The sequence below is a fragment of the Cibotium barometz genome, chromosome 34 (genome assembly GCF_041138505.1).
Source record: "Cibotium barometz isolate CiBa-2024 chromosome 34, ASM4113850v1, whole genome shotgun sequence".
Classification (NCBI taxonomy): Eukaryota; Viridiplantae; Streptophyta; class Polypodiopsida; order Cyatheales; family Cibotiaceae; genus Cibotium; species Cibotium barometz.
The window spans coordinates 29,470,520-29,542,608 of record NC_141079.1 but is presented as its reverse complement, the minus strand read 5'-3'; the positions used below and the strand labels follow the sequence as shown (position 1 = coordinate 29,542,608).

At 42.4% G+C, this 72,089-nt stretch overlaps 3 protein-coding genes and 1 pseudogene across 3 annotated transcripts; 1 reads left to right on the top strand and 3 right to left on the bottom strand.

Moving 5' to 3' along the window:
• Positions 1 to 13,058: 13,058 nt before the first annotated feature.
• LOC147618869 (ATP synthase epsilon chain) lies at positions 13,059 to 52,612 on the bottom strand. Its single transcript, XM_086773968.1, has 2 exons — positions 52,345 to 52,612; positions 13,059 to 13,401 (listed from the first exon to the last, which is right to left on the bottom strand). Exons 1-2 carry the CDS (start codon positions 52,538 to 52,540, stop codon positions 13,337 to 13,339), a joined length of 261 nt encoding a protein of 86 aa, XP_086630094.1. The 5' UTR covers positions 52,541 to 52,612; the 3' UTR covers positions 13,059 to 13,336.
• On the top strand, positions 28,474 to 31,603 carry LOC147618872 (uncharacterized). Its single transcript, XM_086774343.1, has 4 exons — positions 28,474 to 30,134; positions 30,275 to 30,620; positions 30,726 to 30,887; positions 30,986 to 31,603. The coding sequence occupies exons 1-4, from the start codon at positions 28,474 to 28,476 to the stop codon at positions 31,400 to 31,402; spliced, it is 2,586 nt and encodes an 861-aa protein (XP_086630469.1). The 3' UTR covers positions 31,403 to 31,603.
• LOC147618871 (uncharacterized) lies at positions 36,584 to 37,749 on the bottom strand. Its single transcript, XM_086774342.1, has 3 exons — positions 37,376 to 37,749; positions 37,105 to 37,270; positions 36,584 to 37,006 (listed from the first exon to the last, which is right to left on the bottom strand). The coding sequence occupies exons 1-3, from the start codon at positions 37,429 to 37,431 to the stop codon at positions 36,584 to 36,586; spliced, it is 645 nt and encodes a 214-aa protein (XP_086630468.1). The 5' UTR covers positions 37,432 to 37,749.
• LOC147618870 (uncharacterized) lies at positions 37,858 to 39,561 on the bottom strand (annotated as a pseudogene).
• Positions 52,613 to 72,089: the final 19,477 nt, after the last annotated feature.

Genomic DNA, 72,089 nt, shown 5'->3' with positions numbered 1-72,089 from the left:
TCTGATGGGGTCCCAGATCCTCAACTTCTAACTGTCCGAATCCGGGTTCTCGAAAAAGATGCACGAGCGTGGTAAATGCAGAAAATTCCAACCGTGGCCCAAACGGCGCCGAAGGGGCATGAAAATCGAATCATGCATGGACAAATGTGTGGCGAGCAACCCGGATCTTTCTTGTTGTGCTCAGATGCGATTCAGACTCATTTCGGATCCGAAACTCTGTTATGGCGATTTTGCACTATCTTCGCCGGGACCTAACTTTGACGCGCTGGGAGATCTGATTGCGATGCCCAAATCCATGCACGGAGTGATGTGGACATAGAGCAACTTACCTAGCACAAGTCCGTGTGGTCCGTTCTCTGATGGGGTCCCGAATCCTCAACTTCTAACTTATTAAATCCAAGTTCTCGAAAAAGATGAACGAGCATGCCAAATGGCGGAAATTTCCAACCGTGGCCCAAACGGCACCGAAGAGGCATGAAATTCGAATCATGCATGGAAAAATGTGTGGCAAGCAACCCGGATCTGGCTCTGTACCATGCAGATCACCAAAACCAACTACTCTAAGAAGAGACCTACTTCACATGAGGAGATCCAAGGAGCTACAATTGCATCCGATCTAGCTCTACCATGTGGGAGAGCTAGAATGCATCGATCTAGCTGTGTACCAGGCAGATCAACAAAATCAATTACTCCAAGATGAGATCTACTTCACATGACAAGAACCAACAAGCTAGAAATGCATTTGATCTAGCTCTACCACGTGGTAGAGCTGTATCCAACCTAGACCACATCGTAGAGCTAGACTGCTTTGAGGTCTAGCTCTACCATGTGTTGGAGCTAGAATTGCATTTGAGGTCTAGCTCTACCATGTGGTAGAGCTAGAATGCATTGATCTAGCTGTGTAGCGTGCCAAATGGCGGAAATTTCCAACCGTGGCCCAAACGGCGCCGAAGAGGCATGAAAATCGAATCATGAATGGACAAATGTGTGGCAACCAATCCGGATCTTTCTTGTTGTGTTCAGATGCGATTCGGACTCATTTCAGATCCGAAACTCTGTTATGGCGATTTTGCACTATCTTCGCCAGGACCCAACTTTGATGCGCTGGGAGAAGTGATTGCGATGCCCAAATCCATGCACGGAGTGATGTGGACATAGAGCAACTTCCCTAGAACAAGTCCGTGTGGTCCGTTCTCTGATGGGGTCCCGGATTCTCAACTTCTAACTGTCCGAATCCGGGTTCTCGAAAATGATGCACGAGCGTGTCAAATGGCGAAAATTTCCAACAGGGACCCAAACGGCGCCAAAGAGGCATGAAAATCGAATCATGCATGGACAAATGTGTGGCAAGCAACCCGGATCTTTCTTGTTGTGTTCAGATGCGATTCGGACTCATTTCGGATCCGAAACTCTGTTATGGCGATTTTACACTATCTTGGCCGGGATCCAACTTTGACGCGCTGGAGAACTGATTGCGATGCCCAAATCCATGCACGGAGTGATGTGGACATAGAGCAAGCTCCCTAACACAAGTCCATGTGGTCCGTTCTCTGATGGGGTCCCGGATCCTCAACTTCTAATTGTCCGAATCCGGGTTCACGAAAAAGATGCACGAGCATGGTAAATGGCGGAAATTTCCAACAGTGGCCCAAACGACGTCGAAGAGGCATGAAATTCGAATCATGCATGGACAAATGTGTGGCAAGCAACCTTTCTTGTTGTGTTCAAATGCGATTCGGACTCATTTCGGATCCGAAACTCTGTTATGGTGATTTTGCACTATCTTCACCGGGACCCAACTTTGACGCGCTGGGAGAAGTTCTCCAAATGCATGCACGGAGTGATGTGGACATAGAGCAACTTCCCTAGCACAAGTCTGTTTGGTCCCTTCTTTGATGGGGTCCCGGATCCTCAACTTCTAACTGTTCGAATCCGAGTTTTTGAAAAAGATGCACGAGCGTGCCAAATGGCCGAAATTTCCAACCGTGGCCCAAACGGTGCTGAAGAGGCATGAAATTCGAATCATGCATGGACAAATGTGTGGCAAGCAACCCGGATCTTTCTTGTTGTGTTCAGATGCGATTCGGACTCATTTCGGATCCGAAACTCTGTTATGGCGATTTTGCACTATCTTCGCTGGGACCCAACTTTGACGCGTTGGAAGAAGTGATTGCGATGCTCAAATCCATGCACGAAGTGATGTGGACATAGTGCAACTTCCCTAGCACAAGTCCGTGTGGTCCGTTCTCTGATGGGGTCACCCATACAAAGAGAAGAATCAATTCACTATGCATACCCAGATTGTCTCACAAATCTTTTGTTGCATAAATGTAGCTGTACCACATGGTAGAGCTAGAACACTCTAAAGTCTAGCTGGGGTGGAACCATGTGGTAGAGCTAGACTTAAATGGGTGTGACTAGTAAGGTCAGCCATAGCATAGAACCTAGAAAGGCCTAGTAGGTAAGAGTAAGTGATTTTTTACTCTTCAAGTCAAGATAGAGGTACGATACTAGATGGATGGTTTGTCATTTCAAGTCATCTTGCACTAGTTTAAGTCATTTCAACTCCAGCTCTACCATGTGGTAGAGCTAGAATGCATTTCTCCAGCTCTAGCATGTGGTAGAGCATTCAAATTATCCCGCCCAATTTTAAATTCAAATTATCCCGCCCTTTAAGAATTTAAAATGGTCTTGCTCTTTTTCAAATTTTCCTTGATGTCCATGTCGCTTATGTAATACAAACCTACTTTCCCATCTTGTCATTGACAACTAGCACTTGGATATCAACGCATCCATTATCAAATTCAACGATACAACAAGGTACACATATTTTGGTCTCATATTAAATCATTATCTATGATTAGCTTTAAAGTTTTGAACATGTCAATTAGAATTCAGATCATACACATTGACATAGAGTAGAAAGTAAAAGTATGCAAGAATTCAAAAAATCAAGAATGGTTAAAGCGAAAAAACCTGATACAGATGTGGGTTGCACTTCTTAGCAATGGTGATGTTGAAACTGATACGGGGGAGAAGATATTGAAACTGATACGAGCAAGAAGATTGGGTAGTGAAAAGCTGGTACAAGCCAGTAGAGAGCAGAAGCAGTAGATAGTCAAGAATCTACTTGAAGCTAAGCCAATATCTCCAGAGCAGAGGGGTGCACAGGGATGACCTCCCAGGCAATACTGGTGAACTCCGCCAGGTGCATGGAGCTAAGAATAGTGAAGAAAACATGGGAAGGCTTACGAGAGGATCGTCGAAGATGATTACGATAAATGACAGGATAAAAGTAGTGACATGGGCATAGATAGGGGCATAGATGGAGGCTTCAAAGGGAACAATCCTCTACATCATGTACTAAATCCATCTGCTAGATCCATATTTCTTGAGATGAGGGCTTGGAGAGTGGATTCGTTTGGGTTATTATCAATGTTACTTCGTCATGGTGTGTTGCCTTCCGACCACTAGTATCACCTTCTCGTTCCCATATCCACATTTTCTATACAGCAAAATTTCAATTAAAACCATATTATGAACTATGTTTCAGTATCTTATCATACATTGGGCTCTATGCATTGAGAGATATATGCATGTGAGATCTCTATGCGCTGAGAGTTCTATGCATTTGAGAGCTCTATGCATTGAGAGCAGTGTGTATGTGAGAGATCCATGCATTAAGCTCTTACATGTGAGAGATCTTATGTATTGAGCTCATGCATGTGATCACTCTAGGCATAACAATCTCTCACATGCATGAGCTCAATGCATGTGAACTCTACGTAGCTCTCATGTATGAGAGCGCTTACACTCATGAAAATGAGAGCTCTCATGCAAAAGAGATCTTAATAAATGCGAGCTCTCATGGATAGAGAACTCACATGCATATAGAGATATCATGCAGCGCACGAGAGCTCGTACACTCAATGCAAATAAATGAAAAAGAGATCTTAATAAATGCGAGCTCTCATGGATAGAGAACTCACATGCATATAGAGATATCATGCAGTGCACGAGAGCTCGTACACTCAATGCAAATAAATGAAAATAAGAGATCTTATGCATAGAGATCTCTTGCAGCCATGAGATCTCTAATGCTCTTATAAAAAACTCCCATAGCACCCTTGTGGGTTGCAACATAAAAAAGAGAGCATTGGGTTTAGAGCTTACCACAACTCAGTAGGTGGTGAGGACCTAACACCAAAGCATAGTCAGGACGTGAGGTCAAGAGAATAACACAATAGAGAATTATTTACATACTTTTATTTACTCTGATGCATGTGATATCGATTATGCATAGAGGGCTCTCATGCATATAGATCTAGGATATATCTACGCAAGGTGTGAGAGCTCTCATGCATAGAGAGTTTTCATGCATTGTGAGAGATCTTACATAAAGCTGTCAAGCGTGGATCTCTTCCATGAGACATCCATGCATATAGATCTCATAAATATAGAGCTATCATTGTGTGTGATTCATTGTGAGAGCTCCCATGCATATAGATTGCAAATCTCATGCATAGAGAGCTCTCATGCATATAGATTAGCTGTTATCAAGTGCGAGTCATTGTGAGAGCTCCTATGCATAGAGGGCTGTCATGCATATATATCTCTTTGCATGAGAGTTGTTATGCATATCGATGAGCTCTCATGCATATAGAGTTATCATACATGAGATCTTATGCATGGAGCTCTCTTGTATTCTAAGAGGTCTCATGCATGAGATCCCTCTTGCATTGTAAGAGCTCTCATGCATTGTAAGAGCTCTCATGCATTAATAGCTCTCATATGCATAGATCTCTCATATCATGCATGAGAGCTATAGAGATCTTGGTCTTGCACTAGAGATCTTGGTCTTGCACTAGAGCTCTCATGCAAAGAGCTAGGTCTTACATTAAGAGCTCTCATACATAGAGCTCCCATGCATAGAGCTTGGTCTTGCATTAGAGCGCTCATTCATAGAGCTAGGTCTTACATTAAGATCTCTCATACATAGAGCTCGCATGCATAGAGCTATATCTTGCATTATTATAAGAGTTCCCATGGATAGATCTCATGTATAGAGTGAAAGAGCCCCCATGCATAGAGCTAGGTCTTGCATTCAAAGCTCTCATACATAGACCTCACATGCATAGAGTTAGATCTTGCATTAGTATGAGAGCTCTCTTACATACATCTCATGCATAGAGCTATATCTTGCATTATTATAAGAGCTCCCATGGATAGATCTCATTTATAGAGTGAAAGAGCTCTCATGCATAGAGCTAAGTCTTGCATTAAGAGCTCTCATACATAGAGATCGCATGCATAGAGTTAGATCTTGCATTAATTATTATAAGAGCTCTCATACATAGAGCTATATCTTGCATTATTATAAGAGCTCCCATGGATAGATGTCATGTAAAAAGTGAAAGAGTTGAGCTGTATTCTACCTAGACCACATCGTAGAACTTTAAGGTCTAGCTCTACCATGTGGTGGAGTTAGAATGCATCAATCTAGCTATACCATAAACCACGTTGTAGACCTAGAATGCCTAGAGGTCTAGCTCTACCATGTGGTGGAGCTAGAATATATTGAACTAGCTCTACTATCTGGTAACTATATCATGTGGTGAAGCTAGAATGCATCAATGTAACTATATCATGTAACGGAGCTAGAATTCATTGATCTAGCTCTACCATGTGGTAGAGCTATATCAAAATAATCTATCTAGACACCATGGTATCGCTAGAATGCTTTAAAGTCTAACTCCACCACATAGTAGAGATAGTCTTCAATGGGTTCTATCTCTACCATATGATAGAGCTAGTTCTAGCTCGGCCACATGGTAGAGCTATACTTCATGGTAGAGTCTGATGTAGGTTCCAATCTTAAAAAAAATGCTTGCTAGATTTGATTACTAGTTTAATAAGTCCAACATGATTATGTGTAAGATGGATTTCCAAATCTGGAGGGAGGGTCTACATGATGTTGAACAATGATTCTGTTGGTATTGGCTGCGTGTGTAGAATTGATCCAAATTCCACTTGTAGTGGAACAAAGATTGGTCAAGGAAATGTGTCATTACTTGTGGAGGAATGCTTGAAGGATGTGGAACTACCATTCCCTACAATGGATACCATTTATCTAAAAAATGCATTATGGAGTAATGTTCGTTGGCCAAAAATGCTTTTAGGGCCTTTCACAAGGGAGCTGGAATTTGGAGAGTGGAGTGAAAGATGCAGTGATACAGATCAAGAAGAGCCTGTGGAACCTCCAATTGTAGATGCAATACCGATAACATCTCCAGAACTTGACATGCAAATCCGACAATCTTGGAAGAATGAGATGGTTCTTCTAAAGGATGAGAGCATGATGCAGACTATCAATCAAGGGACTATCTTATATGTGTTTCCATTTGAATGTGTCAACTTTCAACAACTTGGTGATGATTGTGTGGGTGTGGCTATTGAAAGTGCAAATGAATTTCAAACTATGCCGTAAGTGGATAGTATCACCCTAGTTAAATGGCCTATTAAACAGCTGACAATGCTGGATGGGAGCCCATTGCAACGCTATGTTCCGCTTAATGGCATGCATGCTGAACATGCTGATGTATGTAATGAGGATAATGATGGAGATGTAACTAATGAGGTTAATGTTGCCCAAACCTCTACAAAAAGACGCTACACTTTCATAAACAGGATTCCAAAGCAGGATAATGATGGAGATGTAACTAATAATGTTAATGTTGCCCAAACCTCTGCAAAAAGACGCTACACTTTCATAAACAGGATTCCAAAGCAGAGACCACAACCAGCTTCTGCCTTTTATATGTCACGTGAATCAGTTCAAAGGATTTCATCCATTGATTGTTGTGCAAAAAAATGTTGTCAGCTAATCGATCGTGATGTACTAATGAGGATACGACAAGACTTTTGGGGACAATCTCAGGAGTCTCGTACAAATTATGTATATGATGTGCTTTCTACAGCTTGGCATCGTGATTCAGCTCAAAAAATTAAATATGAATTTAGGTTAAATGGGGTGATTGTTTGTTGCAGAGCATGGTATGAGATGCATGGTATACCAAAGACTTACAGGGAAAAGTTTGAGTCCGGTGTGTGTCAATATCTGCATGGAAACATAGGAGTATTGAGGAGAGGCCTACAACATACTAGTGAGGCAAGAGCACTACTTGATGAATTTGTGAACATGAACTCCGAGCCTGCGCCACACAAAAGTAGAACAATGCTAGATGGCTCAAGGGAAACCAGGTTGTCGATTCCATCAATATTCAAGCAAGTTGACATTTTAAATGAAATCAACGCAACACTTGAGCAGTTAGGACATGAGAAGAGGCTATCAAAGTCATCATTTAGTAGAATTTGGAATAAAGAGTACCCACAAGTGTCCCTAACAAAGGCAAGTGAGTTCTCCAAGTGCACCTTGTGTAGTGGTCTCAAGGCAAAACTAGAAGCCAAACCTAGTCTAGAAGAAAGAGCAAGGCTCCTCAATGAAAGAGATATTCACATGCAATAACAACAAAGTTGCAGGAGCTTATACTATGCATGGCGCATATTTTTAGAAACCCAACCACAAAAGTATGTATGCATCATCCATGACAAGATGGATCAAAAGAAAACAGCCATTCCCAGACTACGGGTCCTTCCCAAGGGTGTGGATTCGGGATATAATTTACCAATTGCATTGATTGGTATGATCACTCATGGCCATGCAGAAGGTCATTATGGACACTTTATTTTGAATGGTTTATGCCCAACTGATCCCAATCTAACAATTGGCTCAATCGCAAGTTGTTTACATAACTTAGAGAGGATGGATAAGCATCCTCTTGGTGATCTAGTAACAAATGGGCTTCCAAGGAGCAATGTTTCACTTCTACATGCTTTAAATTCAAGGACAACTTTAGACAACCATAATATGAGTGATGGTAAAGATCCCATTGTTGAACCATGTATAAATCAGGGAGACGCAATGAATTGGGTTTCCTCGTTTCGCAAGTTGCCAGAAAACTTGTTGCTACAACTAGATAATTGTGCTGGAGAAAATAAAAATCGGTACTTATTTGCCTATTTGTCATTGCTTGTTGCACGGGGTGCTTTCAAAACTGTACAGTTGGGATTTCTAATGGTCGGACATACACATGAGGATATAGATGCCATGTTTAGCAAGTTTTCAGAGAAATTAAGAGTGGGGCAAACCTTTACTTTACCACATTTGATGGATACTTTAAGAACCAGCTCAACTTCTTCTCCAGCTCCCTTCTTGCTTACAGAGGTCCTTGACTTCAAGGCATATTGTGATGGCTACATTTGTGATGGGCAAGAAGCACTTATAGGTCACTCCAAACCACTTCTATTCAGGTTCTTCATGGAAGGAGACACACCGGTAATGCAATTTAAGGCACATGTAGCTATTCATAATTGGAGTGGAAGTATCCGTCTTTGGAGGAAGACAGACAATGAAGGTAAACCAAGGTTACCAAAAGGAGATCCACCTCTACTACCAATGGCCGAGCATATAAAGATGCATGCAGAAGTAATATCAAGATTGAAGGGTTACATAAAATTTTGGCAGAATCTAAGTAATGGTTCATTTGTGCTAAGATATTATAGGCCCGTGATAGATTATTGGAGTAATGTAATCGAAGAGCGTGGAAAACCAATACAATCAGAAGCAAGAAAGTACACAGATTTTTGGCCAAAATCTGAAGGGTCCCATCAATTAGATGATATGAATGTTGCAGGCACAAAGATTCTTAGGTATTGAAGAACATAATGATCATTATTGTGGGCCTGCACGGGATAAATCAAGGGAGGCATTTAACCCTATGCTACATGTTCAGCAAGGGATAAATCAAGGGAGGCATTTAACCCTATGCTACATGTTCAGCAAGGACACTTTGTCATGCTGCACCCAGATGACACAAACATCTATCCAGTTTGGCTTGCTATGGCTGAATCGGATATTGATGATGAGCCTACATCACCAAATTACAAGAAACTCTTGATTCAATATTGGGGACCTTGTGCAAGGAAGAAAGGTTTGACAGATGCTCAAGCTTATGCTGATTGTTGGAAGCTTATGCTGATTGTTGGAAGGGATATTGGCAAATTAATGAGGCAGAACAACAAGTATGGAAAAATGTTGATGCAATTCTTTGGTCATGGAAACCAAGGAATCCACCACCATACAAAAGGATCAAGATACGAGAAAAGGAAGCCCGTAAAGCAAAAGCATGCTTAGGCTTGGCTTGTGAGGATGAAGCTCATATTGATGGTTCCTTCATTGAGGAGTAGCATTTGTAGATTCAATATTGACAATGTGGATTTTTAGGTTAATATAACTCTAATATCCAAAAGAGATGTACTTTGGTATCTTCTTTATTTTTTATTTTCACTTATTGAATGAAATTTTTCTTTGTGCCTCCTACATTTTTTTGATATAATAATGTTTCTATCTTATTTGTTGAATTGTTTCATAAATTTTGTGCAGTGTACAACTCAATTGTTGCAGGTCCTTGTTGCAAAGAAACAAATACCACTTTCTTATTAATGGTGTTTATCAACACCACCTTCCTACATGATTATCAAACTCCTTTCAAATATGTTTATGCACAAATACTAATACCACTTTTTTGGTTTGAACGGTGATTATCAACACTACCTTCCTCCGTTCTACATTAAGAAATTCCACAATAACTTTTCCCACATTAAGTGGGAAATTCCCATAATACATGAAACCTCTCAATTTCAAAATTCCCATAATGCGGGATTTTTCCCATAATACCTAATACGGTCTTTTATTATATTTTAGAGTTATAGAATGGGTCAAGAGTGGTCTTATGTCAAGGGCCTAAAAAGCATGATAAGACCACCTCACATGTGGTGCAAAAGCTGTGGTTATAATTTTCATGGAAGTGCCACATAGTCAAAGAGCACTTACATGGAGTTGGAGTTAATGTAGAGCATTGCTCAATGCCTCTTCCAAATTTATAGATCACTTTACTTAATTACTTTGCTCAATTGAAGACAAAGGGAAAAGAAAAGAGAATACTTTCAATGTTATCTATACATATAACATCGCGCCTGTAGGTACACTTAAGGAGAAAATACAACCCCTAGATACTCCAAACAATGTTTCAATAGGAGAAGATGCATCATCAGAGGTGCCTCTATCTTCCAACTACTTTAAGAAATATTGTAAAGATGAGGGATCATTGAATATAGCTTTTGAGAAACAAAATATGCTTGAGCATGTGGCATTCCTTTTAATGTAATTCACAATCCAATATTTCAGGATGAATTAATGAGTATAACAAATGCTAGTTTTAAATTGCCCAATTTTAATAAAATGTGCACTTTATATTTGGAGAAGGTGAAGTCTTTGGTTGTACTATTACAATAGATGGATGAATGAGTTGTCAACAAAATCCCTTGATAAATGTATTATGCATCGAATTATAAAGGTGCATGTCTTGTATCCAGAAAAAACATAGGTTTTTTTATGCTACACATACTTCAAATTTTTTATTAACAGTTGTTGGAAAGATACCTTTTATACAACCTATGTTGATAGATGCCTATAATATTGTGAAGGTTATTAAGGAAGCGTCGGTCAATTCACACATGCTTGGTGATCCTTGGAATTTGGATGTAATTAAAAGAGAAACAATGCCAATATCATGGAAAGATTATGGAAATAAGGCATTCGAGTTGCAAATATATTGCAACATAATGTGGTAGCCTCTTTTGCAGTTGTGAAAGGAATTGGTCTAATTTTAAGTGATACAACACAATGTTAAAAATATTATTGTATCCAAAAGATTCCTACATCATAAGTGTCATGTCAAAAAAGATTACATCATGGATATAATGCCAAAAATATCATTACATCTTCAAAAGGTCACATGTTAAAAAGATTGCATTTAGTTGTGTGATACTTGGGTTACATTCTCTAGTGTCTCTTGAGACTCAATAGTATTTTGAAATACATTTTCTATTATGTCATCAATGTTAAATAGAGCCCAACGTAGATTTGGTAATGGTCCAAAAGAAGCCCTATATCTTTTGAGTTGCCTTGGCTTAACAAAGGTACACCTTGACTGGACCTTGATTGGCTAGTGTGACTATGTTCTCATGTGCCTCACTATGGGTGTTCTCTCTACTAGCACGCACCCTCTATAACATAGATAACCTTTTCCAACATTTAATGGATTAGAGAGTTCCAATCTACTCCATCGTAACTCTCTCTCTCTCTCTCTCTCTCAAGCTATGGAAAATAATTCCAACAAATACATTTCGAAAACAATAAATTTTATATGTTATTTGAACTTATATTCAAAGAATTCACAAATAAACTAAACTAGAATAATACATATAGAAAAAAATATAGCTCTCTCTCTCTCTCTCTCTCTCTCTCTCTCTCTCGTATTATATACACAGGTAGAGAATGAGTGTAAAAATCTTTTTTTCTAAATGGAGATTTTCAAGAAATGCCTTTTTATTCTTTGTGGGCTTTCATTATTTTAATGTCCTTACAACATAATGTTGTTGTAAGATCCTAATAAGCCATTAAATTGTAATATCGCTATCAATTAATAAAGTCTTAAAAAGGAGAATATATTACCAAAATAATCCCCAAAAAAACAAATTTTTTTAAAATTTGTTTGAAAATATACACACTTAAGCATGTGAAAATGGCATTTTTAAGTTACTATGTTGACTGTATATATTGGCACCATATGCACAAGGTAAAGTGGCAACAAGTCAAACTAGTCAACACTAGAAAGAAGTATCCATGATAGGTACATGGCAGCCTATTAAGGAAAAGTACAATCTTAAACTTCCCATGATATCTATGGGAAGCTTGAATAGCTCACATAGATTGTGTCTTACCTATTGGCATGAGTTATGAAATGATGTGATGGTAAGATTAGAGGATCTTTGGGTGTTGCTAATATTCTTTTTAAAGGCTTCTATAAAAGATTGATTTACTTGTCGATCTTGGGTTCTAGCCCCCCTCACTAGTATAGTATAATGATTATAAAATATATTGGTCTACTTTTTGGGGGGTAGTTTAGTTTTAAGACTTCATCAATATTTAACAAAAATGAGTTAGAACTCTTAAGATTTATTGTTATGTACTCTAAACGAGATTAGAGGAGTGTTAATGATTTAGTTAGAAGGGATTTGATCAAAGAAGGTAGCGTAAAACTGAAGTTGCATTGGGCTGTTGATAGGAATGTAAAATATATCCACATTAGCTAGCTCTAATGAAATCAAGACCATGTTTCCCATTAGTCAAGGTCATGTACTTCTTGCATCTTTGAGAGAATCCCCCAGCTCCCACTTCTGCAACAATATCTCGCACTAGGCTCAATTAAGTTAGGAATCCTGACTTGAATAACAATCTAAAAAGAACTCATAAATTGGCAACTAGCCTTGCTAGATCTATGCACACAAGAAACGAAAAAATTCTCGTCACTCCAACATGTAGACACTCCTATGCGTCGAGAATCTAACAAGTGGTTGCCTACTGAAAGGTGAGAAAAGCCTTGCTAGATTCATGCACACCCCCAAGAAAGAAGTATCCTCCTTCCATGGCTTTGTAACTACGGCCAGCTAACCGTGAATGGCTTTGTTAGAAGATGGACGTAGTCTACATATGTTGCACATTATGCCCCAATATTTTTGTGTGTTTTCAATCTGCTATCCAGCTATGTACTTGAGAGGCTCTCACCATCTCCCGTTGGCAAGAGGGCTTTGTATCACTCCCTTTGGATTGTAGCCACTTTTGTATGTCCTTTACCTTGACTCTCTTAGAGGGGCTGGGAGGAGCAGGTTAAGCTTTGTGAGGTTCAAGGCGGTCACTATTCGTTCTTTCTTTTGTAAGACAGCACAGTTTGAAAAGGTCTTAGATCGGCCTACAGGTTATGCACCCCACAACAGCAATCAAAGTACAGGCATTTTTCAGGCCACATCCAAAATCATAGGAGTGCTTTTTTTTCCTGCCCTCTTTGTATGAGACACATTGAGAGGTTACGCAGATGTCTAAAAAGAAGCTTTAAAAACAGCTGAAGTTCTGATCAATAAGATCCATACCACATCATAGGACAACCAGCCAAAAGAGTTTACGGATCATGCAGCCTGAACTAAGTGATTACAGGTTTTTTGAATCCCACCAGACAGTCAAAGCAGATAAAAATTTGAAAGTTTAAAAGTCAGACAACTGAAATTTCAGAGCTTTGATTAATCACAGCGTCTATGGGTAGCTTATGAAGACAAGATGATCCATTCTATTATTCGCATCCTCCCTGGACAGAGGCTATCATTTCCCCGTAGCAGCAGCCGCAGCAGCCGTGGTAGCAGCTGTGGTTGTGATCTCACGAACATCTGTAAAACCATGATAATACAACTGAGACCTAAAACGAAAATAAACACAAAATATTCTAACCACTAATTCATCACCTAGCTATATCAATAAACATCCTCTTGGGAAACTTGTGAGAGAATTCAGAGAAAAAAAAACACATTCACAGCTGACGCGACAGTTCATGATAATAAGTAGACCAAATCTGCACTACATGTAAGCTCAACCTTCCTGAACATGTCTCATAGGGAAAGAAGAGGATAATGTTGTCAAGATTAGCAAAGAAGCATGGTTAGATGGCAAAACAATGTTTCGTGGAGAAGAGGTGATTTTCAAAAAAATGATAACCCAAGCATGGCATACTTTGTTTAACCACCCAACTAAATATATACTAGTGACCCCGGGCGACCCATGTGAGCTTTCCAAGTTGCATCTCCCAAGGGCGAATGTTCCTTGTGGAATGCGATATCAAGATCGCCTCGCACTTCGTTCCAAAATCAAACATACTTAATGATGATTAGCTTGCTATCCCAAGCCAGTCAATGACTCGTTTCCAATTGCTTTCATCACTTTCATGTCTCCAAGATCTTCTTTGAGCCTCAAAAAATTCTTGTTTCCTTTCAACACTTGGAACAAGTGGCACACGAATCCCCATACTACGCATGTCTATACCTTCACATTGATTTTGCCCTAAAGAGCTTACTTGGCTTTTCAAGCAAATCCACGTGACTATCACGAGCCTGCCAAAATTTCAACCTCATCCACAAAAGTGCTGAATAGACCTTGTCCATTCAAACACCGCTCTCTTCAACAGGAATGAAGGTGTCAAATACATGTTTGTTACATACCTGATGCTAACCACAAGGTTAGCAGACCTACTCCGAGGGCTAAGGGGGACAGGGATTAGGAAAGCAGGCTGGTTATAAGGGTCCAGGATTATAATGACTCATAAGTGAGTAAGAAGTGATAATCAGCTTTTACTAGAAAAAACTATATAAGTTAGGGTTATGAGTGGAGAAGGTTTTCTGTATTGTTGTAGCCTTGACCCTTATAATCTGCCTGCTTTCCTAATCCCTGGGCCCCGGATTAGTTCGGCTAACCATGCGGTTAGCATAAGGTATGTAACGATGTCAAAGAAGCATCCCGATTTAACACATCCCAAACATGCTGATGCAAAAAAGGAAACAGAAAAGAGAGAGAGAGAGAGAGGAGAGAGAGAGATAACTGAGTATTCAGTATATAATTTAGTACAAAAAGGTACAAGAGTCCTTGCCCTTGGCTGCCTTCTTGAAAAGGTAGAAACCCTAAATCTAACCTGAGTTTAGGCCTGGACTAATGATCCAGCCAACAAGGACTGAATGAATAAAACGATGAGCAACAATGCTATTTATAGGCTGGAAAAAGACAATAAACTGGCCGACTGCTGGTCGGCCAGCTATTTGGACAAAAATTCCACTTTTGCTGCAGCCGACTGGATTAAACCTTGGATATACTGGCCGACAGCCCTCTATGTCCAACAACAGTCCATCACCTGCCAAAACTAGCAACACATACTAAAAATTTTGGGTTCTGATCCTTCTTTATCTGGTTGCTCTCCTCACGATTAGCTCTGAGGTCAGTTAGTGCATGTCTTGCAAACGACATCCCCCTCTGCTAAACTTGATAACGGGATTCCAATCTGTTTCTTGGATGTCTGTCATCATCCCATTCTATTCTCGGAGTCCCTTTTGTCATCCTTCCTACTATTCTGTTCTTGGAGTCCCTTCTGTCATCCTTCCTACTCTGGCAACCTTTTCACTAAACACCCGGCTCGGCCTCCAAATCCACTCTAACTCTGATGAAGATCTATGCATCCGTTCCATCCAATCCCCATTCCGTTCCTGCCTTGTCCTTGAACACTCTCTCTGGTCTTCTTTCCTGAGAAATGAGTCTGGCACTCTCACTCCACCCCTTGGAGGATCAACCTCCCCTAGAACTGTTGCTTGAAAGCCTTCCCTGGTGTGTCCCAAGTGTGAAAGAAAGAGCATCACATGTTGTAGGCCCAAAGCACAAACTGTAGAAGGCTGGAAACATTTGATTATTGCTGAAAATGAGCACAAGGGAAGCCCGTAGGTGCTTACCAGCATAAGAGACTTTTGCTACAGCCAATGACCTCTAGCAAATATGCAAGAATGAGATGAAAAGTGAGAGTGTAACTTGGTTGAACACAATGCTAATCAATACACTTAAATACACTAAGATTTGAAGGACACTTGCTCAAATACAAGAAGTAAATTGCTGAATTGACAAGAGGCACACAATGAGCCGGAACGGCCGACCCCTCCCTTGAGTAAATTGTATTACTATTGGAGAAATTCAATACATAGTTTCACGGGCATCCATTGCCAAATCCTCCATGCCAATGCATATGAAATTCAGCATTTAGAAAACAATGGTATGTCGATGTAGATCACCAAGGAGCTGCCTTGATGCCCGGCCCGACTTCAGTGCCCATATTCTCTACCATTGGCTCTATGTTCTACCAAGCAAGGTAGCAACATCTTCAAGAGCACATAGGACAAGAGAAATACTACACAGGGCGGCTAAACAAGGAGTCCTGCCCTTCTACTGAGTAAGTAATGACAACACATTGTCCAATTAGCTTACCAGTCTTCATAGAAGTTGTTGCAAGCGGAAGCCTTCGCGTTGGAAGCTTTAGAAGTGTTGATATCTTCGATTTGCCGCAATCCTTCGCGACAAAAGTCTTCAAGAGGATGAAGGGAACCTTGGGAAAGCTTCCCCTATGGTTCAACTTGAGAAAGGAAGGCTGAAATTAGGGTTTTCAGCAAAAAGACCAGAAATTACAGCAAAAATGAGAGCTGTTTTGCTGAATTTCAGTCATTGGGAGTGAGTAGGAGAGTGATTAGCACTTGGAAACACTCTTGGAAGCTTGGAAAACACCCTAGCAAGTTGGGTATGGCTATGGAGAGCTTGGAAATGGAGAGAAATGGTGGAAAAACAGAGTTTTCAGCCTCCAAAAATCCTCATGAAGAGAAAACACGAATTTCTCTTAATAAGTAAGTGAATTGGGGTCCAATCAGGTGAAGGGACATGGGGAGATCCCCATTTATGAGTAAAAAGGGAGGATCAGGTCCTGGACATTGAGTCTTGTCCGCCTCGGGACTTCAGTGAGTGTGAACTTGGAAGCGGTCATAATTTATAAGTGACTTTTGGGCGCCCAAACTTTAATGAAGTGGAAACGCACTCACTTATAAATATTGGCTAAGTCCTAAGGGCTATTTGAGCCTCGATTGGGTAATACTTACCACCTGTTCACATGCCACACAACCATGTCAGCAGACAGTTTCACACACACGGTTCACGGGCGGGCGTCCCCTAGCCCGGAACTACACATAGGTCATGCAGGCATGAAAACAGCATGCAATTTCATTTGCAGGCAAGCACATAAAGATGCTATGCAATGCAGCATTGGCATGAGCAATTTCCGTTCATGAAACCATATAAGACCAGGCGTTTCCAGGCAAGTATACGCAATACCAGACCCAGTGGAAAGCCAATCCTCCAAGCGTTTCCGGGCATGTACACAAAGGCACAAGTCCCAGCGGAAAGCCAAGTCCTCCAGGCGTTTCCGAGCATGTACACAAAGGCACAAGTCCCAGCAGAAAGCCAAGTCCTCCAGATATTCCGGGCATGATAACATCAAGTCCCAGCGGAATATCATATCCAACTATACAGCATGACACGTGTCAATCACCTGCATAGGCATATTCCATAAGCCATGGACACCAATCCAATATGTACATAGTGTGAAAGCAAGAGTGAACCATTTGGATGGCCAAATGGTGACATTCCCCACCGCTTCTAAACAGTTGTCCGCAACTGAAATGCATCCAAATATGTCTGAAGCACATGGGGGCAATCTTTGAAGAACTCTTCATCTACCCATTTAGCATCAATGGGAAGATAGTTCTTAAACTTCACAAGGTAACGCCTCACAACTTTGCCTGCAGCAAGCTTGCGTTCCTTGTGATACACAATCTGCTCTGGCTGCAAGATCTCCTCAAGCTCATCCACTTCTGGTGGATCCTCAATGACCATTTCACTGGGCTCCGGCCCTACATACTTGCGAAGGAGACTCACATGAAAAGCATTGTGTATGTGCCAATGACTAGGTAATGCCAATCTGAGAGCCACTTCATTGATCTTCTCGATCACTCGAAAAGGTCCATAGTACCTAGTTGCAAGCTTAGGATATGCACCCTCTTTGCCAGGCCTCTTTGCAAGTCTTGCTTTCTCAAATTTCAGCAATACCCAATCATTCTCTTTAACATCCAATTGCCTTCCATGCTTGTCGGCAGCCTTTTTATGCTTGTCTTGTGACCTTGCAATGGCTGTCCGCACCTGAGCAAAAGCAATATCCAAGTCTCTTACATACTCATCAGCTGCAAATATCTCATCCTTTGTGCGAAGGATGGGTGGTAAAACCACCTTACCATAAATAATCTCAAACGGGGCCTTTCCCGTAGATGCATGCACCGTGTTGTTGTATGCAAATTCCACAAGCGGTAAGTACTTCTCCCAAGAAGACTTCTGATCCGCCACATAACATTTCAAGAGATCCAACACGGCTGAATTTGCAGCCTCACTTTGCCCATCCGTTTGAGGGTGATAAGCTGATGAGAAGTCCAATTTGGTACCCATATTATCAAATAAGGCCCGCCAAAAGAGACTTGTAGTCCTGGGATCTCTATCCAACACAATGGACTTCGGCATTCCATGATGTTTGAAGACTTGTGCAAGATATATTTTAACCATATGCTCAGCTTTGATGGTCTTTTTGACCGGCAAGAAATGAGCTTGCTTGCTAAACCTGTCCACAATTGTCCAAATTGCATCATTACCCTGTTGGGTACGTGGCAAGTCCATAATGAAATCCATTGTAATACTTTCCCATGGCTGCGTGGGAATAGGCAATGACTGAAGCAAACCTGGTGCCTTCTGCCTATCAAATTTGACCTTTTGACAGGTGATACATGCACGTACATGTGCCTCTATGTCCTTCCGCATACCTGGCCAAAAGAAATACCGCTCAATCATGTGCGTAGTAGGCATTATGCCTCTATGACCAGCATATGGAGGAGCATGGCACTCATCCAAAACCTTTTGCCTCATGTCAGACACCACACATAGGCAATTATCTTTCATGAGATAACCCTCTTTGATCACATATGAGGCATGTGCATGACCAGCCATCAAATCAGCCCAAATAGTGGCAAAATCAGCATCCGTATGATACAAATTACGCATGGTAGACAAGTCCCCATGAGAGGCAACCGAGATAGCTGCTGCATACGGCTTTCGTGACAATGCATCGGCCACTACATTCTTCTTTCCCGGGGTGTGCAAGATCTGAAAATGAAACATAGAGAGGAAATTGGCCATCCTCATATGCTTCTCTGACAATTTAGTTTGAGTAAGAAAATATCTCAAACTCTGGTGATCTGTCTTCACAGTGAAATCAACCCCAAGAAGGTAATGTTTCCATATAGTAAGTGCATGAATTACAGCCAAGAGCTCTTTCGTACAGGTGGTAACTCATTTGGTAACTCATCAGCAAAACAATCATTGTGCTCTTGCAAAAATTTCAGCCTATCATTACAAAGAGTGTTTACATGTACATTAGTTTTCTCAATAGGATCTCGTACAAAAATCAAGTACGCAAAAATACTCTTTTTCATTACTTTCTTAATTTGTACATGAGATACAAGGGGAATGGTATCACCCTCTTCACCAGCATCAATTACATGTTCTCGGCCTTTATGTATGAAGGTGATCCTGTTAGTCTTGTAAGCCTTGCACGGATCAATACGTGTATGCCAAGGCTTTCCAAGCAATACATCACAGCCATTCAAAGGCGCCACAAGAAAATCCTCATGATCCACATAGCCTTGAATGTGTATGCGCAACTTGCCAAAAATAGGCATGACCTGCACTTCTCTACCAACAAAGGCAGCCCCTGCTTCAATTTTAGGACCCATGTCCTCCACTTCAATACCCAAAGCAACTGCCATCTGAGTGGATATGAAATTCTCCGATGCACAATCATCAAACATGAACAAAGCGGGTTGATCTTTAAGCTGTCCCCAAGCTTTACATACAACCCTATCTTTGCTATCATGTGAAGTGTTGCCCTGCACATCCGGAACCATATGCACATTAGGCTTCGGTACATTAGCATTTTCAGCTTTGTTCTTCTTATTTGGGCATGCTCTTGCCATGTGCTCAGTGCTGCCACAAGTAAAGCATTTGCCTTCACGCATATATTGCTCCTTCTTCTCAGTACTAAGACCAAAGTTTGCTGGCTTATAAGGGCGCTTGTTAGCAAACTTATTTTCAGCTTTTGGACCTCATTTGGCTTGGTTTTGGTCCCTTTTAGGTGGCTGTCCATCATTTTGCAGGTTTTGGACAGCCCTCTCTTTGCCTTGAAATGAGGGTTTAGCCTTATTGGATCGACTCAATTTGAGTTCCAATTGCTCGGTGGCGGTGGCGGCTGCGATTAATTGGTGTAAGGTATGACCAGGATACATTTGTAATCCCGCTTTGTACACGGGTTGCAATCCCGATTGAAACCTTCTCTTCCTTTCCGCCTCGGTGACATGCATAAATGGAGACACCTCCAAAAGCACTTTCCAAAACTTTTGTACATATGCATTTACCGATTCCCCCTCATTTTGCTTTACCCAATCCCACTTCATTGTTATCTCATTCAATGCATTGGGAGGCAAGAATTGAGCATAGAACCTCTCCTTGAACTCTTTCCATGATCTAACAGGATTCGGTGAGAGCTTCTCCGTGAGCCACCAATGGGCAGCAGTGCCTTTCATGAACATGCTTACATGCCGGATCATGGATTTCTGAGTGAAATCCTCATCACTGAAAGCAATATCAAACTGGGCAATAAAAGCAAGTGCCTTTGATGCATCATATTCTCCATGATATGTGTCAAACTTCACAGATTTGTCTCCGGCTTTGAAGTCACGAGACTTTGATGCATGTGTGTGCATCTCAACATGTTTTCCCCCATGTTTGTCCATTGGGACAGTCCCTGTAATTGGCATCATTTTTGGACCAAAAGGTGATGCATAAGGCATAGATACATGTGCCCTGTAAGCATGAGGCATGGCTGGCCCCTCAACATGCATTGATACATTTTCAGCCATAGCTTCTCCCTCACGAGCACACTCGAAGGCATGAGTGGCATGAGAGATACGCGGAATACCTGCACCAACAGAAAATTGCAGCCCATGTTGCATGTGTTGTGCATGTACATTTTCAGCCGGCAATGGCATTTGACATACATTTTGACCACTGCCATAAACATTGTATCCTTCACGGGCTACATGAGATATTCCTGCATGGCGTGAAGTCACTGATTGTTCCTCTCCCATAGCATGGAGATTCATCCTCTTAGACATAACTTCTTGTTCGGGCACTTGTGGGGATTCCAAGACATGTGGGATGGTTGCCTTTTCTGCATAGGCATCCTCAAAACGAGCCAAGTATGCACGTGCTGCATCCCTTGGTTGCATGTGCAACTCTTGAGCAATCATTGCCATTGCATGATCCATATAAGATTCAGCTTTCTTGGTCTTCAAACGGTCATGTACCAATGGATCCTCGCGGCGATAGAGATTCAATTCTTCTTGTTGTGCTTGGAGAAGAGCCTGCATACGAGTAAGTTCAGCCCTCAAGACTATCGACTCTTCTTCTTGCATCTTCTCTTTGCCACGAGACGGCTGTCCCACATATTCATGTTCCCTATTGTGCACCACATGAGTTTGCTCATCCTGTAAAGCATTGGAGGCATGCATTTCATTGTCCCTGCCTCTTGTATTAGCATCTCCAACATTCATTGTATGGCTGTCCATAATGTTCTAAGTGTAGAGATAGCTAGTGTTCACGGTGATCGTCTCTCACGATAGAAGTGAAAGAGAACCGTATGCTCTGATACCAATGTAACTTGGTTGAACACAATGCTAATCAATACACTTAAATACACTAAGATTTGAAGGACACTTGCTCAAATACAAGAAGTAAATTGCTGAATTGACAAGAGGCACACAATGAGCCGGAACGGCCGACCCCTCCCTTGAGTAAATTGTATTACTATTGGAGAAATTCAATACATAGTTTCACGGGCATCCATTGCCAAATCCTCCATGCCAATGCATATGAAATTCAGCATTTAGAAAACAATGGTATGTCGATGTAGATCACCAAGGAGCTGCCTTGATGCCCGGCCCGACTTCAGTGCCCATATTCTCTACCATTGGCTCTATGTTCTACCAAGCAAGGTAGCAACATCTTCAAGAGCACATAGGACAAGAGAAATACTACACAGGGCGGCTAAACAAGGAGTCTTGCCCTTCTACTGAGTAAGTAATGACAACACATTGTCCAATTAGCTTACCAATCTTCATAGAAGTTGTTGCAAGCGGAAGCCTTCGCGTTGGAAGCTTTAGAAGTGTTGATATCTTCGATTTGCCGCAATCCTTCGCGACAAAAGTCTTCAAGAGGATGAAGGGAACCTTGGGAAAGCTTCCCCTATGGTTCAACTTGAGAAAGGAAGGCTAAAATTAGGGTTTTCAACAAAAAGACCAGAAATTACAGCAAAAATGAGAGCTGTTTTGCTGAATTTCAGTCATTGGGAGTGAGTAGGAGAGTGATTAGCACTTGGAAACACTCTTGGAAGCTTGGAAAACACCCTAGCAAGTTGGGTATGGCTATGGAGAGCTTGGAAATGGAGAGAAATGGTGGAAAAACAGAGTTTTCAGCCTCCAAAAATCCTCATGAAGAGAAAACACGAATTTCTCTTAATAAGTAAGTGAATTGGGGTCCAATCAGGTGAAGGGACATGGGGAGATGCCCATTTATGAGTAAAAAGGGAGGATCAGGTCCTGGACATTGAGTCTTGTCTGCCTCGGGACTTCAGTGAGTGTGAACTTGGAAGCGGTCATAATTTATAAGTGACTTTTGGGCGCCCAAACTTTAATGAAGTGGGAACGCACTCACTTATAAATATTGGCTAAGTCCTAAGGGCTATTTGAGCCTAGATTGGGTAATACTTACCACCTGTTCACATGCCACACAACCATGTCAGCAGACAGCTTCACACGCACGGTTCACGGGCGGGCGTCCCCTAGCCCGGAACTACACATAGGTCATGCAGGCATGAAAACAGCATGCAATTTCATTTGCAGGCAAGCACATAAAGATGCTATGCAATGCAGCATTGGCATGAGCAATTTCCGTTCATGAAACCATATAAGACCAGGCGTTTCCAGGCAAGTATACGCAATACCAGACCCAGTGGAAAGCCAATCCTCCAAGCGTTTCCGGGCATGTACACAAAGGCACAAGTCCCCAGCGGAAAGCCAAGTCCTCCAGGCGTTTCCGGGCATGTACACAAAGGCACAAGTCCCAGCAGAAAGCCAAGTCCTCCAGATATTCCGAGCATGATAACATCAAGTCCCAGCGGAATATCATATCCAACTATACAGCATGACACGTGTCAATCACCTGCATAGGCATATTCCATAAGCCATGGACACCAATCCAATATGTACATAGTGTGAAAGCAAGAGTGAACCATTTGGATGGCCAAATGGTGACAGAGAGAAAGGGTGAGAACCCTAATATATCCCTCCAAAGAGAGATGAAAAGTGAGGGAAAGGGTGAGAACCCTAATATATCCCTCCAAAGAGCTAGTTGGCCAGCTGTATAGCAGGCCGATAGCTGTCCAGAAGCCTAAAATGCTATAAAATGCCTTAAAAATGGTAGAAAAATCCCAAATAATATATGCTAAATATCCCAATGTAGGGTCTCATAAAAAGACCAGTACAAGCATGAAAAAAGGTGATGTAGACCCTCTGGAGATGATATATTCCAACACCTCCTCTTCAGCGCGCCAGAGGGGCGGTCCAATACCAGCACGTTGAAGTAACACCTCCAAAGTAGCTCTCGGAAGTGGTTTGGTGAAGAGATCGGCCACATTGTCCTTGGTAGAACGGTAGGCCACCAAAGAAGTCCCAACTCGATCCAGTCATGTACAAAATGATAATGCACCTCAGTATGCTTGGATCGTCCCCGTATCACACGATTCTGAGCTAGAGCAATAGCACTCTGAGAATCCGAGAAGATGGTAACTAGGGAAGTGTCGGCACAACACAAATGCTCCAGAAATCCAAAGTGCCTCAGTGGAGGAGAGAAGATAGGATTTATACTCAGCCTCGGTGGAAGAAGCAGAAACACTCAACTGCTTTTGAGACTTCCAAGAAACCAATCCTGTACTACCCAAGCATGAAGCAATATCTAGATGTAGACCTCCGAGTATCAATGCAACCTGCGTTACCTGCCCAATCAGAATCTGTGAAACCAACCAAATCAGCACCACTGAAATAGGTGATGCCATAATCTGAAGTACCTCGAAGATAACAAAGAACTCTCAAGGCTACCTGCCAATGAGACCTTCGCACGACTGATGAAAACTGGCTGGAAACACTCATAGCATAGGAGATATCTGGACGGGTGTTGGCAAGGTAAAGCAATGAGCCAACAATCTGCCGGTACTATATGGAATCCACCAAGGGTGTATCATCCTCCTTGGATAACTTGGCATTGGGATCCATGGGAAAAGAGAGAGGTGTACAATCTGACATCCCATAAAGTGAGAGCAGCTTCTTTACATACTTCTACTGAGAAATGAAGATACAGTCATCTTTCTGCCAAACCTCCAACCCAAGAAAATAATGAAGAAGGCCAAGATCAATCATCTCAAATGTCGCTAAAAGCTTGGACTGAACCGGTGTGACCAACTCAGTATCTGAGCAAAAAGAATGAGGTCATCAACATACAAAACAATGACACAAATATCCCCATCAGAAAGAAGCACATAGAGATTGATGTCAGCATATGCCCTCTCAAAGCCAAGAGATAACAAGAAGGCATCAATCTTCTGATACCAAGCACGGGGTACCTATTTGAGACCATAAAGAGCTTCTGCAGAAGATACACATGGGTATTCTGTCCTTGAATCACAAAATCGGGAGGCTGCTCAACATAAACTTCCTCCTCTAAATCTCCATTCAGAAAAGCGGATTTGACATCCATCTGGAACACGAACCATCTGAAGTGTGCAGCCAGAGCCAAAACAATCCTGATGGTGGTTTTGACCTGGCTGTAGGAGCAAATGTCCCATCAAAGTCTTCACGTGCCTTCTGAGCATATCCTCGAGCAACAAGGCGGACTTTGTACAAGTACCATGTGCATGAAACTTGACTTTGAAAATCCATTTCACACCAATAACACGACGATGTAAAGGCCATGGCACCAAAGACCTAGTGTTATTCCTCTCAATAGAGGCCATCTCTGCTTCCACGACTTGTTGCTACTGCAACTGTGAAAGAGCCTCCTCTGGACTCTCAGGCTCATCGATCTCTTGGAGAGAACTCATGAGAGCATAATTCAGTGTGTGATGAGATGTGGAAGCCTAAGACGAACGGCGAGGTCCAAGGGTGGTGGTAGAGATCCTCAGATCTGGTCATGAAAATGTGCATCATTGAGACCAAAATCTCTAAAGAGTTGCTGAATCCACCAAGGTAGGCCAGCCTTCCTCTCAAAGCGTGAAGAAGAAGATCGAGCTACAGTAGAGGACTCATCCGATACTGCTGGAAGTGGTGATGAAGTAAGCACTAGTGAGGGTAATCCCGGAGTCACAGCAGGACTCGTAGAGGGACTGGGAGCTACAGAAGCTGGTGCAACAGGAACGGGTGGCTGTAAAGTAGCGGTTGGCACCGGGGTTGTAGCAGGGGGGAGGAGGAGGAGCTGGACATGGAAGAGATATAAGATCACTAGCATCTGTCGAGGATCATCGTGAAAGTCAATGGATGCATCAGGTGGAGAGGAATCAATGCCAAACAAGCTCTCATCAAACCGAGCATCATGGGGAAATGATGATGTCATCAACCTCCGGATCCCAAAAGCGGTACCCTTTGGATCTCAAACTGTAGCATGTGAAGATCATTCTCTTTGACTTAGGTGCGAGTGTGGTCCTTTTCTTGTCTAGAACATGCACATAAGCAACACAATCGAAAACACGAAGATAAGAAACAGAAGGCTTGTGTCTTGTAAAAGCCTCCTCTGGAGTCACCCCCCTCAACTGCTTTCGTGAGAGACTAGTTAATGAGATAAACTAAGGTAGCCACAGCTTCACCCCAAAAAGCAAGAGGGAGACCAACATGATGCAACAAAGCACGTGCCATCATTTTGACGGTCCGGTTCTTTCGTTCCACGACTCCATTTTGCTGAGTAGTGTAAGGAACTGGAGTTTGTTGGTGAATGCCCTTTGAAGCAAGGAAGTCATCAAATGGTACAAAGTCGCCACCATTCTCAATCGGGAGGAATGAAACTCTACACCAAGATTAAGTTTCCACCATCGCGATCCAAGTCCTAAAACTGGCAAAAGCATGTGACTTGCAAGCCAAAAGTATGTGACTTCCAATGATCCTTGTTCCATTTGTCACCACACTTGAAGCATAAACCCTTTTAAGTTTTCCTTCCGGTCATTAATACGATCTTCTCCCAAAACCTTGCTCTTGTTAGATGCTTTTGCATCAACTTGCTTCCCATCACCATGTGGAGGTCGAGAAAAAGAGTTACCAAATCTGAAATTTCCTCTTCCACCTCTTCCATAGACGGTTGGGAATCTAAGAGGACCCGTGTAATAAGTAACTCCACTAAAGATTTGCCCAAAGTTGAAGTGCCAATATCAACCCTAAATCCATGTCTTGATCCACTAGCATGTGTATATTTTGCCTCATAGATCTCCGTAAGAAGCATGGCCTCCTTGATGGTGTCGGACCTTTGAGCATCCACATCAACCTTGATGTTGTTTTGCAACCCTTTGATAAACTTCCTCAATTTATACTCCTCACTCAAGCCTTCCACATGAAGTGAAAACTTCATAAACTTGTGCACATAGTCCTTTACATTGCCCATTTGAGTGAGATCATCCCATTTCTCCACCATCCTTAATCTATTGAGGGCTAACACAAAGGTTCTCCTAATCTCATTCTTGAACTCATCCCAAGTAGTGATCAAATAGCCATGAGCATTCAAGTGCCGCCACCATGCATGGACATAACCTTCTAGATGCAAAGTAACAAACAAAACCTTGGCCCTATCACTACGAGGACTAAGTTAAAAGTAAAGCTCCATCTTGTCAATCCATTCTACAAACTCCTCATTGGTTGAGCCTTCACTATTGAACTTAGTAAAAGTCAACTTGTCCTTCACTCCCTTAAACCTTCTTCATCACCACCTCGATGGTAAGCATGCGGTCTCTGCTCCCTTGGTCTAACATGATTTCCCCCAAACTCATTGAAGTGATGAGGTCTACCATGATTAAGTTCCATCCCATTAAAATGATGACCCATCTCATCAAAGTGATTACTACCCATGTATGAAGGATGATGACCCATCTCATCAAAGTGTTGTCCACTCATATGTGGATGATTCCAACTTCCATTCACTCTTGATTCTTCCAAAACAATGCCTTTGCTTTTGTCCACATTTCTCCCTTGCATTGAAGAAACCCCATTCATAGGACCATGCATAGGCATCCCATAACCACCTTGTTGCATAGGCATTCCAAATGAGCCCGTTCCACCTTGGTGCATCTTAGGAGGCCCATGACTTGATTCAAGTTGGTGAGGACTAACTTGAGGTAGATGTGTAGCATTTGCATTCGAAGTGCCCACGGTAGATTCAAAAGATTGGGGTCCCAATGCTCCAGATACCGTTGGATCAATTCTTGCCCAATTCTTGCCTTGAGATAGTGAACCCCTCCTTAATCTCAACAAACCCATCATGTAAAGTGTCACCAACTCTTTGGAATTGTTGATTCATGGCTACAAATCTTTGGTCCAAGCGGTTAAAGAATTTTTACTTACTTGCATCATCTTGAGATTTTTGGCCTAAGCTTTGGCAATTTGCTCATAGTGTTTTGTTGATCAAGATACATCTTCTCCATCAATTCCACAATCCCTTGATTCTCAATGGAACCTTGTGGTATGTGTAACCCTTGATGCAAGTCAACATTACTTTGCACATGCTCTTGAGCATCTTGCCTTGCTTCCGGAACACCACTCTCATGCTCAACCACTACCTTAAAAGTAGCCTTAGTCTTTGACCTGGATGCCATTGGAAAACGACCAAATTCAAGTTGGATATGTTCCCAAACTCTGATTTACAAGCTCTTTAGCTCTATAGAGAGGCAATGACGTGTAGAACCCCGTGTATGATCACTTTGATGAAGGTCAATGCACAAGTACTCTCTGTTTTGACTTCTTTGGAAAGTGAACCGATGAGTAATTTGCCAATTTGACCAAGCAAACAGAGTCCGATCTTGAAGTCTTTAGCTTGCCGAAACGAGGGAAGAGTATACTATCCAGCTATGATGTCAAAATTGGTTCAGTCCAAAAATCCAAATATTTGCAAAAACAGAGTATCCAGTGAAAAAATAGACGTAGCGGATAGCTCAGATGTCCGATTGAGGAGGTTTAAGGCTAGATGGAAAGCTTAGGGTATGGGAAACCTAACCCTATGCTCACTTTGCCAATATGAAGTGATGTTTCTGATTGGACCCCACTTTGACCTTTTTACAGAATCTTTCGATTGGACAAGTAATCGTTGTCGAAATTGAGTGCTTGATAGCTTGAATTGTAGCCCTTAGTACAAGTTTTCAAGCTATGTAAAACCCTTCAAATCAGCTCCGTCAATTGTAGACTGAATTAGGGTTTCAGGTTGTAATTATGCATGGATTTTGACCAAATTTCGACAACATCTCCTTCGTTTTTGCAACCAAGTCTCAGTACAAACTCGATTGAAAATCAATTGCAACACTATATCAAGGTTGCTGCCGTACGTATGTACGGATCCGTACAATACGGTACAGCCGTACGGTACGGTACAGCCGTATGGTGCGGTACCGTACCGTACTGTGCGGATCCGCCAAAATCATTAAAAAAAATATAAAAATGTGGCGTGTGGCGAGGCGCGTGTGTGGCAATCATGCGATTGTAGATAAGCGACCAAAATTTGGGCATTTTGTGTGTACTTGCAAAATCGTGTCCCCTGTGTATACCTGCAAAACTTTGCAGAGCAAATTTCCTCGCTCTCTCTCCCACCCAGACTTCATCATGCCGCGCAAGACTAACCCGAACTCGGCAATCCACACCAATGTCCTGAGGGTTGTTAACACCCCTTCTCAGCAAGGGTCAGGTACTCGGCTATGGGCATGCAAGTATTGCGGGGAGCAGTACACTAGCACCATAACTCGCGTCATCAAGCACATGACAGGTATCGGGTGCACCAATCAATGTGGTCCATGTGATAAAATACCACAAGCTGTGAGGGACCAATTGATTGCGGAGAATTGTCCTGCAATGGGTGGTGCAAGCAGTGTTAGAGGTGGTGAAAGTACGCAAGATGCTCTCCATGATGCTTTTATTGGAGATGTTACAGGTTCAGGTACACTAGATGAGGGTGAAAGTCTTTTGGCTTCAGCCCAATCCACCACATGCAGGAAGAGGGCACGTATTGCCGATGATGAGGACCTCCTGCCACAAGATGCGAGAGGTGCAGGGGAGGCATCAAAGCAATCCACTCTGCGTTCTTGTATCTCATCACAAGCTTGGGTAAAGGAGCGGCAAAGGGTGGCAGAAATGGAGATTTGTCGTACTCTTATTGAGTGTAATATATCCTTCAATGTGTTAAGGACAGACCAATGGAAAAGAATGGTGAAAGCAATTGCGCAGGTAGGGCCTACTGAGACGTGGACAGGTCTTGAGTATACGAAGATGCGTACATCCATGTTGGATGAGCTGAAGGCCTTGATAGACAAGGCGCTCACTCCTGTGAAAGCAGGTTGGCAGGAGTTTGGATGCACTATTATTTCAGATGGGTGGGCAGACATTCGCAAGAGGCACATAATCAATATCCTTGTGTCATCTTGCTTGGGCACCTATTTCTTGCGTGCCGTGGATGTAGGGAAAGCAGGAGACAGGATCACAGGGGAGTTCATTTATGGCCACATTCGACAGGCTATCCTTGAGGTTGGGGAGGACAATGTTGTGCAGGTGGTGACCGACAACGCCTCTAACTGCAAGGCAATGGGTCAAATGGTCGAGGCAGAGTTTCCACATATAGTGTGGACTCCATGTGCTGCCCATTGTCTTGATTTACTTATGGAAGACATTGGGGAGCTTGTTTGGGTGCAGCCCATTGTTGCAGATGCTGTAAAGATCACCACCTTCTTCTGCAAGAAGCATCAGGCTCTTGCCATCTTTCGGAGCCATAGCCCTTTGGATATGGTGAGACCCTCCAAGACCAGGTTTGCCTACATATTCTTGGTCTTGGACAGGCTCTACAAGATAAGAGATTCACTATCATCAACAGTTGTGGATCCAAGGTGGCGACAGATGCATCATTCAGAGGATGAGCGTACAAAATACTTGCAGAGGCGGATCCTGGATGATGATTTTTGGCAGCAAGTTCATAGCCTTTCAGTTGCACTTAAGCCTGTGTATGTCCTTCTCCGACTTACAGACATGGAGGGCTCAACTTTGGGGCTGGTCTTTCATTTGTTTATGCAAATGAAAGACCATGTTGCTCAGTGCTCCATGATGACTGTTCAACGGTAAGCAATAGTTCTAATTTCTTCCTCTTTCTTTGATTTTTATGACTTCTCGATTCTCGATTCTCATGACATGTCAGGACTGACATGTGTACACTTAGCACTATAACCTACGGCATGTATTTTCAATCTCTCATTTTCAGCCGAGGTGAGATCTTGGACATTGTAGACAAACGGTGGACATTCATGAGCCGTCCCATCCATGCGATGGCTGCCATGCTCCATCCTCTCTACAGGTCGCCAGAGCTATGGAATAATACTGCTTTGAGCATGAAGCAGTCAGAGTATGTTGGAAGGATGTTCTCAGAGGAGGAGCAACTTCAGATCGATAGAGAGTTCACCACTTACATGAGTGGTATTGGTGCTTCATTTGCGAGACCTGTGTCATTGAGGAAGGAAGCCATGAAATTCCCTTTGACATGGTGGCACTCTTATGGAAGGGTTGGTCTTCCAAACCTTTCACGCTTTGCTCTTCGTGTTCTATCTCAGGTAACTTGTAATTAATCTCTAAAGTATAGTCTTCGGAAGTGAAGCTTGATGTTTTAGTATTAAAAGATTTACAAATTTGCTCGCATTGCACTCATTTTTGCACAGGATTGCTCAGCTGGAGCATGTGAGCGGAACTGGAGCTCATACTCTCTTATACACACCAAGATTCGGAATCGCCTTAGTACTTCTCAATTAGAGAAGTTGGTGTACTGCAGAGCTAACATGAGGCTCGTGCGAAGCTACCATGCTTTGGGGTCACCGAAGCAGGTATAAATTGGAATTTGGACTCAAGAAGAACTTAGAAGTAGAAATTTTTTTCTAGTTCAATGAATATCCAATATGCAATTTGTGGCATGTTTAAACAGGTTGATCCAACACTACTCAAATTGGTAGATGAACCCAGCCCGGAGCTTGTGGATCGGCAGATTAAGCAAGATGAGATTTTGAGATCTTTACATAGAGAGCTTGAGAGCGTGGATCGTTGTGTGACCCGCTCACGTGCACGATCTCTCAGCATTCCTCTACGCCAGGCAGCACCAGATCCAGGCTCTGCGAGACGAGAGAGCATTCGCAGGGGAAAGCTTCCAGTTCGTCGCACCCAGCAGAGGCGTGCAAATGAGGCTGTCGAACTCATTCACACTCGGATTCCCGAGGCACATGACGAGGATGCACTAGAGCTTGTTGTTGCGGAGCCAGAGTTCGATGAAGAGGGCAATGGTATCAATGATGGAGGCATGCTCTCTTCAGAAGACTCATCATCTTCATCTGATGATGAGATTTGAGACTCTTGCGTCTAGACTCTAGAGTCTAGACAACTGTAGTGTTTCATTGTTTTGCTTTTTGCACTTGTGGACCAGGACATGTGCTGTAGACATGATATTTGTACTCTCTTTTATCATCTATGACTTTCATGGTTCTTGCTTATATCACTATGACTGTTGACATGAGGTATTGTGTAATGGGCTTAGTAACTGATAATTGATTTAAACTTTAAGTAATGAGGTTCAGTCTTTATTTTAAGTATTTTGGTTGCTATGTCTACAAAATATTCAGGTTTCTAGGACTGTTTACAAATGGTACGTACTGTTTACGTACCTTAAAATTTATTCCGTACAGAAGTACGTTCCGTACGTACTGATAGCGTGCCGTACACTACGTATCTTTCCACCTTGCACTATATCACATGCTTTCCAATTCTTTGACCAACAAAATGCATCCTTTATAAGCACTTGAGAGTCGATGTAGAGTGTTGAAGGTTGTCAATCTCTCGGCCAAGCTCTTCCAACCCCTTTACTCAAGTTTGAAATCCGAGAGCAAGGACTTGGACCAAGTCTTCGCCACCAATGTACCTAATCCTCTTCCTTACCGCTTTACCAAGGTACTCATGGCAAGGAAGATTCAAGCAAACTCTCCCCTTGGCTTCTCCGCCTATATGCCAAGATACTCCTCTACCACAAACTAGATTCGATAACGGAAATAGCTTGCAATAGAAGAGTACAAGTAAGAGTTCACTTACAAATGGCACTTATAGATGCATGCCCAATCATTACAACTCATAAGCATAAGCTTGTAATGTATCCGGTACCAAATCTTTCACTAAAGATTCAAGGAAACACATGAAAGCCAACCATATAAATCATAGCATATCTCCCATACACCATTGTGCATACAATGTGCCATAATCAACTCCAATTTCACTACAATGCAATCAATCTTGACCATGTGAAACCAATATTGCAAAAAAAAAAATCACCAATTTGATATAGACTCAAGTGCAAACCACCAATGGCAACATAAGCATATATGTGGCTTCCATGAGAATGACAAGAATACTCAAATCTTGCTTAGGGCATTGAGGACATATAGTTGCATATGGTCTTCATTGAGGCATCATATAGCTTTCCATATCAATGAATAGCATGTATATTTGACCAATGGCAAGAAATTAGGATTATTGTTGTAAAACCCCCAATTACATCACTAGAGAGTTGGAGAGATTAAAGAATTCAGCAAATGCAGATACTTAACCAAGATTATGGATGACTAAAAGCTTAATAGGCAACTACTTAAGCCGTCTTATACACCTAGATGAATCCAAGAACATGCCCAAATTCACCTTTTAGGAACGTACATGTTATATACTCATGGTAGTCAACCCACAAGACTATATAACTATCAACTCGATTATGCATAGTATGGACTAGATACTACGATATCCCCACTGACGTCATCAATGCCCAATAGTGGGTGTAGAACTCTATATCAAGATATGCTCTCACACACGCACTCCACACACACACACACACACACACACATAAGAGCATATATTCACACAAAGCCCTTCGTACTGAGTTTCAGTCAAACCTTCGGAGATGCAGGACAGACTCAACCATAATGAAGCCTAGCACTAAGGAAAGTAGCAAATAGAAAGAATTAGTCCAACAAATAAGTAGTTGATAGGGCAAATGCACCGCTAAAGATAGAAAGAATAAGCACAATATCAACTGGCCGCAACTCGGACGAAAACTTCACAATATGAAATCTGCATGTCCACTAATACAGCTGAATTATATACCTAGATGAATCCAGGAACATGCCCAAATTCACCTTTTAGGAACGTGCATGTTATATACTCATGGTAGTCAACCCACTTAAGGCCTCTAGAGCCTTTAAAAAAACTTTTCTTTTCTTCTTTTTTTTGTTAATTGCCATAGTCATGGCTCTTCACTTCGAAAGGAGAGGCGGCTGTTGAAAATGACGATTCAGACTGAGAGAACCGGCATCACCAACTGGTGCTTGCAAAGGTGGAAGAGAAGACCCAATTCTATGCTATGGGTACCCCAGTGAGGCTCCAGCTTGCCAACGTTTTTCTTTTTGTGTGTTGTAGAAAATTTGGGGATTTCATAAATCATGTAAAATTGGGCAAAGGGCCTAAAATTGAACACGGCATTCTCTCCTACTCTTCAATTCAAACCCTGCTATGGCCAATTTTAGGGTTAAGGCTGGCTTATTTTTAGGGTTAGGGTTTTGCTGATTTTTAGGGTTAGGGTTTTGCTGATTTTTAGGGTTAGGGTTTGGTTGTGGGCATCCTACAAGTTGGAATTTGTTCGCTTTGATACCAATATTAAGATGTTAGCTTAATTAAACATGATTAAAATATCTTAATGCTTAAATACTTTAGTAAACATGAGACCAAGAGCGAAAAGCTATGTTGTTTACATTGAGACACAAGGCCTTGTTAAATAGGACCTGAAGAGGTACAAATGAAGAGACACATCCTTGATGAAAGGGTGTAACTCTTGAATGAATAGTTATTTCCTTTGGACGTAGAGATGTGTCCTTTGATCAATAGATGTGTCTCTTTGAATAGACGTGTCCTTTGGTGATAACCCATGTGATAGGGTGTGACCCTTCTCACTGGTGTCCCTTCAATGATTAAGGGTAATTAAGTCACAATCATGACACGACGGCACAGACGAGGTTCTTGCCTCCTTGGTCCGCCCAGACAGCTAAGCAGGTAACAGTCAACTCAACTCGGTCCCGCCAGCACCCTATCATGAGGTCCATCGGTACGAGCGACGCAATTGGGCGGAGGCGACTGAGACAATGGCACATGGCGCGAACATAGACAAACGAAGTCAACGCAAAGAGGTTGCACGACGTTGCAAGGTTCACAATAGCTCTGATACCATATTGGTAATCAAAGTGCAACCTTCATCACAACTAACGGGGATGGAAGATGTCCATGGTGATCAATAGATGAGAGAGAGAGAGATGTAACAAAACTCAATAGAGAGAGAGAGAGAGAGAGAGAGAGAGAGAGCAAATGATTGCATGTACAATGTATGATTTAATTGATTGTAATCATTGAGTACGATACCTTTTTGTAGGCTAGAAGCCTTATCTTCTGACTGAAAGCAATCACACACACACACACTGGATGCCATGTGCCACACTGTCACATGCATCCCGCACTTGGATGCCACGTAGACATATCTGAACAGAAGGTGCAGGACCTAGGATGGTAAACTCATCCCATGTGAGCCCAATCCGGGACGAGTCAACCAAGGATCCATCTCAGTCGTCCGAGGTCAAGTGTGCATTGTCCTGCACATGAGTCCAAGGTCAGGTGTGCACTGTCTTGCACATGAAACAGTGCAAGTCCGCGCTGTGAGTCTCCCTCTGGAATGATGTCAGTGATTCTGTGTGTCTGGTATGGTACCGGATGCCAGATCATTGTGTAGATAGTTAGGGTTTGCTTTTAGGAATAGGGGCCAGCCCATAGGGCTACCCCAAGTCTTAGTGTGGGCATGGGGATAGTGTGAAACCACCCCCATAAGGGCCAGGAAGGCCCTGGCTAAACCCACCAGCCATGGAGGGGCTGTAGGACAGCCCCAAGGGCATGCCACGGGCAGCCGACAGTACATGAAGCATTTATATGGCTGTAGGGTAGGTATGGGGCAGCCCATACAGGCTGCCCAGCCCCAGTGTACTTGCAAAATCAGTGCCTAGCCCTTATGTTTCAGGCGCATGATGCCCAGCCAACTAGAGAAAGAAGCGCAGTTTTTTATGTGAATTTTTCAGCATTAAATGCTGAATATTCAGTCGTGGGACAATTTATTGCTGGCCACCTGGATATGATGCTGGCCGACTGCTGTTGCGGAGGGCTAGGACAGCCAAGAAGTTGCTAAAGCAAAGGGGTGGAGGACTACAGGTCAAGGGCAAAGATTTCTCAGCCAAGAAAGGTCAAGATTTCTGTATTTTCTTTTCAGATTTACATCATTCTAATAAAGCAAATACACCATTCGTGGAGGGGGCCCTACAGAGGGTATTTGGGACCCAATACTGTGTCCTCTCCTCTCTCCCTCTCTCCCTCTCTCTCTCTATTTTCTACACATCTTCATTCAGTTTGTGCATTAATTCCGTCACGAAAAAGTGTGCTGATTTCTAAGCATTGAAGTTACCGATCTTCTCCGAAGCTTCCGCATGTTACAGTGGTATCAGAGCCTACTTCAAGTGCAAAGATTCAGCAAAGAAACCAAAACTTTTTCTCGCTCATGTGGTTGGTTTTCAGACGCCGGTGGACTACCCCTTTCGGAGTGAATCATGTCCCTCGAAGGACGGTTGGTTTTCAGCCTCCGGACGTCTCCCACACACATAGTGGATGGTCAGATTGCGCGAAAGGAAGCACGTTTTCCTACTCTGGCGAGCTTCGACGACGAAAGAGACCAAGAACCCTGGGACCAGAGTGTACCGGGCAGCCCAGCTAGGGCACCAAGTTGCTAGAAAGCAAAGAGCTCTACGTCAATGAAAAGAAGCTGGAATTTTATTTGTTCCAGGTACATTACTTGGGATACATAATTAGTGCAAAAGGCATCGGACTTGATCCAGCTAAAGTGGCCGAGATTGTCAATTGGGAAGTACCTCAGACAACCTATGACATCAGATCCTTTGTGGATATATGCCAAGCATACTCCACCCACATAGACAAGTTTTCTAATCTCTCGGCGTATCTCAGTGATCTGCTAAAGGGTGTGAAGCAAGGTGGAAAGGTACGTAGTGTACGGCACGCTATCAGTACGTACGGAACGTACTTCTGTACGGAATAAATTTTAAGGTACGTAAACAATACGTACCATTTGTAAACAGTCCTAGAAACCTGAATATTTTGTAGACATAGCAACCAAAATACTTAAAATAAAGACTGAACCTCATTACTTAAAGTTTAAATCAATTATCAATTACCAAGCCCATTACACAATACCTCATGTCAACAGTCATAGTGATATAAGCAAGAACCATGAAAGTCATAGATGATAAAAGAGAGTACAAATATCATGTCTACAGCACATGTCCTGGTCCACAAGTGCAAAAAGCAAAACAATGAAACACTACAGTTGTCTAGACTCTAGAGTCTAGGCGCAAGAGTCTCAAATCTCATCATCAGATGAGATTTGAGAGTCTCAAATCTCATCATCAGATGAAGATGATGAGTCTTCTGAAGAGAGCATGCCTCCATCATTGATACCATTGCCCTCTTCATCGAACTCTGGCTCAGCAACAACAAGCTCCAGTGCATCCACGTCATGTGCCTCGGGAATCCGAGTGTGAATGAGTTCGACAGCCTCATTTGCACGCCGCTGCTGGGTGCGACGAACTGGAAGCTTTCCCCTGCGAATGCTCTCTCGTCTCGCAGAGCCTGGATCTGGTGCTGCCTGGCGTAGAGGAATGCTGAGAGATCGTGCACGTGAGCGGGTCACACAACGATCCACGCTCTCAAGCTCTCTATGTAAAGCTCTCAAAATCTCATCTTGCTCATCTCTAATCTGTCGATCCACAAGCTCCGGGCTGGGTTCATCTACCAATTTGAGTAGTGTTGGATCAACCTGTTTAAACATGCCACAAATTGCATATTGGATATTCATTGAACTAGAAAAAAATTTCTACTTCTAAGTTCTTCTTGAGTCCAAATTCCAATTTATACCTGCTTCGGTGACCCCAAAGCATGGTAGCTTCGCACGAGCCTCATGTTAGCTCTGCAGTACACCAACTTCTCTAATTGAGAAGTACTAAGGCGATTCCGAATATATCTTGGTGTGTATAAGAGAGTATGAGCTCCAGTTCCGCTCACATGCTCCAGCTGAGCAATCCTGTGCAAAAATGAGTGCAATGCGAGCAAATTTGTAAATCTTTTAATACTAAAACATCAAGCTTCACTTCCGAAGACTATACTTTAGAGATTAATTACAAGTTACCTGAGATAGAACACGAAGAGCAAAGCGTGAAAGGTTTGGAAGACCAACCCTTCCATAAGAGTGCCACCATGTCAAAGGGAATTTCATGGCTTCCTTCCTCAATGACACAGGTCTCGCAAATGAAGCACCAATACCACTCATGTAAGTGGTGAACTCTCTATCGATCTGAAGTTGCTCCTCCTCTGAGAACATCCTTCCAACATACTCTGACTGCTTCATGCTCAAAGCAGTATTATTCCATAGCTCTGGCGACCTGTAGAGAGGATGGAGCATGGCAGCCATCGCATGGATGGGACGGCTCATGAATGTCCACCGTTTGTCTACAATGTCCAAGATCTCACCTCGGCTGAAAATGAGAGATTGAAAATACATGTCTTAGGTTATAGTGCTAAGTGTACACATGTCAGTCCTGACATGTCATGAGAATCGAGAATCGAGAAGTCATAAAAATCAAAGAAAGAGGAAGAAATTAGAACTATTGCTTACCGTTGAACAGTCATCATGGAACACTGAGCAACATGGTCTTTCATTTGCATAAACAAATGAAAGACCAGCCCCAAAGTTGAGCCCTCCATGTCTGTAAGTCGGAGAAGGACATACACGGGCTTAAGTGCAACTGAAAGGCTATAAACTTGCTGCCAAAAATCATCATCCAGGATCCGCCTCTGCAAGTATTTTGTACGCTCATCCTCTGAATGATGCATCTGTCGCCACCTTGGATCCACAACTGTTGATGATAGTGAATCTCTTATCTTGTAGAGCCTGTCCAAGACCAAGAATATGTAGGCAAACCTGGTCTTGGAGGGTCTCACCATATCCAAAGGGCTATGGCTCCGAAAGATGGCAAGAGCCTAATGCTTCTTGCAGAAGAAGGTGGTGATCTTTACAGCATCTGCAACAATGGGCTGCACCCAAACAAGCTCCCCAATGTCTTCCATAAGTAAATCAAGACAATGGGCAGCACATGGAGTCCACACTATATGTGGAAACTCTGCCTCGACCATTTGACCCATTGCCTTGCAGTTAGAGGCGTTGTCGGTCACCACCTGCACAACATTGTCCTCCCCAACCTCAAGGATAGCCTGTCGAATGTGGCCATAAATGAACTCCCCTGTGATCCTGTCTCCTGCTTTCCCTACATCCACGGCACGCAAGAAATAGGTGCCCAAGCAAGATGACACAAGGATATTGATTATGTGCCTCTTGCGAATGTCTGCCCACCCATCTGAAATAATAGTGCATCCAAACTCCTGCCAACCTGCTTTCACAGGAGTGAGCGCCTTGTCTATCAAGGCCTTCAGCTCATCCAACATGGATGTACGCATCTTCGTATACTCAAGACCTGTCCACGTCTCAGTAGGCCCTACCTGCGCAATTGCTTTCACCATTCTTTTCCATTGGTCTGTCCTTAACACATTGAAGGATATATTACACTCAATAAGAGTACGACAAATCTCCATTTCTGCCACCCTTTGCCGCTCCTTTACCCAAGCTTGTGATGAGATACAAGAACGCAGAGTGGATTGCTTTGATGCCTCCCCTGCACCTCTCGCATCTTGTGGCAGGAGGTCCTCATCATCGGCAATACGTGCCCTCTTCCTGCATGTGGTGGATTGGGCTGAAGCCAAAAGACTTTCACCCTCATCTAGTGTACCTGAACCTGTAACATCTCCAATAAAAGCATCATGGAGAGCATCTTGCGTACTTTCACCACCTCTAACACTGCTTGCACCACCCATTGCAGGACAATTCTCCGCAATCAATTGGTCCCTCACAGCTTGTGGTATTTTATCACATGGACCACATTGATTGGTGCACCCGATACCTGTCATGTGCTTGATGACGCGAGTTATGGTGCCAGTGTACTGCTCCCCGCAATACTTGCATGCCCATAGCCGAGTACCTGACCCTTGCTGAGAAGGGGTGTTAACAACCCTCAGGACATTGGTGTGGATTGCCCAGTTCGGGTTAGTCTTGCGCGGCATGATGAAGTCTGGGCGGGAGAGAGAGCGAGGAGATTTGCTCTGCAAAGTTTTGCAGGTACACACAGGACACACGATTTTGCAAGTACACACAAAATGCCCAAATTTTGGTCGCTTATCTACAATCGCATGATCGCCACACGCGTGCCTCGCCACACGCCACACATTTTTTATTTTTTTTTTAATGGTTCCGTATGGATCCATACAGTACGGTACCGTACCATACCGTACGACTGTACCGTACTGTACGGATCCGTACATACGTACGGCAACAACCTTGGTGTGAAGACAAGAAGGCAAAAGATTCGAATAACTCCACGAGCGTTGGAGGCATTCAAGAACCTCAAGGTGGCCTTATCAAAAGCGCCTTGTTTAGCACTTGCCTCATGGGACGAGCCATTTCAGGTGATCACCACAATTGGCGGTGTGTTACAACAGAATGGTCATCCAGGAGCTTACATGTCTCGTAAGTTACTACCCGCAAAGAAAAATTACTCAGTCTACGATCGTGAACTCCTTGCGGTTATACAGGCCTTGAAACATTGGAAACATTTTCTGTATGGCCGTGACTTTGAGGTTCGCACTGACCATCAGGCATTACGCTGGATTCAGACAATGCCAAGTGCACGGTGGAGTGATCGACAACACTGCTGGAGTCAGATATTCCAACAATTCGGTGGTATGATTGAGTATCTTCCAAGAATGGCCGATGCTTTGAGCAAGAAGGGACAAGTGACTTCGATTCAAACCACTAGACTCGATCTTGTTGGTACAAGACTAGATGACATGAAGCACACGTACGCGGATTCCGAGGAGTTCGGTACACAGTGGGAACGGACATTGGATGCCACAAGACCATGCCACTTTCTGATACGCGATGGTTGGCTTTTCTACAAAGGCCGACTATGTGTCATGAAATCGTTCAGGGCAGCTCTTCTCCATGACGCCATTACTGGTGGTCATAGGGGCATGAATTCGACTCTGGAGAAATTGGAACGGCAATATTATTGGCCAAAGATGAGACGAGATGTATTTACATATGTACAACGCTGTGATATTTGTCAAAAGATAAAAGCTCCTCGTGGAAAGAAGATAGAGTTGTTACAACCCTTGCCAATTCCTAAGGATCCTTTCCAAGATATTTCCATGGACTTTGTCACAAATCTGCCTCCCAGTCCGAGTAACCGTAATACACAGTGCTTAACTATTATTGATAGATTTAGCAAATTTGTTATGCTTGTTCCTTGCAGGGCCAATGTGCCGAGCATGTTGCCCAATTGTTCATTCGGCATTGGTACCCGATTGGCGGGATCCTAGGACCATAGTGTCAAACCGAGATGCCAAGTTTAGCAGTCATTTTTGGAGGGCATTGTTTGATAACTTTGGTACTACATTGAATTTTTCCAGTGCATTCCACCCACAGACGGACGGCCAGACAGAGATATACAACCACTTGGCCTTTGATGTGTTGAAGTGTTATGTCCACAATCAGCAAGGTAAGTGGGAATCTTATTTGCCTTTAGTTCAAGCTATTTTGAATGATTCTTTTTCTTCAGCTATTGGCAGGACTCCATATGAGGCAGCGTTTGGAAGACCTTTCCAGTCGTTGTTGACCAGGACCTCGTCTTCAGTACCTGAAGCAAATAGAGTGACGAAGTCTTACCAGGAGATTTTAGAGTCAATTAAAGACAGGTTGGCTAAAGCGCAAGAAGCCTACACTCGACAGGCCAATAAAGACCGAAGGGATATGAAGTTTTCCGAAGGGGATTGGGTTTATCTTCAGATTATGAAGCAAAGGTTGAAGCAGGTGGGCAAGCGATCCCAAAGTTGTCTTTCAGGAGCTTCGGACCTTTTCCCATCCAGAAGAAGATTAATGAGGTGTCTATGCAATTAAAGCTACCTCCGAGTTGGACTATGCACGATGTGTTTCACGTCAATTGGTTAAAGCCATATGCAAGTCCTATCCCTTCAAAAGTTAAAGACGAGACGGAACCAGATATTGTTGATGAAGCAGAAGTTATGGTTCCGGAACAGATCCTTTTGCACCGTTTCAAGCATGCGGTATGGCTTGACAAAGAGTTTTTCGAAGACTATCCGGTGTTATTGACGGATTATTTGGAGGCTATGCAGCTTCCGTCAAGTTCAGCAGAAGGGGATGTCACGTGCATCCCGCACTTGGATGCCACGTAGACATATCTGTATAGAAAGTGCAGGACCTGGGATGGTAAACTGGTCCCATGTGAGCCCAGTCCGGGACGAGTCAGCCAGGGATCCATCTCAGTCGTCCAAGGCCAGGTGTGCATTGTCCTGCACAGGAGTCCAAGGTGAGGTGTGCATTGTCCTGCACATGAAACAGTGCCAGTTCGCGCTGTGAGTCTCCCTCTGGAATGATGTCAATGATTTTGTGTATCTGGTATGGTATCGGTGCCAGATCATTGTGTAGATAGTTAGGGTTTGCTTTTAGGAATAGGGGCCAGCCCATAGGTGTCAAATCCCCACGGATCCCCTCGTGATCGATCTTGGTTCGAAACTCGAATCCTGCAAACAAACGAACAACAAACAAGCAAGGGGGTGCAGGCCTGACTCACCTCCCAACCATGACAGCCGTGGGCGAGCCCACAGTCTTGGCTGTCCCCACCGAGCCACGAGCTGAGCTAACTAGGTTGACGTACCGACCAATCTCCTCCTCGCGACGTCCCACACCGCCACGAAGCTGCCCTCGCGGGCCTCGAGATCGCTGCCGGCCTTGGCTGCATAAAGCAGGTGCACGTCTGCACTAGATCCAGGCTCCAAGACCATAGAGCTCTCACAAACTCGCGAGACTCTCTATAATCCAATAACTAACCTTGGCCACCCTTTTATAGGCTCTTGGCCGGTCATCGGGCGTCCACACTTGGCCGCCCGTCCGTCCATACTTGGGTGCCCGCCCGTTAGTATATCCCTAACTCAGCTCGTCAATCAGCCTGCCTAGTTCCAAGCTTCCCCAAGCCTCGAAACTAGTCTTGCATGCGTATAGCACACGGTAGATACCCACTGTGCACATGACATACTCCCCTTCCTCTAAGAGCTCACTCCTGAGCTCACTAAAAAGCCAGGGTAATCTCTCTGAAGAGAAGTCAGTGTCTCCCATGTAGCGTCCTCCTCAACACGATCCTTCCACTTGATCTTGTATTCCGTGATAAGCGTATGACGCAATCTTCGTTCACGAAAGCCAAGAATCTTTTCAGGTTCGTGCGGAACAAATGTCATGTCTTGGACATCTATATTTCTTGAGGAGTAACTATCTGATCTGCTCCACCCAGTACTTCCTTAAGTCTGCTGACATGAAATACAGGATGAACTTTCACATGAGAAGGCAAATCCAATTCATATGCAACTGAACCAATCCGTCGTGTAACACGAAATGATCCACAGTATCTAGGGGATAATTTCGGAGATCTACCTGTCCGTAAAGTCTCGGAATCTTTCGGAACTCGCAAATACACCATCGTTCCTTCAGAGAACTCTCTAGGTGAACGATGTCTATTAGAATAAAACCTGTCTCGGTCTTGAGCACTTCTAATAGATTCCTTTGCAACTTGTAACATTTCCTGCATATCTTGCAAAAAGTTACGTGCTGCATCATGCTGAAGTCCTGAGAATCCTACTGTAACAGGTGATCTAGGTTGAAACCCATACATAAGCATGAAAGGACTAAACCCTGTACTTGTATGCTTAGTACTGTTATATGCAAATTCTAACATAGGAAGATAATCCTCCCATGAACTTTGTCTTTTGGATACATATGCTCGAAGCATATCCTCCAAAATCTGATTCACTCTTTCAGTCTGGCCATCAGATTGAGGATGATCTGAGGAACTCAAATTCAAAGTTGTTTCCAACTTCTCGAAAACAAGTTTCCAAAAGTCACTCGTAAACTTAGAGTCCCTATCACTGACTATGTCCTGCGGTAACCCGTACAGTCTAAACAATTGCTCGATAAACTGCCGAGCTAATTGCGTAGCTGTAATAGTCTTCCGGGTCGGTAAAAATCTAGCCATTTTTGTCAAGCGATCTACCACAACCCAAATAGAATCATGGCCTTGATGTGTTCTTGGCAATCCGGTAATAAAATCCATGGAAATACTTTCCCACTTATTACCTGGGATTTGCAAAGGATGCAACAACCCAGCCTGTCTAAAGCGTTCAGCTTTATTTGCCTGACAAATGTGACACTTGAGAACATAATCTTCTACATACCCTTTCATCTTCGGCCAATAAAAAGTGTGTTTCACTAATGATAGTGTCCTGTGTACCCCAGGGTGTCCAGCAGAAGGTGCCTCGTGACACTCCCTCAGAATCTTGGACCTAATGTCCGGGATCTGTGGTACACAAATTTTGTCATTACGGAATAGTAAACCATTCCGAATCATCCACTGACCTCCTGCAGCCTGAATGGTAGACTGCGCAGTCACCGAGTCTTGGTCAATCAATGAGCTCCCGTCCTGGATCTTCTGCCAAAATGGACCAAAATAACTATCAGTCCTGCAAAGCCCTCTCAATGACTGAAATAAGTCAGTAGAAATCTCGGTGAACGACAAAGTATTCACCTCTCTAATCCGACTAAGCGCATCTGCAATATTATTCATGGACCCTTTCCAATAACGGATCTCAAAATCAAAATCTTGCATTAACTCTGCCCAACGAGCTTTCCTGCCTCTCAAATCATCCGCATCACACACATACTTGATTGACTGATGATCAGTCAATACCACAAACTTGGAGCCATATAAATAATGTCTCCAAACCTTGAGAGCATGAATCACAGCATAAAGCTCCTTCTCAAGGGTTGGCCAACGAGATTGAGTGTCGTCTAGCTTTTTACTTTCAAAAGCAACCGGTCTACCATCTTGAAATAAAGCAGCCCCGATAGCATAGTCACTGGCATCAGTTTCAAGAACATAAGGCCGCCTAGGATCAGGCAATGCTAAGATAGGTGCTTCCTTGACTTTATCTTTCAAAAGTCTGAAGGCCATATCCAAATTGTTATTCCAAGTGATAGGCTGATTGGACTTACGTCCACGACCTTTCAATAAGTCGGTCATCGGTAGTGTGAGCTGAGAGTACTCCCGTACAGATTTCCGAAGAAAAACAACAAAACCGAGAAAAGAACGAAGTTGTTTCACTGTTCGCGGTATAGGCCAGTCCAAAACCTTCTGAACTCGGTCATAGTCAATGCTCAATCCATCTCTAGTGATCTTGTGTCCCAAGTAAATGATGTCGGTCATAAAGAACTCACATTTACTGAATTTAGCATATAGTCGATTCTGTCTTAAAATAGATAAGACAATCGTGAGGTGTCTGACATGATCCTCAAGAGTACGACTATATATCAAAATATCATCCAGGAACACCACCACAAATTTTCCCAAATGTTCACGAAAAAGATCGTTCATCATTTGCTGGAAAGTGGCTGGAGCATTGGTTAACCCAAAAGGTAATACGAGAAACTCGTAATGGCCATACCTAGTCCGAAAGGCGGTTCTTTCGACATGCCTTTCATGAATACGTATCTGGTGGTAGCCAGTACGCAAATCTATCTTCGTGAAATATTTCGCTCCTGCTAACCGGTCAATTAGGTCATCTGATCTAGGGAGAGGATAACGGTTCTTAATTGTCAGCTTGTTCAATCTTTTGTAATCTATACACATTCTCCAAGTATTGTCCTTCTTTCTCCTAAGCAACACAGGTGCACCCCAAGGTGATTTACTTGGACGGATCTGGCCCATCCTCAAATAATCTTCAAGTTGTTTAGCCAACTCATCTTCCTCAGCTTGGCTCATCCTATAAGGTGGAATACTCACAGGATGAGCACCAGGGATCAAGTCAATACGATGATCTACTGCCCGTTCAGGTGGTAAACCCGATGGCAATTCCTTAGGAAATACATCTTGAAACGAATCAAGTATCTTCTGTAATTCTTTGCTTTCAAACACACTTAATTCATTCACATCCAATGAAGGGATGAGAAAAGAAGAAAGTGGAATCAATACACAATGGAAAGCGGTGTACAAAGAAGAATTCATTATATTTCCAAAATCAATTGTATTTACAAGAGGTCCCTGAGAGGGATGAATACAATCACCTAAAATACTATACTTGGTGTCCCTATGCTGAAAAGAAAAAATATGACTAGACCAATCTATCTGGACATCAAGAGTCTTAAACCACTCAATCCCTAATAACAAGTCTACATTTTCCAGATGCATAACATAGCATTCCAGAGTATCTTTGTAGTCCTGAATCTGGATTGGAAGCATCTCGACCTTGCGATCCCAAACTTGTCTTCTCGCAGGTAGACGTACCTCATAGGTATGGTCGCTGAGTGTCGTATCAAGACTCAATTTCTGTACAAGTTTGTAGTTAACAAAGTTATGCGAACTGCCAGGGTCTAAAAGAATGTGAATTTTATGGCCATTCACTTCTCCATAAACTCGGAGAAGATCATGCATGCCAAATACCTTAGAATTGAACAGACAATCAGAACAAGTACTAGGGCGAGAAAGTACAGTAATTGACGTACCTGTCAAAGACAACTGGTTAGCTGCCTTTGGCTTGGGTCCTGCGTTTGACTTGGTACCCTTTTGCTTCGGGCACTCATTACGCATGTGTCCTTTTTCTTCGCAGATAAAACAACGTCCTTCCTTCTTGAGCTTCAAAGCCCTAAGGAGTCGTTTCTTCTTCGCTGGTGTCGAACTGGAATTCTTCGAAGGTTGGTCCGAAGACTTGCCTTCATTCGTGTTAGCCATAGGTGCGGAGAACTTTCTTTTATGCTTGTTCCCCTGCTTGGTAACGGGTTTTGACTTGGAAGAGACCATCGTATCATCATAGATACGAGCTGAATGAATGGCCTCGTCCAATGTTTTACATTTGTTATTTTTAACCTGTAATCGGTACGAGTCTGGTAAACCAGCTACGAAAAACCCCAAAAGAGTAGTGGGATCCATCTTTGTAGCCTTCATCTGCAAGTCACGGAACTTCTGGAGGTAGACCTCATAAGTGAGGTGCTGCGAGGTCATGGTCAAAGCTGAAAACCGGGCAACAACATCGTAGTCATCCTCTTTCTTGAGAAATTCTTTCTTGAAAATATCTTCAAATTGTGCCCAAGTCGTTGGCTTTGGGTTCAGTTCCTTCCACCAAAGCAAAGCTTTGCCGGACAGGAAACCTGCTGCTAACTGTATCTTCTTTCCATCATCATATGGATGAAACTGAAAGTGAACTTGCCACTTATGTAGCCAAGTGTCCACGATCTCCTTGGTTCGCTGCTTTTGCTCGCCCCCGAACGGTTCCGGAGTAATATTGGGGCCTAAAGCAGAAGCCAAGGTATCCATTTCCGAGAAAGTAGAGAGGGTAGTGGTCAATAGAGCGATGAAGTTCTGCAAAGCCTGCATCTGGGCTGCGATTTGTGCTTGACGTTCCGTCGAAGAAGCTTCGAGAGCTACTTTGAACTCTTGGAAATCTGATTTTGACACAAACTCGTCAAAAAGATCGACATCAGTGCCTTCCGTAGCCGGCAAGCCTTCGCGTTCCACGAGGGGCTCCAACTCTGATTCTTGGGTCGACATCGTGAAGAGGGTACGCGGAGAGAAAATTTGGTCTTTGCACAACAAAAGTGCGAACAAACTCGAGAGCTTGAAAACTCGAAAACTTGAGAACTTGAGAACTCGAGAGATGTGTGGCAAGAAGCCCACTAGAGGGGTTTATAAAGGTTTCCCAAAAGCCAAAAAAACTCGAAAAGCTAGGCTCAGCTTTTGCTTTAGCTTTTGTTTTTTGTTTGTTTTTTGTGAATAAATATATATATATATATATATATATATATATATATATATATATATATATATATATATATATATTCTAAAGTCTTAAAAAAATAAAAACCTTGGAAACCTTAGAGAGGGGAGGACTTTTTAAAAAAAATTAAACTCCCCTAAAAAAAAAACGAAAGCACTAAAAAAAAAACGTAATGCTTTACTTGCGTTTTTTTTTTCGCTTCCCTCCTGGATTAGCCTGACGGCGGTGAGCTGACGTCGCCATGCTGCCGGCTTTTTCCTTTCCGACGCCTCCACGCCTGCCGTCGGCTGCTGACTAGTCGCCATCCTGCGCCTGCTGTCGGCTGCTGTTGACTAGTCGCCATCCTGCTGTGCGTGGCCTGGGCGCCGGCTGTGCGTGGCCTGGCCTGGCCGGTGCGCTAGGCTGCGTAGGCCTGGCTGCCTGGCTACACAGGCCTGGCCGGCCCCTGGGGTGGCTGCGCAAGCCGCCTGGCTTGGCAGGCTTGGCCGCCCAACTGCCCTACAGGCCCAATCTGCCAAGTGACGCACCCGCCCGCCTGCAACTTACCTGCCCGCCTGCCACGTCAACACAACTCGGCCAGCAACCCACTCGCCAGCACGTCTTTCGCTCTCTCTCTCATGCGTTGAACAAAAACAACGAAAAGCATCATGTTTATTCGCTCTTTTTTTTTTCTGTTTCTCTCCCTGCAGGTTAAACGACTGCACACAAGGCCTCTTCTTTGCAAAGCAATCAACCTTATTCAACCTACCATCTCCCATCAACATGGGATTCATTGATGAAGGAAAAACACATACAAAATCTGAAAACTGCGGTATGCACAGAAAAAACAGCAAGCTTTTTTAACACATACCGTTCTTCGACCTCTTCTTCTCTACCTACCGACTTGCTCGTTCACGAGGTATGCTCTGATACCACTGTCAAATCCCCACGGATCCCCTCGTGATCGATCTTGGTTCGAAACTCGAATCCTGCAAACAAACGAACAACAAACAAGCAAGGGGGTGCAGGCCTGACTCACCTCCCAACCATGACAGCCGTGGGCGAGCCCACAGTCTTGGCTGTCCCCACCGAGCCACGAGCTGAGCTAACTAGGTTGACGTACCAACCAATCTCCTCCTCGCGACGTCCCACACCGCCACGAAGCTGCCCTCGCGGGCCTCGAGATCGCTGCCGGCCTTGGCTGCATAAAGCAGGTGCACGTCTGCACTAGATCCAGGCTCCAAGACCATAGAGCTCTCACAAACTCGCGAGACTCTCTATAATCCAATAACTAACCTTGGCCACCCTTTTATAGGCTCTTGGCCGGTCATCGGGCGTCCACACTTGGCCGCCCGTCCGTCCATACTTGGGTGCCCGCCCGTTAGTATATCCCTAACTCAGCTCGTCAATCAGCCTGCCTAGTTCCAAGCTTCCCCAAGCCTCGAAACTAGTCTTGCATGCGTATAGCACACGGTAGATACCCACTGTGCACATGACAATAGGGCTACCCCAAGTCTTAGTGTGGGCATGGGGATAGTGTGAAACCACCCCCATAAGGGCCAAGAAGGCCCTGGCTGAACTGGCCAGCCATGGAGGGGCTGTAGGACAGCCCCAAGGGCATGCCAGGGGCAGCCGACAATACATGAAGCATTTATATGGCTGTAGGGCAGCCCATACAAGCTGCCCAGCCCTAGTGTACTTGCAAAATCAGTGCCCAGCCCTTATGTTTCAGGCGCATGATGCCCAACCAACTAGAGAAAGAAGCGCAGTTTTTTATGTGAATTTTTCAGCATTAAATGCTGAATATTCAGTCGTGGGACAATTTATTGCTCGCCGCCTGGATATGATGTTGGCCGACTGCTGTTGCGGGTGAGCCATAATTCAATTGTGTTATCTCACAATTCACCAAGTCCTCAAGCAAACAAGGGCTAGGACAGCCAAGGGTGGAGGACTACAGGTCAAGGGCAGAGATTTCTCAGCCAAGAAAGGTCAAGATTTCTCAGCCAAGAAAGGTCAAGATTTCTGTATTTTCTTTTCAGATTTACATCATTCTAATAAAGCAAATACACCATTCGTTGTGGGGGCCCTACAGAGGGTATTCGGGACCCAATACTGTGTCCTCTCCTCTCTCCCTCTCTCTCTCTATATTTTCTGCACATCTTCATTCAGTTTCTGCGTTAATTCCGTCGCGAAAAAGTGTGCTGATTTCTGAGCATTGAAGTTACCGATCTTCTCCGAAGCTTCCGCATGTTACACACACTTATCCTATCCAATCATAAGAGTGGGTTCACAAGTATAAAAACACAAACACCTTTTAAGGAGTGTTCACACACACACATAACCAACACCCCTTCGCAGCCCGAGTGGTGGTGTACTGTGCAGTGCTTGACTCTGGCAGATTATCTTGTGCAGTGATGTAGCTTTCAATTGTTTTGTGGATTGTGGCTATTACATTTTAAGTGTTGACGTGCATATCGTTCACAAGACGATGCCCAAGGACGTTCACACCTAGCTCGTGTAGTTACACAATGCTCTTGTCATAATGTGCATCCTACTAAAGGCATGCACATGGCAAAAAGATTACCAAAACCGAAAACCACAAAACTCATTACACAACGTGCCGGAAATAGCCACAGCCCGCAATATAATGGCATCTATTTATAGAAATTGTGTTAGGTGTAATAATATGACCCAAAAGTGATATATACCTAGATGAATCCACGAACATGCCCAAATTCACCTTACAAGAAAGTGCAATTTATAACCTCATGGTAGTCCTCCACAAGAGAATAAACCATCAACTCCATCATGCATAGTATAGACTAGATACTATGACATCCCCACTAACGTCATCAGTGCCCAATATGACCCAAAAGTGACTCCTTTCAAGAATGATGTAAAACGAGGTGCATGGATCTTGGAAAACTTAACCAATAACCCAATTAAAATCAGAATAAACACGAAGGATTAGATCACCAAACCAGATTGAAGACTATCAACACTACACTTGGGGTCAAAGATGTGCCCACTCCTCTCCCTCTCTTCCTCTTTCTGTAGTTTTTATTGCCAAAGGAGATGTCACACGCACCCATGCAGTGAGGTGCTATGTGACACAATGGCTACATTTGTAACATTTGTATATGAATAGAACCTATGTGCAACTACTAGTAAACTATTGCACCCCAAAGATACTCAATTGGCACCAGGATCCATCCTCAACCTGCTGATAGATGCCCACCTATCAAAATGGCAACCATTAATAGGTATCACTGGCCATTCAACAGATCAGTGAATCAATCTTGATAATGTTCAAGAATTATGCTCCCCACGGATTTGACTCATCATAGTCCCCAAAATATCCATTAAAAATGAAGCCACAATGTAAACTAAGCATATTACTAGAAAATCATGTTGGATTCGCACATTTGAGAATGTTTCAAGCAATACATCCTTGAGACCCAAAAAGTATGCACTCCAACAAAAGAATGTATACAATCACCTCATGGTCCACCCGTGCAACAGACAAGACCACGGGCCAATGGATTTTGCACAAGGAAAACACACTGGGCCGGGCCAACCCCAGGCCCCTCCTTGGAAAAATTTATTACCAAAGCAAGCACAAGCTGCAAACCTCTTATCTCCCAAGCTGGAGATGGACAGGCTTATCCAAATACAATTCTTGAAATCACAAGTGGAACACGCTCGCAAGCCTTTATATACAATGTAGGAACTTCCAATGGCGATACTTGTTGAGCAACAGGTACCAAAAGGCTGGTACAGTTGGCACAATGCTGTACATCTGGTACACATAAGGTGATACTGATATGAACAGCCCCAAACAGCAGGTACAGCAAATACATGGGCTGGTACAGCAGGTACAAGAGCCTGAACAGACGGTACAAAGGCTACACCAAGTACAACAGCCGATACAGCTGGTACATAGGCTGGTACAGCTGGTACAAGGACCGCAGTAGACCGTACATCAAGTACAGAGGTGAGTACAGCAGGTACTGGAGTCTGGTGTTGGTACAACAGGTACTGGTGTTGGTACAGCAGGTGCAAGGCGGGTACAACAGGTATTGCAGGTGCAAACATGTATGACAGCAGTACAGACAGGTATAGAGCAGCACAGGCAGATTGCACAAAGCAACATGAAGAGGGAGAGAGTTGTGATGATGAAATATATGAAGCCCTTTTGATGTTTTAGCCTTAACATTGTTGCAGATGTACAGCCTGTGGCTGGTGCAAGTGCTGACAGAGCTAAAGTAGATAGTCCAGACATGGACATGGGTCTCTCCTGCAGCCGCCTTTTAAGCAAGATCCAAGTGTGAATGTGAACTGATTGGAGCAGTTTTGACAGTCCAACAGGTGTCGGAGGTGCCAGAACATGCATCAATGAATGGGACACAAGTTGGGAGCGTATATTTGGGTCTGAAAATTATTGACCGACCTACATAAGACCTACTTTCATATGACCTACTATTAAATATTTATATAAAAACAAGTCAAGGGTCATTTGGAATCATTTAGAGACAAGGATTGCAAAGCCAAGAACAAGGGCTCTAGAGCCAAGACTATCAGCCAAGGAGTCTGGAGATCAATGAGATCAACCACCAACAGCAGGACAGTAACCTTTTGTACGCATTTGCAACTAGTTTACACGGCATACCAAATCCGATCTTAGTGAGAGTTGCGAGTTGTGTGTAGCCGGCTGCCTGGGACTAAATCAAGATATGATTTCCATTGTGATTTCCAATGGTACACATTGAACCATAACACAACATGACGAAAAATGGTTTTCAAAAGCCAAGGACACACTGAACCTTAAAGAATGTGTGGGTGTGTGTCTATGCGTGTGTTGGGGGAGGAGGGGGATCATTACATTGAAAAGCGATGCTAGTACCAAACATGTACGACCTCTACTGTACAAAGCGGGGGGAACATAGATGTACGATGTAGTACAAAACCCTAGAAAAAAACAGAACAAACAGACACGGTGCATTGATATGCGAAATGCTACACAGAACTTATCCTTTTGGCGAGCTGTGCGGTACGAAACCCCATAGGTTCTCTCTCTCTCTCTCTCTCTCTCTCTCTCTCTCTCTCTCTCTCTCTCTCTCTCTCTCTCTCACAGACACACAGAGTGCGTTTCGTATGAAAAAGGGCTGTGAACCTGACCTGATTTCAGAGGGCGCCCGTCCTCCCACATGGCGACCTTGTAGTAGACCTGCTCGCGCGTGGCCGCCTGCGATCTGTGGGGCTCCTTGAGGCACTTGCGAACTAAAGAGGCGCACGTGTTGACATAGGCGACGTAGGTCATCCCTGCTGCTCGCCAGAAAGGGCCCGCGGCTTGGCTTGTCACTGCTGCAGACATCCTTCTCTCCCTCTCAAAACTTCCACAGAAGAAAAAACCCGCTTTGAGGTTGTTCCTTCTCTCACGACAAAAAATTTGATGGCCCCTTCCTCTCTCTAAATTTTGCAACACCTATCTAATCTAGGTTAATCAAATTTGCTAATCAACATAAGTATAGCTTAATCCCTAAGTACTAAATGCTAAAAGTCAACCCCAGAAGAGACTCTGATACCACCTTACTTTTTGAGGTTGGGGTGGTTCACAACAAATAATGAAATCCATACTTGATTAAGCAAAGTAATGAAGCCTAATAAGGGCTTAAACCAAATACAAAATAAGCATAAATCAAAGCTCTATTTCATTGCAAATTCCACTTAAAATGAGCAAGGAGTGATATATCAATTTATATCTTATCAAGAAAGCGTCTAGATCCAGTGATCTTTCTATGATTCACTCCATCAAAACTCCACAAATCACTCCAGCTCACCTTCATCCTCTCAATTACATGATTCACTTTCAATCACCTAAATTCCTTTTCACCTTTTACAATGTCAGCAAAAAACCTTTGGGCAATCAACTTTTGATGCACATGCCACAATTTGGCATTACAAACTAAAGCCAAAATTTCAAAGAGAGAGAGAGAGAATGATGATGACAATGAAGTTTTAAACGTACGTGGGAGGCCAAATTTGGCCTATGGGACTAGTACAAATGCAATACTCATAATTAAGGATAGAGAGTCCAAAAATCAAGTACAAGCCCAATTAAGGACTAAGAGAGATAGGGAACTGATATCCCAACACCAATGATACTAAGATCTGCCAAAAGACATCTAAGCCATACACACTCTACATTAGCTGTAAAAGCTGCTCTCTACTCAGCTTCACAGCTCAAAGTGGCCACTATTGGTTGCTTCTTGCTAAGCTATGATATATATGAATCTCCAAGAGGAGACCAAAAGCCACTAGTGGAGACTCACATGTCATGATACCCAGCCCAATCGGAATCACTGAAAGCATGTAGCTAAATATCGTAGTTGAATATCACCTCCCTTAGCATAGAATAAGCCAAGGGACTAAGTGCCTTGTAAGTATCTGAATACTCGCCTAGCAGCCTGCCAAGGCTTACTTCTAAGACTGTGCATAAAACCTGCTCAACTAGGAGACCCCAAACTGAATGTCTAGCATCATATTACATAGATAGATAAGGCACCCAATAGCCTACTAAAAAAGTGATGTATCAAATGGTTCACCTGCATCCTCGAGACTAAGCATAGCACCTATCTCTATTAGTGTAGCAATAGGCTTACACTCTTTAAGACCAAACGTCTCTATAAAAGTACTTTGACTGGAACATATCAATACCCTCATCACGCTGCATAAATTATATGTCCAAATAATAATGCAACGAGCCCAAATCTATCATCTCAAATGACACATGTAATTCAGCCTTAAAGGATGAAATCTTCTTCTCCTCATTAGTGCCTATGATGATGAGCAGCATGCCATCAATGTATAAAATGCTGACCCAAAAAACAATCTTTACTCCTCTTTACATTGAGGGTACTCTCAGTGGAGTGTTACAATGAAGTATACGTTTATCTTATCATACTATCCTCTTGGAACCTGCTTAAGGCCATATAAAGATTTTCTTAACCTACATACTTTAGACTCCTCTCCCTTCGCAACAAAACCACGAGGTTGAAATACATATATCTCCTCATGCAAATCACCATTCAAGGAGACAATCTTGATATCCAATTGATATACATTCCAACCATGATGCATTGCTAATGTAATAGTACACTTAATTGTATACGAGATGTGGGTGCAAAGGTCTCATCATAATTTATGCCCTTCTCCTGAGCATAACCCTTTGTAATAAACCTTGCCTTGTAGCAGTTATGCTTTAGTTTATAAACCCACTTCATTACCAATGGCTTTTTCACCATATGGCAAGGATTGATTCATACTCATCCTACATGGCATGCATTCAATGATCATTTTCATGTGCTTCCTCAAAGGAAACAAGTTCTACAAAATAATAAGATCCACGATAAAACATGCGCGTCCTATTAGGTAAAGAAGTAGCTAATTTACTATCACTTAATACTACACTAGCCATTTTGGCATACTCTTAGATGCCTATATGGTTGCCCTTTCCTCATCCACTACATCATCCACAATTGCTGTTGGAATTATTCACATTATTTGGAATTTATGGATTTATTTGATGGATATTTATTTTATGTGTAAGCGAGACTGATTACCTCTAACTTGTCACATATTTTGAGCTTATATTGTGTGTGGTAGGGTTAGTGTGCGGGACGTGCATGGATCCACTGGGCTTGCTTCGACGGAAATCTATTGACGCATGGCACGTGGCGATTATTTATTCGACAATGGCAGTGATATTTTATGTGCACATTAGTATGCAACATTTTGATATACATTAGTTCTATTTTATGAGTGAACCTTAGATTTTTGGCTCTTGCTTTTTTGTACAAGGAAATATATTTAAATGCACCATGAAGAGAATATGAGTCGTGTGCATAGCTTTCTTCTATTTTTAAGCTTGTGTATTTCTTTCAAGTTTATTTTTAATAGTGGGCCAACTGTGAGCTTCCAATATTGGTATCAGAACCAGAGAGCCAGGGAACACAAAGAATTGTGCAACGTACTTTTCTTGTCAGAAATACATAAAAATGGTTGTGTATTGGGCACTCAGACAGCCCCACAAGACTGCTGTCCTTTGCGTGAAGGTGAGAGGCGTCAGCACGGAACCCGAGAGTGACACCAGTTGTTAGCGCGCCACATGTCTACCATCTACAAAGAACAACGCACCAGCGAATGAATATACCGGCTATATTGAAATACACCATGAAGAGGATGTGAGTCGTGTGCATAGCTTTCTTCTATTTTTAAGCTTGTGTATTTCTTTCAAGTTGATTTTTAATAGTGGGCCAACCGTGAGCTTCCAATATTGGTATCAGAGCCAGAGAGCCAAGGAACACAGAGAATTGTACAGCATACTTTTCTTGTCAAAAATACATAAAAATGTGTTGTGTATTGGGCGCTCAGACGGCCCCAAGACTGCTGTCCTTTACGTGGTGAGAGCCGTCAGCACGGAACCCAAGAGTGACACCAGTTGTTAGAGCGCCACCTGTCTACCATCTACAGAGAACAACACACCAGCGTGAACATACCAGCTGCCAGCTCACCGCCTAACAAGTACCGGCCACCACCAACGCATAAGCGAGCATAAGTACACAGCCAACAAACCATCAACCGTACCATCAACAACAAGGCACTGGCGGGCATATTTAGTACAGCCATCAAAAGCCACCATCAAAATCAAGCACTAGCAACAGACGACGTCAAGCGCCGGGGCACCTCCAACCGACGCACCTTGTCTGCTAGGAGACGCTGGGAAAGTTCTTCCTCTTCTCTTCTTTATACCCTTTTCTCCCCCTTTTCACAACACTATATGGGATTATCCACTGCCTGCATGGCAGCCCGTGGGTGAATTCATGAGGAGAAGAAGAAGGAGAGCAAAAGCAGAAGAAATATAAGAGAAGAAGAAGAAGAGATGAAGAAGAAAGAGAAGGAGAGAGCAGAAGTAGAGAGAGAAGAGAAGAAGGAGACAGAGAGGTAGAAAGAAGAAGAAGAAGAAGAAGAAGTATTATATATATATATATATATTCAGAATCGAATCAACATATTTTATTTATTTTTAACTAGCCTTATTAAAGCCTACTATTAAGCTTTTTAAGATCTTACAAAAGTCTTGTTAAAGGTTTCTTTTTAGCCTCCTTCACATAGTTTTGGCTAGGTTCTTCATCAGCAAAACTCAAATCAACTTCTGGCCTTATTGCAAGATTATCTTGTGACTTTTTTCCACGCCATCCAACTTATTGCATTGTTGCTCATGCATAAGAAGACAACCAAGAACATGCAAATGAGCTATATAGGGCTTTTTGCCATTCCAAGCTTCATAAGGGGTAAGGACTTAGTGAGGCATCTGTTTAGCACATAAGTGGCACACATAACTGCCTCTAACCAAAAACACGAGGTAAATCTTGGCCTTTAACCATGCAACGAGCCATCTCTATGAGAGATCTCTTCTTCCTCTCAACCACACCATTTTTTTGAGGTGTGTAAGGCATTGTACATTGATGTTTTATGCCACTTTCAGCTATATATACATGAAACTAATCCTCCCCCCCTTGATATGTACAAAGGGTGCCAATTTTACATGTAGACACATTTTCAACCATAGAAACGAGGAGTCTAAAGCATGTAAAAACCTCTGACTTTGCTTTCAACGGATACACCCAGGTGTGCCTAGAGTAGTCATCAATTAAAGTCACAAAGTAGACATATCTCCCAATTGATGATGTCCTTAAGACCACATACATCACTATGTACAAGCTATAATTTATGGATAGCCCTAACTGATCCATCTTTTATGAATAATGTCCATTCAAAAATGCACCCCTTACATACATGTTTGACAGGGGCCTCAAGCTTTGTTAACTGTGACACCATCTCTTGCCTTTTAGCACAACAAACTACCAAAATTCAAGTGACCAAAGTGGGCATGTCATATCTCCATGTCACTCATAGCACGTGTGGTAGTAATTAAACAAGTGTTATGTGCCAATCTCTCACGCCTATCCAACTTGTAAAGCCCATGTCTTAGATAACAGAATATCATAGTGATGTCTCCATCACTTCATTCATAAATTGTACACCTGACATCCATAAATCTGACCACTATGCCTACCCTAGTAGAGACTGTGATATCAAGTTCTCTTTTTAATGCCTGACACAAAGAAGACTTCTAAGAGTGATTATCCCACCAATTACAGTAGTGAAAATAACTTTACCTTTATTGTATATAAGGAATTGTTTGCGCATGTGACTATTCCTCCTTGAGGAGCCGACTCAAAGTACCAGACACACTAATCAGTCACTTACATGCATGCATCATAGACATAAGGATCATCCTGTAAAAAGTTTGCTGACTCCTCCTTTTTTAGCACTTGGTGCTAATGCCTGACTTTTTCTTCTTCTCCTTCTCTAGCCTTTTTTTTTGTATTTATTGATATAATGTCTTGGCTTTTGACAGTAGTTGCATTTTCCTTATGACAGTAGTTGCATTTTCCTTTCTTCTTAGGATTATCACCCCCTTCTCGGCATCCTTTCTAGAAGATTGGGTTGATTTTGCCTTTAGCCTATAGCCACCCTAAGAAAAGGCTTTGCCTTTACCTTTTTAACTCGCAGTGAATGCCTAATCTCCCACATACATACTAGTTCAATTTTGCTGAGATTGCTCTTCTTGCTAGAGCACTGCAACCAACTCATAAAACGTAAGGGCATTGGGATTACCCTACATCATGAGAGCTGAAGTGTGGATGTAATGTGGATGTAAAACCTGGTATAAATCTAGTAAGGCTATAAGAATAATAGACACCAATGAACTGTCTAGATAGGCCTCATCAATACATGCAAGCTGCTCCCTAAGATCTTTAATCCTTGTGAGGAACTCATCCATTAAATCTCCCTCATTCATATGCTCGGACTGTAACTGCTTATGCAAGCAAGCCACTCACACCTCATTATGCACCTAGTAAAGTACAACAAGTGCATCCCAAGCTTGGTAATTTTACATAAGTGAATATGAGGAATAATGCTCCTCTTCACAAAGAGTGCCACCAATGCATGTGTCTATGCATCCCTGCCATCTCACCTAGCTTGTTGCACTATGTGAGGTGTAGAGACAGATGCCACAGTTATATTTGAACTAGTGTCACCATCCAAAGTACTTGTACTATCCTATGCTAGGGAGATAGGGCATGCCTCAATACCACTGACAACATTCCAAAGATCTTTGGCAATAATACATGACGCATCTGCTTTAGTTACCTTTCCCCTCTTAGTGGCCTTGTCGTATGTGTTGAGGTACTCTGCACACAACTCTGTATCAATGGTTTGAGGGAGACATTATGCTATCTGCCCTAGGCCAACTCTCTCTAGTTTTTTCTTAACTTTTACATCCTCCAAAATATGCAAGCACTCAAGGCTATGGTATTGTAGAGAGCGATCTTGCCATACGCAGTGTGGACTTCCTTGCTTACGATGGACCCATGGAATGCCTGTGTATACTGACCCAAATAGCTCAATTTTGAGCCCCTTGTGGGTCTTTTCCGTCTGCTAACTGGTGATCCAGTTACACTGGCTTGTGTCACTATGTCGGAGTCTCCTTTGGCTTTCGGGTCAGAGGTAGGGAGGTCAACATATGTAACAATGAGAAGAAGGTCAGTCTAATGACTGGTGAGGGCATGTGACATGCCTTGTTGTTTTCTCTTCTTCTTCTTTTGAAGTGTCTGCAAGGTTTATTTGATGAGAAGTGTGTTAGTGGTGTGAGAAAATAAAGAGGTATGAACTTCTAATTAAGAAGGTGCACATCGTGATCGTGCAAGTGTAAAGCCATGAGATGTTTTTTCCGTGAGTCGGGCTAAAATTGTGAAAGTGTAGGCTTTCCATGAGACGGGCTAAAACCATGAAAGTGCCTAAAACCGTGAAATGGTATTTCTGTGAGTTAGTATAAACTCGTGAAAGTGCCTAAAATTGTGAAATAGTATTTCTATGAGTTAGTCTAAAATCGTGAAAGTACCTAAAACCGTGAAATGGTATTTCTGTGAAATGGTTTTTTCGTGAAAGTGCAGGGTTAAGTCCCATGAAACATTGTTTCGTAAGGTGCAGGGTTAAGTCCATGAAACATCGTTTCATGAAGGTGCAAGGTTAAGTCCTATGAAACATTGTTTCGTAAGGTGCAGGGTTAAGTTCCATGAAACATCGTTTTGTGAAAGTGCAGGGTTAAGTCACATGAAACATTGTTTCGTGGAAGTGCGGGGTTAAGTCCCGTGAAACATTGTTTCATGAAAGTGCAAGGTTAAGTCCCGTGAAACATTGTATCGTTATACCCTATTTAAGAGTAAATTGGTGTGTAGTTTATGAAGTGGTAGGTCATGGAAACAAAAGATTCGTATGCAGCAATCAATTTTTGTGAAAATAGAGTAATGTGAGAGTGCAGGGTGTGATTTACCAACGTGATTATTGCGAAGTTTGTGAGATGATGATAATGTATGTTTTTGAAAATACAGGGAGCAATCAACCACACCTATGCAATTAATTAAACTCTTGCAATTATTTGTGAACTTTCGATCATGTAATTTATGCTCAAGAAGGAAAGAACTAAAAAAACAAAAAGAAAATGCGAAGGCAAGGTACAAGCTCCCACCTCAACCTGGATATGTCGATTTTGCAGGCAGATGCTCAGACGAGAATCGAAAGCATGGAGATGCAAGCTCGAGGATCGCACACAAGATGGAGACGACGAACGTAGAATGCACGAAAAGGGAAAGAAAATTGACTTTATGGCACGGCCGTCAGACTAGGCGACTACCTTAATGAATAATGCCACATGGCTTCCCATGATTGGTCAAAGAAAATGTGACCATTTCACGGCATGAACCTTTGAGAACCGTTTCACGGCGTGAACTGTTTAGACTGTTTCTCGACGTGAATCATTTTGTACCAGTTCACGATGTGAACCATTTTATGCCGAGTGATCATATATGAGCCGAAATGGATTGTGGACAAGAAAACAAGGGAGTTGAGGAATAGGAACATTGAAGAATTCCTTGTTAAGTGGAAGCAATTGCACATGGATGAGGCTACTTGTGGGGTAAGCTTTGGAGTATGTGAAACAACATGGCTTACTTGAGGAAGGTTTTGCTTGACCAAGTGGCATGATTGGTATAGAGAAAATGGGCCATACTTGGGATTATATGCATGCTGTAATTTTTGGACAGTTTTGGTGAGGTCCAATCTTTGATATAAAATATAAACACCCCAACCACCTATAGGTATTATCAATGCCCATTGAATGCAACCGAGATGGTTTCAAGTAGATCATTGCATGTCAATGCCCATATAAATACCCCAACTACCTATAGATTTTGTCAATGCCCATTGTGTGCTTATGATGCGACACCGGGAGGACCCTTAGTCAGCGTGTATCATCTCACGCAGAGTAGATCAGTGAGACGACGAAGGAAACCTGCATAGTGTATGAAAAGTTGTAGAGTGTAGAGTGTGGAAATGATACTCAATAGGAATGTAGAAATCGATGATGATGTTGAGATACTGTTGAAGCTATTGAAGATGTGATGTGTCAAAGATGACAATGGCCCAAAAACCCAAAATCGAACAAAAGCAATTCAAACTAGCCCTCACTTGGGATGTCTATGGAAACCTTAAAGCATACAAATGTGCCCTGGAACACTCTTAAAAAAACACATAAATTTTATTTCAATGGAGTGCCTTCTCCACCTGGGAGGATAGCTCAATTTTATTTCAATGGAGTGCCTTCTCCACCTGGGAGGATAGCTCAATCTTATACAATAAAAAGAGTAGCTAGAAGATGATGGGGGGTGAGGACCAAGAGAACCTGCTTCGATGCCTACTATTAGGGTGGACATCAAGGGAGCAACACATGCATAAAACGAGTCACTATAGGATGATAGGGGGTGAGGGCTAAGAGATCTTGCTTTGATACCATTTATTGGTGTGGAGATCAAGGTAGCAACACACACATAAATGCAGCAAGCAAGAGAGATAAATAAAAGCACAACACTCAAAAGTAGATTGATGAGAATAAGTGAAGTGACATGATAAGGTCACTTACACACACTCATAAGAGTGTGTACATATGCTCAAGGAAAAAAACCTTATAAAGAGGAAAAAGGTGGTCTGGCCCATTATATGGCTATAGGTTTCTCCTGCTCGTCCTTATTAAGGTACTTTGCCATCTTACCTACATTATGTAATGGAAGACAACATTGGAATATATGACGTGGCCTTAACTTATGTGTACGCTAAATGTGAAAGTCATAGACTTTTTATATATACTTGACCATTGACCATTTTTAAGTTATGGTTGGCCAAGTGTGAACACTAGCCATTTGTATATAAGAAAACTTTAACATTAAGCAATACATAATCATTTCCCTTATAATAGAATAGTTGTGAGCTCACCTTCTTCTCCCTACACTCTTCTTGCTTTCTTGTGTTTTATTAGATTCATGCATGCTAGATGAATGCTTGCTTATGTTTTATTAGATTCTCACTTGCTTGTGTTTTATTAGATTCATACATGCTAGATGGATGCTTTTTTGGAAAAGGTTTGATTGTAGGTTTCTTCCTTGCATGAGCTTTCCTTCTATCCACCTCTTGTCAGTGAAACCACCAAGAAGAAAACCCTCTTCTTACCTCCACCTAGGCAGTTAGAGCTCCTCCTCCACACCCATGGCTATGGAAGCTCTTAGGTGTGATAACAGGCAAGGTAAGCTCTTAACTTTAACATATTTGGTAATGCCCCCGAGGAGTAGCCTAAGGGCTTAATAGGTTTACCCAATATTGCCCAGTGTTGAATAGGAGGTCACACTTCGAAAGACATACGATTTTAGAGTCCTTGTTTGATTTTCAAATCTTGTTTTGGATTAGGTTTAGGACATTATATTTGCAGATTTTGTAGGTTTTAGAAGGGGAAATCCTAATTTTCTTGGCCATTTGCATGAGGTTTAAGCCCAAGAAGCTTGGGTTTTGTTGTAATAATAATCCAAGGGGTTACTTAGCCTTTGACAGTGACATCCACTCCAAAAACGTTGGCTAGAGGCCCCAATCTTGTGGATTAGGGCGTTGAAAGTTGTTTTTTAATCTTGTTCATGCATTACATATAATTAGTAGCCAAAAACACATATATTCAATTTAAAAATAGCTTTAAGCATTCTCTTGCATGCATAAACACATAAAATCAATTTTAAAATAGCTTTAAAAAATAGCAACTAAGAATTCTATACCATGCATAAACTCTTTAATTAGGATTAGCAACATTAAACATCCCCAAAAACGATTCTAAGAGACCATGAAAAACTAAAGAACCTTGGCCTATAGGAAAATCAAATGACATGAGCCCAACAATGTGATGTAAGTCTGACCAGGCTCATGTGCCAAAGATGTGATGTGATCCTAGTCTAGAATGTGACAACATGACATGAGCCGAGTGGTAGAGCTACACTTAATATTGTATATTGGGCAGTTAAACCACCTCGAAGACTAGAAAGATTATATTGTCATAAAATCTATACCAGTATGATTTTATTCATATTTGTTGAGTATTAAGGCCTCATTTTCTCACCAACCCTATCGTCGTAGGCAAGGGTCCCCACTTACAACCTAGCTCTTCAGACCTGCATGAGCTTATTACATCTAAAACCATGTGAGCCCGCCCAACGGTGAACTCACTAGACGTGGTGAGCTTAACAAATTTGTGCACCAAAATCCCGTGAAGAAAATGTTAAAATGCAAGCAAAGTGATGAGCTTAACAAATTTGTGCACCAAAATCCCGTGAAGAAAATGTTAAAATGCAAGCAAAGTGATGAGCTATGGTGGATCAAATGCAAGAATCAACATCATTAACAAAGAGATTAGATGATGATTAAAACAAGATTAGTGAGCAATTAACTGATAGCTTAATGTAGGCATAGATACTCAAAAACCAAAAAATTCTCATTAGGCCAATGCCTCAATTTATAGAGTTTACATCCACAAGATGCCAAGCATCTAATCCCACTGATCTCTCCTTGATTCACTCCAGCTCTTTTGCTTGTTTCTCTCCACCTCTTCACTTTTTCCAAAATATCTCCACACATCCTAAATCTTCTCATGCTACCCTTTATTCTCTCCCAGTAAATACCTTTTACCTTTTCACTGCTTCTCACTCATTTACAGATTCTCTTTTATAGCCTCTTGCTAAGGGCTTGTTCCCGCACACACCCATTCACTTGTATATTTCAACACCTCCCCTCAAGTGAATAATCCTAGCACACCTGGACCCTATACCAAGTTTCCCTCTTACTTGGTAGCCCGCAACCAATGCCTCAAGTCCCTAAAATCATAGTCCTTGACACACACTCTCTCTCTATGTGTCCAAGGCTTACTACAAGTGCCCGTGACCTTGACTAAAGTGCTCACACATACATCTACCACATGGCTTACATCATCGGTGGCTCAGAGGTGGTTTTACTCTATTGGGGCAGGTTACATTGGATTGTTGGGTCTCTCTCTCTCTCTCTCTCTCAGAAAAGATGATTTGACTCCACTTCCTTAGGAGTGGAGTCAAATCTCTCTCTCTCTCTCTCTCTCTCTCTCTCTCTCTCTCTCTCTCTCTCTCTCTCTCTCTCTCTCTCTCTCTCTCTCAGAAAAGATGATTTGACTCCACTTCCTTAGGAGTCTCCATGAAGTTTGCCGATGTTATTCCTTCTCCATTGGGTTTGCTGTAGCAGTCTCTTGCCATGTGTCTTGGCTTCCCACAGTTGTGGCAAGTGAAGGTCCTTCCTCCTACTCTACCTCATCCTCATCCTCGTGAGAATCCTCCTCAGGTGAAGAATGCTTTTTCCTCTCTAGCTGTTGAGTCCAGCCATTTCTTCTCTTTGACCTTGGTCTCTTGCTCTAGTAGAGCTTCTTCTATCTCATGCAGCTTCAATTTAGGTACATTCTTTAAGGTTGCTACAATGTTTTCATATTCACCTTTGTCCACACTCTTCAAAAGCACTGCTAGTGCCTCATCATCCTCTACCTTCTTGCCCATGGCTGCTGCCAGTTGTTGCTTAATGCTTTTGTATTTGTTCAAGTGTGATTAAAGGTTCACTTTCCTTCATATCAAGTTTGTAGAATTGCATTAGCAGATTTATCTTTGATTTTTTTGCTTGAGTGCCAAATAATTTATTGAGTTCATCCCATGCATCTTTTGCCCATTGTATCCCTATGATGTGGCAAATGATTTCATCATTTAAACTAAGTGCGATGAGTCCTAATGCTTTCTCATTCCTGCTCTTCCACTCATTTTTCCCACTCACCTATGGGCATTCATCTCTTCCCTCAACTAGCCCTCACATATTTTTTCTCATGAGCAAATACATGGTTTTTGTTTGCCATGTATAAAACTGCTCCCCAATTAAATTTGGCTATCTCTTGTGCCATGCTCATGATGATGTGAAGGGGGTCTTACCTCTTGATCCAATTCAAGATTCAAGGGCAGTGTCTACCCTTTTACAACTCAAATCTGGTGTTTAAGTGATGATTACAATAGATTTATCAGCATAAATTCACTAAAAAATTACATAAGCCAAGGGTAACAAATCTGTACTGAATGATTGGAGTCTCAAACCATCTCTGAATTGTAATCTGAAGTGATAGGGATCTGTATCAGATACCCAATGGTAAATTTGAACCCTCAATTGCACCAAAATATAGTGATTAGTACTGATTAATCTCTGATTAGCAAAATGATCCCCTATTTTGTATGTAAAAAACAGAGTGTGCGGGGAAGCCATATTTGGGGCCTTAGAGTTCAAATGAGCTCAAATCCTTTTTTTTAAAGCCATCAATAGCAGTTAGTCTAATAGAGGATCAAGCCAAGAAACAAAAGATTTGACCAAACATTGAATTCTTAATCTCTGTTTTACCAAAGTCACTTGCAGTTTTGATGCAAATCTTGATTCCACTTTTCCTTGAAGAATTTCTAGATTTTGAGGCCACTAGCATGCTCAGAGCATCCAAAAACCTCTTGGGCTAGCTCCTTTGCTTCCAATTCCAAGTGGTTAGTCTAATAGAGGATCAATAGCAGTTAGTTTAATAGAGGATCAAGCCAAGAAACAAAAGATTTGACCAAACATTGAATTCTTAATCTCTGTTTTACCAAAGTCAACTACAGTTTTGATGCAGATCTTGATTCCATTTTTCCTTGAAGAATTTCTAGATTCTGAGGCCACTAGCATGCTCAGAGCATCCAAAAACCTCTTGGGCTAGCTCCTTTGCTTCCAATTCCAAGTGGTGAAGACAATTTTGTAGCTTTACTCTCAGAAAAAGGCGTTGGCGTTTTCGCGGATTTCTGCAAGTCCCAATGACGGTTTGAAGATATGACTTGATGGGCCGATGCGTGGGCAGCTTGGCTAGGTGGGGCTAGAAGCTTGAAGCCTATTGTTAAGGCTGGAGGGAGAGGGAGCTCCTCCACCAGCTAGGGGTGCAAAGAATGGTTGAAAATTGACTAAAATTTTGATTATCTCCTAATCCTAATTAATAGGGTTATTAGCAATATAATAAGCTCATAAATTGGATGGATCCTAAGCTAGGCTTTGATACCATGTTAAAATGCAAGTAAAGTGATGAGCTATGGTGGATCAAATACAAGAATCAACATCATTAACAAAGAGATTAGATGATGATTAAGATGAGATTAGTGAGTAATTAACTGATAGCTTAATGTAGGCATAGATACTCAAAAACCAACAAATTCTCATTAGGCCAATGCCTCAATTTATAGAGTTTACATCCACAAGATGCCAAGCATCTAATCCCACTGATCTCTCCTTGATTCACTCCACCTCTTTTGCTTGATTCTCTCCACCTCTTCACTTTTCCTAGAATATCTCCACACATCCTAAATCTTCTCATGCTACCCTTTATTCTCTCCTAGTAGATACCTCTCACCTTTTCATTGCTTCTCACTCATTTATAAATTCTCTTTTACAGCCTCTTGCTAAGGGCTTGTTCCCGCACACACCCATTCACTTGTATATTTCAACAAAAAACCCTCTTCTTGCCTCCACCTAGGCAGTTAGAGCTCCTCCTCCACACCCATGGCTATGGAAGCTCTTAGGTGTGATAATAGGCAAGGTAAGATCTTAACTTTAACATATTTGGTGCTACCCCCAAGGAGTAGCCTTAGGGCTTAATTTCGATTTCCATCCATTCTAAGCTATTAGGTTTACCCAATATTGCCTAATGTTGAGTAGGAGGTCACACTTCGAAAGACATATGATTTTAGAGTCTTGGTTTTGATGTTTTCAATTCTTGTTTTGGATTAGATTTAAGACATTATATTTGTAGGTTTTAGAAGAGGAAATCCTCATTTTCTTGGCCATTTGCATGAGGTTTAAGCCCAAGAAGCTTGGGTTTTGTTGCACTAATAAGCCAAGGGGTTGCTTAGCCTTTTGTATGACATCCACGACAAAAACATTGGATAGAGGCCCCAATCTTATGGATTAAAGCGTGGAAAGTTGTTTTTTAATCTTGTTCATGCATTACATACAATTGGTAGCAAAAAACACATAGCATTCTATACCATGCATAAACTCTTTAATTAGGATTAGCAACATTAAACATCCCCAAAAACGATTCTAAGAGACCAAAAAAAAAACTTAAAAACCTAGGCCCATAGGAAAATCAGATGACGAGAGCCCAACAAAGTGACGTGAGCCTATAGCGCATGACCAGATTCACATGAGCCTAGCCATAGGTGTGATGTGACCCTAGTCTAGAATGTGACAACATGACATGAGCCTAGAGGTAGAGTTGCACTCAATATTGTATCTCGGGCAATTAAACTGCCTCGAAGACTAGAAAGATTATACTGTCATAAAATCTATACTAGTCTCAATTTGTAAGGGAGTTTTTTATCCTTCCCAATTATTCCTAGTTTTTGAGTATTAAGTCCCAATTATTGATGCTCAATCATTTTCTCACCAACCCTATTGTAGGCATGGGGCTCCACTTGCAACCTAGCTCACCAGACCCGCACGAGCTTATTTTGTTCAAACTCGCATGAGAATATTACATCTAAAACTGTGTCCGCCAGAGTGAACTCACTAGATGTGATGTGAGCTTAACAAATTTGTGCACCAAACTCCAATGAGCCTATTTCATTCAAAACACTGTGGGAGCTTACATCACTAAATTCGCATGTCCCTAGCTAGTTAAAACCAGATGAGCTAAGCTTGCCAGTGTAAGCCTAGTAAGACATGATGTGAGCTTATCGAACCCATGTGAGCTAAGTTTATCTAAACTCATGCGCATTTAAAAAAAAGGTTATGAAAACCCAAAAAAAACATTTTAAAATTTTAACTTTTTAAACATATTTATTTTTTACAACTTTTGCACTGTTAGACTCCATTCTGACCTAACTTGAGTGTGCCAATCTCAAACCCCTAGCATTGTGCTACACATTATTTTGTGTTGCTAACCTGCCTAAACATTTTGATCTAGCTAATCAGCCCTAGAGGCCGATTCACCTTGAAAATAAGTGCTTTGATGTGAACTTGAGCTAGGTTGAGAAATGATCGATTGTAGTGCATCAAACTATACTTCCTTAAACTCACCGAGCCTTCAATCCCATCACTTGAACCATGTTAGACCATTTAAGATGCCACACTTTTCTACACTCTCCACCCCGAGTTGGAAGAATTCCCCCAAAACTACCTTGGCCATACACCCCATTACCTCCCTTGTTGTTGCGACACTTTGGGAAAATTGGGACATGTCTCTTTTGTAGGAGCACTATTTGTTATGGACAAGTAACCAACGTTACACTTCATAGAGCAATTGCCAAACCAGTCCACAAGCACACACATAGTGCAACTGAAGTACCACCCTTAAAGGAGCCCATTTTGGACACTTCTTCATGGAAAAACAAAATTCTAGTTTATTTCACTGGGATAAGAAACAAAGAATGCAGGGAACCCATCCCAAGTATCACTTTCCAACCTTGGCGTTCCACAAGGGTAAGCACTTAATAGATCCTCAATTGCTATGGGCCTGCAACGTTAGAGCCAATGCCATTAGAAACTACACATATGCCAACCCTATGGAGCATTAAGAGATATAAGATTATATGTATAACTTACATTGCCACATGAATATGCAAAAGACATTGTTTGAAAAGGGAAGGAGATATGGCAAAGACCAAGCCACACTAAAGGTTGATGACCAAATTTAATGGAACTTGATCAAGTTTTTTCTCATTTGGACTTTACCTCTTGAAGGCAAAATAGGTCAGTGTTTAGGTCACTAAATCCACTTGAAAGTCCACATCTCAAGGCTGATGACCAAGTTTTGCTCATTTGGACTTTGCCATGAAGGCAAAGTAGGCCAATGGTTTAGGTCACTAAATCCACTTATAAGGTCTTGAGACAAACTTTCATCATGGAACTCTCCCTCTAAGTGGAATTAGGTAGAGCCCCATTGCTTAAATCTTTAGCCTTAATAAGTAGGAGGAAGGAGAAACCACCAAGGACTACGTTGTGAGAGCCAAGTATCTCCATATGAGATGTTATCTTAGAGAAACCATAGAAAGCAAGAGGCTTCATGACCATCTCTATAGGTTTGGGCATTACACAAGTGTTGTTTATGAGGGAATGGACCTAGAAGATAATTTGCAAGATAGGTATGTAAAATTCATCCACCCAATATAAGAGATAGGGGATGCATCATCCAAGGCCTCCTCCACTATGCTCATTTGCCAAAGAACCATGATACATCTTATTGTTAGTACACCAAGGAAACCAAGCAAGGTGGATTTTGGCACCATGGCAGTTGCTCTCACATTGCCAAGGTGGCAAACATTAGCCTTGCCAGTGTTGGATAAGGGAGAAGATGCTATGCACAATGACACAGACACACACGCACACACAATTATAGATAAGCTCAGAGAGAGAGAGAGAGAAAGAGACGATGCTCGATGCTGGAAAGCACTCGATAATGATGGTAAACGAGTGGATTACAATATAGCCCTAGCCCTAATGTGGCTAACACACAAGAGTGTGTTCACACAGGGAAAAACCCTACCTGCATAGTGTAAAAAGTGCCCGTGTGTAGGGTTGTTCACACCAGGGACTTCAAGGCTAACAAACCCCCTTGAAGTGAATGGTGTGAATGTGTACATGTTGTAGAAGAAACTGGGTAAACCCATCTTCCACATTGGCATGTGTAGGCATAGTAGTCAAGGCATGCTCTCCTACATGGAGCCTCTTGTGACACACTGAAATGTGCTGTATCCATGCATAACCAGAATCTGTGCAATCGCATATCCATTTGAACTATCAGTAGATGGCTATCTAATACCAAGGGTTGCCAATAGATGACAAAGCCAACACATTCCTCAATAGCTGTGAATGCTGTTGTACTCAGATTCACAACCTGAAGTGGCTAGTGTCAAACACAATTACCCCATTGCTTGACACGTTAGTGTCAAATCATCATGCACACTAATTGTGAGGCGGACAAGCACAAAGAAGACTGAATGGTTCACTTCTTGCCAATGCCAAGTATCGGGGCAATGCTGAAATCTGCTCAACAAACACTCTATGCAAAACATAAGATGGGTAGTGCATAGAGAAGAAGGTGTGCTGATAAGGAGCAGCATCAAAAGCTGATATAGCAAGAGGCCCTCCTCAATTGGTATGAATTGGATACCTAAAAAAGTAATGTACAAATCCAATGTCTGCAAATACATGATGTATGTCACGAGCAAATCATCAAGGCCAATTTTCGTTGAATTTGTTGAATGTCAACAAAAGAAGGCAGAGTCAGAAGTTGTAACCCGATTATCATCTTCCAAAGCAACAAAAGGAGAAAGTGATTGCATACTTAATGGCGGAAGCAATGAGGATGGTATCAACATAATAAGATGCATGTCTAGAGGTAGTGCATGTCAAACTACTATCATAGTAAGAAATCACAATGACTGCATTCTCTTCAAGTAATGCATGACCCATGGTAGTAGAGCAATATGGAAATTAGAGCTGTTGAATCTGAATGACAATAAAGGACTGATTTAAAGCCAAACCAAGCTCAGTTAAGTCAGCAATAAGTAGAGGATGTGAGCACTGTGGACAATAGCAATGTATAAACTATCAAGGTCCATTGAATGCCAATATAGTTGAAAAGTAACACGTGTCAATGGACAAGCTGAGAAGGTGGAATCAACAACGAAGGAAATGGGCTAATTTAGTAAACGTGGCAAAAAATGATGATATAACAATCTGTCAATTGGGGGAAGTAGGGCATACATCCAGCCAAACCATGAGAACATAAAGCAACCTCTCAATATTGCAAAATAAACAAGATGTGTAATCCCACACAAATTGATGTAGAGGAACCCTGAATTATGCATAGTGATAAGGCAACCAAGCTGAAGACAATGTAACAGTCTGACTTTATTAGTTGTAGATAAGCTGCAAAGGGGAGGCAACTTGAACAAGAAGATGGGAAAGAAAGTAATACATCTCTAATTAAACATCACTGCATACAGATATGTCTCCATAGCACAATTGAGAGGTCAAATGCATAAGTGACCACATACATCACCAATAGCAAAACACTTCATGTGTCCCCCCTCAAATGCAAACTCAGTTGTGACAATTGCTATGAAGCATAGATCATCACCAAGCATCAATGTCAGGCATAGTAGTATCATGCAATTACATACATCAGATGAATCAACACCTACTGCTGACAATTGCTATAAAGCATAGATCATCACCAAGGATCAATGTCAGCATGACCAAGAATCAATGTCAGGCATAGCACCAACTAACAATCATGATTCAGAGTGTGGATCGACTCCACGATCAATGTTAGGCATATTAGTATGCAATTCTACATCAAATGAATCAACACCTACTGCTGACAATCTGTATGTGACATGTATTCCCTCCTTCGATCGGTCTGCACTGTTAGCAACATGTGTGGGAGTTGCATAGGGGGCAACTCTTGAACCATAAACTAACAATGTAGCCACATAAGAGAAGTGAAGTTAAGGTAACCAAAACAAACATGTTGGAACTCGATATCACGCATAACCTATGATGTGGAAGCAATCATTGTAATAGCATGAGGATCACTACTCATGTCAGACATGTCAAGCTTGAGGCCATTGCATAATGTACCAGAAAGCAAAAGCGTATTGGAATCAGTTCTATCCGCAAATGGAGTAACAATAATCAGAAAACTCGATGTTGAGGCTAGCTTTTACAAGTGCTGAGACAGAAATTAGATTCTCACAGATGCCAGGTATACACAAAGTGTCAACAAGAGTACATGTGTCCCCCATAACATGATGTTAATTCCACGTTTTCAATGCATGTAATTGCATGAGATGCATTATCAGCACACAAAACTGCACCACCTGTGAGTGACGGAGCATCTCTCAAGGTGGCAAACAGCCTCTTGCAGGAAGAAATGTGCTTTATAGCACCCAAATCAAATAACCAATTAGCATCCGATATAATGACACACAAGAGATGGATAAATCACTGCATCTAACTATTAAGTTGTCAGACATTTTACACATCAAAGAAATGGGCACTGAAGTATATCGAACACAAGCAGTAGCTGCAAGTGACTCAAAGTACCTCAAATGTCTACTCAATGCATGTGCAAATTTACCAAATCAGCAATCTATAGGTCGAAAGCTACAAGCAAAATCGGTGGACGTAGAATCTATAGGTCAAAATCTGATGAATAATTGTTGGAAGCTGACATGGAGTCAACAAGTCAAAATCCAACGTGGAATCAGTAGGGCGACGAAAGCTAACATGGCAGCAGAGCAGGTAAGTAGGTCAAAAGTTGACGGTGGAATCGTCGAGTCAGAATTAGTTAATAG

Coding starts and splice junctions, on each gene's coding strand:
- LOC147618871 (XM_086774342.1), bottom strand. CDS start 37,431: ATGGAAGGGTTGGTCTTCCAAACCTTTCACGCTTTGCTCTTCGTGTTC. Junction 37,271..37,375: donor CTCTTCGTGTTCTATCTCAG/GTAACTTGTAAT, acceptor ATTTTTGCACAG/GATTGCTCAGCTGGAGCATG. Junction 37,007..37,104: donor CTTTGGGGTCACCGAAGCAG/GTATAAATTGGA, acceptor ATGTTTAAACAG/GTTGATCCAACACTACTCAA.
- LOC147618869 (XM_086773968.1), bottom strand. CDS start 52,540: ATGTCTGCAGCAGTGACAAGCCAAGCCGCGGGCCCTTTCTGGCGAGCA. Junction 13,402..52,344: donor CGGGCGCCCTCTGAAATCAG/GTCAGGTTCACA, acceptor ATGGTTTTACAG/ATGTTCGTGAGATCACAACC.
- LOC147618872 (XM_086774343.1), top strand. CDS start 28,474: ATGTGGCGTGTGGCGAGGCGCGTGTGTGGCAATCATGCGATTGTAGAT. Junction 30,135..30,274: donor TCCATGATGACTGTTCAACG/GTAAGCAATAGT, acceptor TCTCATTTTCAG/CCGAGGTGAGATCTTGGACA. Junction 30,621..30,725: donor CTCTTCGTGTTCTATCTCAG/GTAACTTGTAAT, acceptor ATTTTTGCACAG/GATTGCTCAGCTGGAGCATG.